The sequence below is a fragment of the Lissotriton vulgaris genome, chromosome 7, assembly GCF_964263255.1.
Source record: "Lissotriton vulgaris chromosome 7, aLisVul1.2, whole genome shotgun sequence".
Lineage (NCBI taxonomy): Eukaryota > Metazoa > Chordata > Amphibia > Caudata > Salamandridae > Lissotriton > Lissotriton vulgaris.
This window is the reverse complement of record NC_141695.1, coordinates 1,246,711,117-1,246,783,205: the sequence shown is the minus strand read 5'-3', so window position 1 is coordinate 1,246,783,205 and position 72,089 is coordinate 1,246,711,117. Positions and strand designations below refer to the sequence as shown.

General features: G+C 45.0%; 1 protein-coding gene across 1 annotated transcript; it reads right to left on the bottom strand.

Annotated features, from left to right (window-relative positions):
- Positions 1 to 16,606: 16,606 nt before the first annotated feature.
- EIF4E1B (eukaryotic translation initiation factor 4E family member 1B) lies at positions 16,607 to 63,563 on the bottom strand. Its single transcript, XM_086931763.1, has 7 exons — positions 63,534 to 63,563; positions 57,419 to 57,519; positions 56,297 to 56,392; positions 54,021 to 54,084; positions 52,439 to 52,552; positions 25,384 to 25,523; positions 16,607 to 16,943 (listed from the first exon to the last, which is right to left on the bottom strand). The coding sequence occupies exons 1-7, from the start codon at positions 63,549 to 63,551 to the stop codon at positions 16,829 to 16,831; spliced, it is 648 nt and encodes a 215-aa protein (XP_086787889.1). The 5' UTR covers positions 63,552 to 63,563; the 3' UTR covers positions 16,607 to 16,828.
- Positions 63,564 to 72,089: the final 8,526 nt, after the last annotated feature.

The following is a 72,089-nucleotide window of genomic DNA, read 5'->3' as shown; positions in this document are numbered from 1 at the left end:
CACTCAAGCCCAGTCCAAAAACAATAAGGTTAAAGTACACCTGGAGCCTAAAAAATTAAGGGGTAATACTGAGACTAACACAATAGACCCGTCTGGCCCTGGTCAACTAGTTACTAATGAATCTATAAGTAATATAAGAAGAGTCGAGGACACCAGAGAGGTCAACACTACTTTAACTCTACCAATTCTTAACTTACCTCCTGAAGCCACACAATACACTGTGGTGTTAACCAATGTTCCTCCTCTCCTCCCCAATGTGAGGTTCCGTGACGGTTCCGTGACGACTTGAACCCGTGTTTTCAAGTTTGTCGGAAATACATAAAATTAGTATCAGCGAACCGCAAATGATCCATTTAGTATATCCTAGTGTTTTCGCTACGCTACGAGCAAGAGCACTCCTTCCATTGACATATTTCTGATATACCCACGGCATCCATCTTAGATCGTGGCCGCCATTTTGTGGTTCCTTGCCCTCACATATGCAATAGCCTCTGATCATTTCATTCACTTCACTTTGATTAAGGACACGTAGCCTTAGCCGGAGATTCACCTCTTACATGACACGTGCACCTTAAACCAGATCACGCTGAAGCTGCATGACTCGACAAAGGCTGCCTCCTCTGCCCGAGGCCAGCCCACCTGAACTGGTTTTCCTGTCCATTGTACCTGATCATGATTAGGCGGCCGAAGCCGGTAGCCTTGCCCATTTACAACCCACAAACATCTCTTATCCCGCTTTTCTATCTTCTGCACCTGGCTCTGCTCCTTTCCTTCTGGGCCTTTATTAGGGGGAGGTAACGAACTTTACGATGAGGCGGTCCGGGTCTTGAATGCAATATTGACAAGGGATTGTGATGGACTGGTGGGAACCCCTCTTCGTGATGTTTGGTATCAGATATTATCGACAGTTCCTGTGTAACGCCAAATATTTATTGTTTAGAGACACAAAGGTTTGGGAATGTACCGACATGTGAAATATTTGCCTAGAGCACAATTTTTAGTATATAAGGAGCAACCCACTTTGTACAAATCGAACAGTCTCCTAGATTCTGCCCGTGTGTAGATTCTGTGACTTCTGTGTCCCTGCAGTAATAAACCTTTGGTCTTTGACGCCACCATCGAGAAGCCCGTGTTTCTGTTCATTTGTGCACCAAGGCAGGTGGGACTCCGGGGTCTTTGGGTGTTGTACCCTGACACCTCTGGACGGAACCAAAAAGTCCAGAACTCCAATTGGCGCCCAACGTGGGGCGACGTCATTCGGTACCGGTCCAAAAGCCTGAAGAGTTCGAGAAGCTTCGTGTGAAGATTCCTGAGGGAGGCGCCCCACTTCATCGATCCCGGCATATCGCAAAAGTGGCCCTGAAGTTCTCTTCCACGAGGGTTCCCGTTCAGGACGGCTGCAGTGGGCCGTTGCCTTGACTGTCGCCCTGTCTTGGACCCGAAGTGGTGCAGTCCTTAGTACAGCGAAACGTGACGGGTTTCTCCTTGGTGACGTCTTCAGTGCCTCAGTTAAGTATTTAGTGATAGCTAGCTGGTTACTTTTGTGAGGATTGTTAAAAATCCTTGATCGGTTCTTGGTTTGGTTTGGTTTCGTAAGATTATCACTGGTTGTTCTGGTTACGATAATCTATTTGGTTCAGTTTTGGGTATCGATACATCAGTTCGTTTTGGCAGGCCTAAAGTTCTTGGTTCAAGTGCACAATTTGTTTCGTGTTTTGTTTGTTTTGTGTTCCGGACTGAGAATGGTAAGTCGGAAAATGTTGTCTTGTTTTAGTTGCAACAGTGACTCACGATTAGAGGATTCCTGTCTGGTTCCTCCGATTGGGACTCCCCTATATGACCTATATTGTAAGTATGGTGTGGGTCCTATAACTTATAATGAGATATGGGTCCGTTATTGTAAGAAGGATGGTGTCCTTAGTTGGCCACTGCATGGTAGTTTTGAACAAGAGATTCTCGACAATTTAGAAGCGAAATTGTTTAGGAAGAAAGCCCGGCCGGCAATGTTTGACTCTTTTCGTTATTGGCGGAAAGAATCCAAACAGAGAGAAATGAAAAGGTTGAAAAAAGAGCAAAAAGAACTAGAAGAGTTAACTCTAGAGCAAGCGACTAAGCAGTTGCAGGCTGACGAGTGTGAGAAAGCCATAGATGTAGCCATTAGAGAGCGTAACTTAGCGATTGACAAGTGCTATCCTGCCTTGCCATCGAAAATGGCTAAGATACTGGAGGATTCCGAAAACGATCCTCTGCTATCTTATCTGTTACGGTCGCCTCCACCGTACGCACAAGGTGCTGCGGCTCCACTTATACCGGATGTTCAATTGCCGGTTGCTGGACAACCTGGTGCTCTTGTTCCTCAGAATCAAGCTCCTGTACTTCCTGTGGTGAATGTAAATGTTCCTACAGCTCCTCCTCTTCCTGCACTGCCCGCTCCTATACCTACCACTGTACCTATTGGTCCTCAAACTATTTTCCTCGATACTCCTACTGTTTCGTCATCTATTCCTACCTCTACTGCGTTCTCTATGTCTGCGAGTGTACTAACTCCACTTTCTGTTCGTCGAAGAATTACTGATTCTGTTACTAATATGCTGTCTCCTATATATAAAACCTTGATTAAGACTCCTACTCCTGACTCTGTTCAGAGACGGAGTCAGCTTCCAAGTACTGAGGAACGGGGAGTTTTAGACTCCACGGCTCTCAGATGGATTACAAAAGTTAGAAGATATAGTACGAAAGATGTGTTAGAGACATTTATGCAATGGGGAGAGCCAACACAGCGATACGTCTTCGACGAGATGTGCTCGTTGTTGCGTGAGGAAATAGAAGAAGACGATGTCGAATCAGATTTGGAAGATTTAATTAAGATTCAAAAAGAGTTTGCTGCTGGAATGATAGTGGGCGATAATATAAAGGAAGCGATGGAACTCATTTTGAGTTTTAGGAATGATCCATCTCTTCGTTCGCCGAGAGATTTAGAGAAAGGTAGAATGAAGCCAAGTCGCCAATATCCTATGAGGGAAGTTCCTCCAATTTGGCGCGAAGCAGTACAACGTGATGATAATGCAGGTATTGCAGCTGCTCCAGCACAGTTCCAAAGAGTATGGATACATATTCCGTGGAAGCGAGCAGAAGTGTTAGCAGTGAAACAGGCCTTGCCAGATCCACGTAAGAATCCAGCCGGATATTACAAGGAATTGACACAGACAGTTGAGGCTTGTATAATGAACTTAGCCGACATTGATATGTTGTTTGGTAATGTAGTTCCACAACCAGTGTGGGCTAAAATTCGTAGAGAGGATCATCAGGCTGCTTTAGGTGGTGATTGGGCAGCTATCACTGCAGCAGATGCTCAACAAACAGGTGGTGCGAAACCCGAACCCCTAATTGCTAATCTTCCTGGCAGAATAATAGATTTAATGAAGACTCTGATGCCAGCATTGCGTGTTAATTGGGATAAATTATCCGCATGCAAGCAGAAGAAAGACGAAAGTGTCTCCGACTTCTTCACGAGGTTCGAAGAGACTTTTGTAGACCATAGTGGTCAGGATATGAGCACTGAAGGAGGACAGAGATTGTTTGTCGATAAATTTGTGCATAATTTGTTACCCGAATTATGCAATAAATTGAAAGACTCAGAAAGTGCGTGGGCTGTATCTACGACAGCGCAAATACTTGCGACTGCACAGTACTATGAAAATAGGGATAAAGAGGAAAAGGAGAAATCAGAGAAGAAAACGAAAGATTTAAAGACTAAAGTTCTTTTACAGCAGGCGTATCCGCCTCGCACGAATCAGACTAATATGCAACAGAATTCGTATCAAAAGACAGATTATAATTCGACCAGGCCTCAATACCAGTGGAATCAGTGTGCGTACTGTAAGAAAGAGGGTCACTATAAAAATGATTGTCAGATTTTAGTGCAAAATAATGCGGCAGCAGCTCAGAGAGGTCGTGGTGGTTTTGCACAGAATTCTAGAGGTCGGGGACGAGGTGCTATGCCTCCACAAACTAATGATCGTCCTTCTAATCACTTTGATCAGCGAAATGTACAGTCAGCTCAACAGAATAGATCTCAGCAATATCTTGTTGAGGATTATTGTGAAGTTGAAGAGGGATTTCAACAAAATGGGTACTAGGACAGCCATAGACAGAGAGAGGGAGTAGTATCAGTTCCAGTGGATCAGAGTGGGCCTTATGTCGCAGTAGCAACATCAGGTGTAGTCGAACCGTTTCTGTTGGATACTGGTGCCGCAAAAAGTTCTATCATGCATGCGAAACTCCCTGGCGCACCTTTGTCTGGCTCAACAAATGTTTCCGTAGGTTTTTCAGGCGCCCCTGTGTACAACCCGATATCTGGTCCTTTGTCTATTTCTGTTGGACCGTGTCAATTGAAAGCACCCTTAATTTTGACGACAGGTTGTAATGAAAATCTGCTTGGTTTAGATTTGTTAAAACGACTATATGCGACATTGTACTGTTCTCCGGAAGGAGTACAGCTTACTTTGGGTAAAAGACTCACCTCTCCGATGTACTTGTCAATGGACGCACTCCCGCCGGAGCTACGTTCACTCCCTGATTCTCTTTGGGCGACTGGTCCCAATGATGTAGGTCTACTAGAGATTCCACCGTATGTAGTAACTTTGAAAGCGAATGTAAAATTTCCAAGAATTCCTCAATATAAAATCTCAAGTGAAGGAGAACGTGCACTCTTATTGATTGTGCAAGATTTGATTAAAAAAGGTGTGGTTGAAGAAACGCGAGGAAATGTTTGTAATAGTCCTGTATTGCCGATTTTGAAACGAACAGATCCTACAAAGCCTCCAGTCTATAGGTTTGTCATAGACCTTAGAGAAGTTAATAAGATTGTAATTCCGCAGTTTCCTGTAGTGTCAGACATTACTGCTTTGTTAACATTGATTCCTGCTACAGCTACATGGTTCTCAGTCATCGACTTGAAGAATGCCTTTTTCAGCATTCCGATAGCCGAGGAAAGCAGAGATATTTTTGGCTTCTGTTTAGGAGGTCGCAGTTTCAGATTTAAACGCGCTCCACAAGGCTATTGTGAAAGTCCATCCATTTATAGTCAAGCTTTAAAAAGCCAGTTAGATTCTTTTGTCCTTCCTCCAGGTTCTGCCCTAGTACAGTACGTAGACGATCTTTTGGTGGCTGCCGATGACAAGGAAACTTGCAAAGCAGCTACAATTTCACTATTGCATCATTTGTCTAATTTGAATCATAAGGTGTCACCTTCCAAAATGCAATATTGCTGCCAAGAAGTAACCTACTTAGGTCACCTCTTATCAAAGGAGGGAAGGAAGTTGACCCCAGAAAGAATAAAAGCAATTACGCAGATGAGTGTTCCACGCACACAGAGGGAAGTACGTGCCTTTCTAGGTATTACCTCTTACTGTAGGCAATGGATACCAAATTTTTCACTTTTAGCAAAACCGTTGGTAGCTTTGACTGGGAAAAATGTTCCGAGTCCGGTGCCATGGTCTGATGAATGTCAAGAGAGTTTTGCTGAATTACGAAAAGCTTTGTGTTCAGCTCCTGTATTGGGCACACCTGATTACAGTAAGCCATTCACGCTCTACGTTCACGAAAGAGAAGGTTGCGCGTTGAGTGTCTTGACACAGAAGTTTGGTGATAAACGACGCCCTTGTGCGTATTTCTCATCAACATTAGATCCGGTAGCTAGAGCATTGCCTAGTTGTTTGAGGGCTACAGCGGCAGCTGCAGCTTCCATTCGACAATCTGCTGGTTTGGTGATGAACAATATGCTAGTGGTCATGGTTCCTCATGCAGTGGACACACTCATGAACCGAACGAAGACTCAACACCTTACTAGTGCGAGATTATCTGGTTACGAGCTGACGTTATTAGCGAGTCATATTCAGATCAAAAGATGCAATGTATTGAACCCAGCAACATTGTTGCCGACTGATCAAGAGTCGAGTGATTCTGAGCCACATGACTGTTATTTCAAAACGGAGGAAGAGACAAAAGGTCGTATCGACTTGAGAGATACTCCTCTATCCGACCCAGATGGTACGCTGTATGTGGACGGGTCATGTTTTAAATTGGAGAATGGTGATGTGACTGCTGCCTACGCGGTAACGACTTTGAAGACGATTGTGGAGACTGCAAGAGTGAGTCAGAATTCTGCCCAAGCTGCAGAGTTAATAGCTCTTACGAGAGCGTGTGTTTTAGCTGAGGGAAAGAGAGTGAATGTGTTTACAGATAGTCAGTACGCATTTGGCGTGGCCCATAGTTTTGGCCGGTTGTGGAGAGAAAGGGGTTTCATTACGTCCCATGGGACTAAGATTCAACATGGTCAGCTAGTTAACGACTTGTTAGAATCTCTAACCTTACCGACTGAAGTTGCGATTGTGAAGTGCAGTGCTCATAAAGCAATCACGGATGATGTTGGTCGGGGAAATGCCTTTGCTGATGAAACCGCTAAACAGACAGCTAGAGACATGATGAGTAGAATGTATGTTGCTACGTCTGCAAGATGGATTGCTGAGTCTGGAATGTGTGAGGACACTATGGAAAGTGTGAAAGAGATTCAGAAAGAAGCGACTGAGGAAGAGAAACGCGTATGGAGAGAAAGTACGGGCAAATTGGACTCGAATGGATGTTGGATCGATTTGACAGAACAGCAGCGTTGGATGTTGCCTGATGCGTATGTGCTTGCAGTAGTGACGATGGCGCATGGAGTGGCGCACATAAGTTCTAAAGGGATATGTAAGATGTTAGCTCCGGTTTGGAAGAATGAGGGAATCAGTAAGTGTGCAGAGAGAGTGGTGAAAAATTGTATGGTGTGCTTGATGCATAATCCTGGCAAGGGAACTCCAACTCCAGCTGGTCATTTTGCTCCTCCTTCCTGTCCCTTTGAAGTAATACAGTTAGACTTCATTCACATGGAACGCTGCAACAATTTAAAATACGTCCTGGTGGTGGTTTGTGCTTTTTCCAGGTGGATAGAAGCATACCCACTAAAGGACAACACTGCTTTATCAACTGCCAAAATTCTTCTCAAAGAATTTTTCCCTAGGTTTGGAATGCCACGGATTGTATGGTCAGATAACGGAAGTGAGTTTATAGGGAAAGTTATGCAGAGTGTGTGTGCTGGTCTAGGATTGAAACAAAAATTTCATAGTGCGAACCATCCCCAGTCTGCTGGTTTAGTCGAGGGTTACAATGGCACCCTCAAGCTTAAAATAGCCAAAATTCAAGCATCCACAGGTTTGGCTTGGCCAGACGCACTTCCTTTGGCCTTGTTATCAACGAGAGCAACAGTGCATTCTAGAATAGGGCTTTCTCCATATGAGATTGTATTTGGCCGCCCGGCAAATGTCTGGGGTGTGCCAAGGCCTAAACAATTCTGCTCCATTGAATATCCTATGTTGATAGACTATCTTTACGACTTGACTGCTAAATTAAGTCTTATTCATCAACAGGTCTTTGATGCTTTGCCAAAACCTCCGGAGAGTCCAGGGCATCAGCTGAAACCCGGCGACCACGTGGTGGTCAGAAATTTTGCGAGGACAAAGAATCTTCAGCCTCGCTACATCGGCCCCTTCCAAATCCTGCTGGCGACGAGGACAGCTGTACGTGTTGCTGGTCGCAAGCACTGGATCCACGCTTCTCACGTAAAGCGTGTTCCACTGCCGCTGCCCTACGACGACTGGGTGAAGAAGGGAATTGGTGCCTCCGAATCTGAAATAACTCCAAAATTTGTCCCTTTCAGCGATGCCGATTTGATTTCTGACACTTTGAAACGTGACTCTCCTCTTGAAAAGACTACTTTGAACATTGAAAATTTGTCTCCAGCATCAGAAGAAACTTTGCCATCTGCGAACGTAAACTCTGCAACAGCTGCTAGTGATACACTATTTTCCGATCAAACAGTACCAGCGAAGAAAAGATACAACCTTAGAAGCCATAAAAAGGACTAATAAAGCAGGCAACTGCATATTGTGATTTTGATATTTATATACATTGGACTTTTTTGCTTTTCAGCCAGGAAGTTTGCTATTGTTTATTGTTTTTAAAATTGCCTTGCCGTCTGGGTAGCCGTAGGGTCGTGGCTGTGTGCCTAGTTTGAATTTGCAGGGGTCTGACACAAGGTCGATCTTTCTGTTAGTACTGGGAACTCCCAGGGCTGACAGAGGCATTTTCATCTACGTACACATCATCAGTGGTCGCGAGCGGATTGTAGAAGATGGAACTTCCTGCGCTGCAACGAGAAAATGTGATTTACGTTCGCAGAAACAGACTAAATAGAATTCTTCATAGCAAATGTTTCTTGATGCAATGTGCCATTACATTTTTGATTGTTTTAGCAACACTGGTGGGTGGAATTGTCTTTAGCATAAATTTGATTTTTGTGCCAGTATCTACAGTACCTCCCCTTGATCCTGCTATTTCTACTGTTTCTTCTATACACTCTTTTCACTCGTTTCCGGAACATGAGCAAGCTCGACGCTCAGAATTCATTAATAATACTTTTGTACAGCTCTTGCACCAACACCAACTGGTAGTTAACACGACAAACTGTTGGGTGTGTGGCTTGATACCCCACACTATGGATAAAGGTATTCCCTATCTGGTTTTGCCTTTCAGCTACAATGGATCATTTCAGGCCCTTCAAACCATCTTTGCTTATGCTCTTGAGACCTATCCTCCACGTCCACCACGCTCCACTAAATATAACTCTGCCAACAAAGCCTTAGTCCAGGGAATTATTGACATGGTCAAGGACGTCAATAATACTCCATCATACCCTAGAGACGAATTGCGAGTATATTTAAGTTGGAATACTTCAGAGTATCGCCTTAGTTTAGGAGAAAGCAAGCGTAAAAGCTCAACTCCAATCTGGGTCGTACCTCACCGAGGTCAGGTCTGTTTGCAAGGTAATGGGAGAAATCCGAGAGCTCAGCTAGGGAGGAGTGAGTGCGTAGAGACTTATGTGTTTCCGGCTAACTCTTCCCCTGCCTTTCTTACTGCTAGGGGTACCTATTTCATTTGTCGAGACAGAGCTTATACATGGTTGCCTGCCGACTTCTCAGGATCATGTTATATTGCTCGATTATTGCCTCCGACATACACTGCTTCACCTGATTACCACAGAACAAGAGTAGCGAGAGGTGTCTTCAGCAAGGAAGATACCGCTGGTCAGGAAGCTGGAGACTTCTTCAAAGGCTTCCTTCCGTTCTGGGGGCCTATGGCCAATAGTAGAAACATACGTCAGCTAACACGGGTAGTTGAATCTACTATTACCGAAACTGCTGGTGCCCTTAGCAATCTGACAGCTGAGCTTCAGGCGGATAGGCTCATGACATTGCAGAACCGTATGGTTCTAGATGTTATACTTGCAGATCGAGGTGGGGTATGCAGAATGATCCAATCGAGCTGCTGTGTCTTTATTCCTAATAATGCTCCAACAGTTTACGAGGCGATCTCTAAGTTGCACAAGATTTCGGACTCCATACATGTAGATGAGGGAAACTGGTCCTTTATGGAGTGGGTTTGGACTCTGATCTCAGCGTGGGGATGGAAGGTTCTAATGGTCATTGGTGTCATCTTAATATTACTATTCTCATGTTGTCTGATTATCCAGTGTGGTCCTGCTCTGTGTAGTCTTTGTGCTACAACCTGTTTTAGGAAACCACCTGCATTTGGAGAAAAGACACGAGAAAGGATGATGATACAACAGCATGTCACTGACCTGATGAGCATAGAACTAGATTCAGACATAGATTGAGTAATTGCCTATGTAAGGGCAAAAGGAGGGTCTGAGGTTCCGTGACGGTTCCGTGACGACTTGAACCCGTGTTTTCAAGTTTGTCGGAAATACATAAAATTAGTATCAGCGAACCGCAAATGATCCATTTAGTATATCCTAGTGTTTTCGCTACGCTACGAGCAAGAGCACTCCTTCCATTGACATATTTCTGATATACCCACGGCATCCATCTTAGATCGTGGCCGCCATTTTGTGGTTCCTTGCCCTCACATATGCAATAGCCTCTGATCATTTCATTCACTTCACTTTGATTAAGGACACGTAGCCTTAGCCGGAGATTCACCTCTTACATGACACGTGCACCTTAAACCAGATCACGCTGAAGCTGCATGACTCGACAAAGGCTGCCTCCTCTGCCCGAGGCCAGCCCACCTGAACTGGTTTTCCTGTCCATTGTACCTGATCATGATTAGGCGGCCGAAGCCGGTAGCCTTGCCCATTTACAACCCACAAACATCTCTTATCCCGCTTTTCTATCTTCTGCACCTGGCTCTGCTCCTTTCCTTCTGGGCCTTTATTAGGGGGAGGTAACGAACTTTACGATGAGGCGGTCCGGGTCTTGAATGCAATATTGACAAGGGATTGTGATGGACTGGTGGGAACCCCTCTTCGTGATGTTTGGTATCAGATATTATCGACAGTTCCTGTGTAACGCCAAATATTTATTGTTTAGAGACACAAAGGTTTGGGAATGTACCGACATGTGAAATATTTGCCTAGAGCACAATTTTTAGTATATAAGGAGCAACCCACTTTGTACAAATCGAACAGTCTCCTAGATTCTGCCCGTGTGTAGATTCTGTGACTTCTGTGTCCCTGCAGTAATAAACCTTTGGTCTTTGACGCCACCATCGAGAAGCCCGTGTTTCTGTTCATTTGTGCACCAAGGCAGGTGGGACTCCGGGGTCTTTGGGTGTTGTACCCTGACACCTCTGGACGGAACCAAAAAGTCCAGAACTCCAAATGCTTTTGAAGACTGGTCGACCCTAAGGAACAAATCGCTTTACTTCCTATCCACAAAGCTTGGACTTAATAACTCATTGTTTTCTGAATTTAAGATGGCCAGAAGAGTTAGCTGGTTGGGCACGTCAACTAAGTCATTGAGCGGGGACTGTGTAATTCTATCATTTCGGTCACAGTCACTGGTTCGCAATATAATTGAGAGGGGTTGTATTGGGTCAGTTGACCCTGATTTTGTTAACATTCTCCCCCTAGGTCTTTTCTACTGCCCTCCACGGCTGGATAGGTGTTTAGGTCCCCCTTGCCAACCATCAAATCAGGGGGGTCTTACGGGAGGAAGATTCTGTATCCAGACATCTTATCCTTTTGATACTCTCAGTGGCTTAGAAAATAATGATTGACTACAATCAGACATCCCTGTAAATATTCCAGGCATAGTCGTGGACTCCATGCCTGCTCTCAGGTATGGGGAAAATACAAAGGAGGGAAGGGGGAAAGCTAATATAAGGCCGGAGGTCCATACAGGGGGGACGGAGCTCCCAGATGGTGGGTTAGAGGTAGGGAGTGAGCCTATGACTACAATTCTATCTGTAAGTCCTAGTTCTGTTGCTTCCGCTTCTCCCCCACTGGTTCCTCTGTTATGCAGTGTTTCTTCCTGGTACATTGCTGGTATAAGTCTAAAATTGGTAACCCACTCTGGCAGGACTTTATTCAGACTCAAGATCTGATTTGCCTCCAAGAAACATGGAGTAACGATCCGGTACAGCTTAACGGTTTTAAGACCTTCCATACTCCAGCTGTGGATGTAATATAGCGAAGAGCCAAGGGTGGACTGAGTATTTGTCAAACAAACTGAATATCACAAGGGTAATGGAACCTGTTAAAGATACTTATTTCCAACTTTTGATACTTGTTTTTGACTCTAATACTCCAACTGCTTTGCTTAATCTATATAATATTCCCCCTGGTGATGTATCCAACGTCCTTAAAAAATTGGCCAATACACTGCTCTTACATGAAAAAAAGTGTAGACACGATATGAGGATACTTTTTCTCTGATTTTAATTGTGCTGTGGACCATGCTGGAAGAGAATAGGTGTGGAATAACACGGGAAGATGGCTTGTGCCAGTCACATTTTAATCATTCTCTTTTGGGCGAACAATTTAATGAATTAAGTGGGACATTTGATTTGGGATTTGTAAATGACGTTTGTAGGAAACCATCCAACCTTCCTCCAACATTTAATGGGAGGGGGTGTACCTCTACTATTGATTTTGCCCTCGTAACAAATAAGCATTCTGACAGAAAATACTCCTTTAAGGTTTCAGATATTGCTTTAAGTGACCACTTTCCGCTCTGTGTAGCCATCCTGATCCCAAGGAAGTCCACCTTAAAACATAATATAGAAAGGGATAGCGTGGGTGAAAATTTGTCCATTGGTAGAACAAATGGCTACACGCTAAGATGGGCTATGGTGGACCAAAGTGAAATACTTAATACCGTAATTGCTAAATGCTCATCTGAATTAGCGATTTGCCTGGGGGGATGACTACACCTGAAATGATCCTTGCATCTTTCCTAACTATATCTAATGAAATTAGGTCCTCCCTCACCAAACAGTGTAAAAACTATAAACAAAAGTGAGGTTGGTTTAACTTAGTTGCACTAGAGCTTATGCACTTTTAAAGAAAGAATTGCATAAGAAACCTAGGTGTGTCAAGGAGGTTAGTAGACTTAGGAAAGAGTAAAAACTCGCCATAAAAGACAGAAAGAACAAGCTGAAAGTAGAAGCCTGGCATCACGCTTCCAGTAGGAACGATAGTGCGGAATTTTGGAAGATTATGTCACCCTTTCTTAGGGAAGAGGTTGGTCCCAGTCTAGAGATAGAATCAGACTGGATTAGACATTTTTCTAAAGTATATGAGGGAGAGGGAACAATGAGTTCTTCTATCCCTACTGTCCACCCCACTTTAAGAAACTTAATGTTCACCCTAGAAGAGGTTGAAAAAGCCCTACACGCAAGTCAGGGTGGGAAGGCCCCTGCCCCGGACGGTGTCCTCAGACATTAAGGCAATTATTCCTCTGCGGGCCCCCTTCTGGTCCAGGTGCTTAATGCTAGTTGTATTTCATAATTTTTGCCCACTTGGGTGGAGTCCATAATAATACCCATCAACAAAAAAGGGGATAGACATGACCTGGGTTGTTATAGACCCATTTCCCTTTTAGATTCTATTACCAAAATAGTGGGCTGAATATTTATAGACCGCCTTCTGCTTTGGGCCGAAGACCACTCTATTTTATCGGATCTACAATATGGTTTCCGCTCTGGCCTAGGAACAGTGGAACAGGGCTTGAATCTTCTAATGCTTGTCGGGAAGTACACAAGGGCCAAGAAAGGGAACTTGTTCCTGGCCTTTGTAGACCTCTCGGCCGCATTTGACTGTGGTTCATTCCAAACTATGAATATTACTGGCACAACTTGGGGTTGAAGAAAATATTTATTTTCTTAAACATTTTTATAGTGACGCTTCAGCCCGCGTCCGTTATGGTCTTAACGGGGGAACGCAAGGACAAAATCCCAATCAGGAGTGGTGTCAGGCAGGGCTGTCTCCTTGCCCCATTCCTTTTTAATTTGTACATAAATTGTTTGGAGGAAGTCCTGTGCAACATTAGTTTAGATCCCCCAAATGTAGCTGGCCGTCCAATACCGGCACTTTTGTACGCTGACTAGGCATTCTGTTTTCCCAGTGTGATTCACGGGGCAGGCAGTGGCAGCGAAAAAACATTCGATGGTTCGCTCGACTGCTGCCCTCAAGACTCTCTAAGAAACTAGGCACCAGACCTCCGGTGGAGTTAAGATCTACAAAGCCAAATGTGTATCTGGTGCAACTTACTGTAGTGGAGTATGGGGCTTTGTAGACACTAAGCCCATCCAGGTAGTTAAGAACTCCTTCCTGAAGTTTATCCTTGCTGTTCCTAAGAGCAACCCTAATTATTACTGTCACGCAGAATTGGTACTTGCCTTTATATCTGATCTTATTAAGCTGGAGCCTGTGCTATTATGGCACAGGCTGTGGACTGAAGAAGCAACTAAACTTAATATAGAGAAATTGACAGATATTCTGAAACTAGATGGAGCCATGAGGATCCCATGGCCGAGCTATGTATGTAAGTTTCTAACTGATATTGGAAAGTTGGACAATTTTCTAAATCCTCTTCCTATCTCAGCCATTTCACGTAAGGACTTGAAGGAGGGTCTGGCTTTTTTGGATTCCTTAACTATTTCATCATAGGTTTTCAAACATACTGTCCTGCAACATCAATTGTTATTAACAACTTGCAATATTCAACCCTATTTGATTTATGTCCCTGGTAATAACGATGGATTTCTATTATCCCGTTTTAGATTTGGAATTCTTCATAGATTGGTTAGCTTTCCAACAGTAAATGACTGGACACATGAATTATTGCCTTGTACCTGTGAGGATGTCTCACCTTAAAGTACCATGCATGTTGTCTTGTAAATTTTATAGTCAGATTAGGCTTAGTGTTTTACTGCCGTTATTGAGAGATGGCCCATCGGCAATGCCGTTTGGCTATGTTAAGCACTCAATACCTGGATAATCATCTATGCGTTGCAACAATCACATTGTTTCTGAAAAAAGTGATGTGTAGCAGAAAAAGTATGACTATTTAATGCACTCTAAGATCAAGGATGTTATGAATTAGAAATCTCGCCTTTAATGAACTTTTTTGTATGATACAGACACTGTAAACTGAATTGATATGTATTTTAATGTAATTCTTTTATGTACACTTTTATGATTGCATGTTAACAATCGAATAAAGTTATTTTTGATTTGATTCAACACTGCCGCACACATCAACAAGGAAATTGCTGCATTTTATGTCTCGGGTCAATTGGGATGTTTATGCTGGATGCCGAGAAGGCCTTTGACTGAGTGACTTGGGGAGCTTTACAGGCAACAATGTCAATAGGTCTCGGTCAAAGGTTCATCTCGGCAGTACAGAAGCTGTTAAGGAGCCCAACAGCCGCAATCAAAATGGTCATTCCGCATCCTTTTTTTGTTCAAAGGGGTACACCGCAGGGTTGTCTGTTATCCCCTTTTGTTTTCTATTTATATTGAGCCTTTTATTAAGCATATACTGTCTAATGGTGATATTTTTCCAGTTAACTTAAGTGGGATGGATCTAAAATTAACTGCGTACGCACATAATATTACTGTTTTTTGACTAAGACAGTTAATACTCTGGCTGTGATAACCCATGAAGCACAGCAATTTGGTTCTTCTCCAGCTATACATTAAATCTGAAAAAGAGAAGATATTGAATTTTTAACTTGAAATGTCTCCGGTAGATCTAGGGGTTACAAGGATGGCAATTTTTTGGTGAGTCTACCAGTAGCCAAGTTTACAATATTATTGCATTAAATTATGAATCACTGATGACGAAAGTAGTGTCAAAACTGTGATGCTGGCACCGGCTACCTCTTAGTATATATGGGAGATGTAATGTTGTTAAAATGAACATTCTCCTGCAGTTTTTGTATTTTTTTCCTACAATCCCATTAAAAAAGGTACCACCGACCTTTTTTAAATTTCTTGATAGTGCCGTTTGCAGCTTTATCTGGGGATACCAGCGTACAAGGAAGCAAGGTGGTTTCAAACTTCCAGACTTTAAATTGTACTTTTGGGCTGCATTTACTGGGTGAATATAAAGTTTACTTAGAGGCCCTGAAACTAGTGCAAACCGGCTCTCATACCAGCTGGCTTGTGGACTCAGTACTGGGTTTCTTTTGTACAAAACATCCGACCCGAACTACTACAAGCAGGTACAAACCAAGGTTGTCCGGGAAATTACTAATATATGGCATGAAATTTGTAAGGCATATGCATTACCCAACTGACGTTTGTATACTGCATTATGGGGGAATCCCTTGCTGCCGCATATATTCCAGGACCATGCTGGGAAGGATGGCAATTTAAGTGTGTGACTCGGTTGGGTCATTTATATGATGGACAGGGATTCCGATCTTTTCATCTTTGAAAGAATTTGGTTCGTTACAAATTCATTTTTGTAAGTACTTACAAGTCAGGGATTATTTTATTCGCGGTCGGGCACTGTTAGAGCTGATTAGCCCCTCTGAGATTTTGACTGTATATTTCGGTACTACTGGACAAGGAATTATAGGGAAAAACTATCAGAAACTTATAGGAGTAGTCAGTGATGGCATACAAATAGCGGCTAAATTAAGCTGGAATTTCAACTATAATATAACTAAAGAGGAGATACAGGAATCTATGGAAACTAGAGATTCCACAGTAACATTCATCAACCTGAAACTTCAGCAATGTAGAAAACCCTTGAAACAATGAGCTTGTTCACTGTGCAGTTTGTACTAGGCATTTACATGTCACCACTGCTCAACTTCTCCAGCTCACGCGGTTTGTGACTTCCCTTTATGTTGCCCCCATTATATGTACAGTCAAGCACATTTGGATTCAAAGGCGAGGACAGTACAAGGAGTCTCCAGAGCATTTTGAACTCTACACCCCCTCCACAGAACAAACCTGCCTCTGGAATGAAGCTTGGTCACCAATCTGATTCACAGTTTCTAAACTAAAGAAACGGTTCGGAAGCAGTATGTTTCTGTGCAGTAGGTGCCGCACCCTCTGCACTGGACTGATCCATTATCCATGCAAGCCTGAGTTCCCACATCCAGCACAAATGCAAGGCACATTCCCTTCTACATACATCATGCACTCAATGCCCCCCCCCCCCCCCCCAAAAGAGAAAACTACTGCAGGATCCACCTTGTGCAGAATTTAATATCAATATTTACAACACAAAGACAAATAAACATGACCAATAACAGAACCAAGATCCTCAACCTCCATTTTGGGCTTTTTTTAATCTTCCTCCCACAAGTTTCTTCGACTGTTGTGTGTTCTCCACCCTAACCAAAGGCTTCACCTGCTCATAAATCTCTGAAGGCTCCATGTGAGAATAAACCAGACATCCGGCTGGGACGATTAAATCACAAACTTTGACTTCGCGATGGAGGTGCTCTTTGTGGCAGTGTCTGCATGGGCTTGGTATCCAATGACCACCTTGGAGGACAAGCCTAGACGTTCCTTGTACACCCGCCTGTGAAGCAAGAACGTTTTCCATTAGATAACTTTCTCCATGCATGCAATATACAATCTCCACCAAGTAACTAAATACAAATAGAATAGTTGTGGACATGTTAACAAAGGGGTTCTCCCATAAGAGAATAAAGCATCAGGAATTGCCAGCTGTGGAACGGCAAAGAGAAGAGTGAAAAGAGATCAACATACATCAGGGGATGTAATAGCTAGTTTGTTCAAAACAGCACTTGGGATGAGAATGAACAAACCGACTCAATCAGTGCAAAAGCACAGTGCACTAAGCAGATTAGGGGTACATTCAGTACAGGGTCGGCCTGTACTATCTGAACCGGAGAGGTTCCAGTATTTTCTGCTAAGCCAGGAGGCAGACAAAGTTATATTCCTTGATACCAATGTTCATGGATCCCAGGCCCCGCTGGAGGCAGTTTATCCTGTGTAGAAGTCTTTGGTGCACACATTGTGGAAACAAATGTACAACGTAGGCATACAATCTCAATTGTGCAGCTACTGCTGCAAGTCAAGCAATCTCATTTTAACAATATATTGTTTTTAAACGATTAGTAGTTGCAGTACATGCCTCCGTGTAGCATTAGAGAATGCCTAGAAAAGAAGCCAATCCGTGATCATGGTCTGTCCTTGGGCAACTATGAATTTTGGAGTTGTGTCGTGTTCTATAAACATTCATCCGATGTGTACGGTTTCTAAAATTCTGCATGCTGAGGGAATGAGGTGGCCTGCCTCGCATCATACTGTACAGAACATGCAAGTGGGAGAATGCACTTGCCCCTGCCCGCACTGCTTAGAGTGCAAACTAGTTGCTAAATATTCACTCAAACTGTACACAATGCCATAATAACTGATCCCTTTGTCAGGGGAACTGTAATATTTGGCATTTACGTTTTATTACAGTTCCCCTGACAAAGGGATCAATTAGATCCCTAAATGCATTGGGAAAGACCTTCTGGAATATACCTGATATCATTGTTTAACATATCAGCAATTTGTTTGAATTTATGATTTTGTATATTGTGATAGCACATTAGGAGTATACTATGACATGTTAGCAGATAGTTGATCCTCAATAAATATCCAAACTTTGGGTTATATAAAACTGTATTGTATTGAAAATGTTCAATATTGCATTGTATACAGTTTGAGTGAATATTTAGCAACTAGTTTGCACCCTAAGCAGTGCAGACAAGGGCAAGTGCATTCTCACTTGCATTTTCTGTACTGTCATTGAGCATGAGCAACCCCATAAATAAGGGTCTATGCTCATCATGCTACCTTTTCATCACCTTCTCAATGTCAGGGGTCCCAGTACCTTCACTGCAGTCCCAGTCTCCTTGCGCATGTGCAAGCAACTTCCATGTCTCATCTTAAGTGATCAGTGTGCCTCCGATGTGCAGCTTCCATTCAAATAGACTAGTGCCTGCTGGCCAGCCGAAGCAGTACAGTAACTGTGGGGCATTACAATACAACAGAACCTCAGTGCCTACTGTGTTACTAGTACTGGATTCTAGTGGCCTCCCCCACCCATGCCCCCCTGGTTCCAAATTGGACTTCAATTAATTACATAAATCTGTAAGCTCTGTTCCTAAAGAGAAGGCAGAAACAGAACAAGTTGAAAATGTTAAAATACCACCCACTATCTGCTGCTTCTTAAAGTTACACAGCAAATTTGGACTGAACCTACCCACCAATATATGCACCACACAAAAAGGGCTGTGAAGACAAACCTGTTGTAGACCATTAGCAACCCATGAAGGGACACATCCATCTGCTGCCTTAAACTACATGGACGATGGGGCTTGTGGACCGGTCCACCTAAAGGGTTTCAAGACATGAAAAAGGAAGTACAAGGAGAAGGGCCATATAGTGCCCCATAGACCTTAAAACCTTGGCCTCTGACACCTGACTTGTCTGAGATATAGCAGAGACTGGTAAGACAGGTTTGGCCATGCCCTGGAACTCTTTCGGTGGTGCAGTAAAAGCCATGAAGTCTGAAGGAAAGGGTCTGATTCTGGCCACAGAGGCTCTGGTGCCCCAGCTGTAGGACAATATATGGGTTATGCCCCTGCAAGGGGACTAGGATTCTGGCATTTACACTCAACATATAGTGAATTGCCTACTCCCTTCTGAAGTGGTGGGTGATTTAAACCTGTCTGGATCAATACAATTTGAGATTACAGCTAAGCACATTTTGCTGTTTAAACCCTGTCCATTGACAAGCCGGGGCTGACCCGGTCATGAGAAGAGTGCACCGCTGGCAGGTTTTCAGCTTATCCTCAGACCATGGGAATATGGAGGAATAGGCTATTAGATGGCTTGACTGACCGTCCAAGATCATGCCTTGCATACTGACTGAAGGAGGATAAATGGTCCATCTCAGAAGCACCTAGTTAGGTTGGGGCCGCTCGACCTTTGTTTGGGTGCACTTCTCATGAATGGAGAGATCAGGGCACCACCTGATAAGTAGCTATGTGAAAGGGTGGTGGTCACCAGTTAAACACCTACATTAATTATGGTCGAGCTAAGATTTATTCCCACCCACCCCCGAAAAGACTGCAGGTGAGCAAATATCTTGTCCTCCCACAAGGTCAATCCCAGTTCCAACTCAGAATCATTGTACTAACAATGGCAATAGTGAACTACAGCTACAGGTAACCCATTGACCACAACTACTGCCTCACAAAAATATGCAATTGGGTGACCTGGCAAAAACAACCAGTTACCCATTAGATCAGATGTTAAGAGCAAAGCAACATCTTGGTAAGATAATTTTTGCAATTCGGGACATGGAGCAGTCTCTGCAAAAAAACGTGTTTCATCTTAACCTACTTCTGAACCTACACAATAAAATCAAGTCAGAACATACTCTTTCAACTTAGAATACATCGATTGACCCAAATGATATCAAATCAACGGTTCACGTAGTAGCTGAAAGCCAATCAGATAAACTCCCCCTGCTACAAGAATATCCCCCAAAGGAGTGTTCAGTGCGACTGCCAGGGCGATTTCAGACACCAGAAAATAAAATCGGTGCTAAACAATTTCATTTAACTAATTACAGATATTTTGGTACACGTTTCGAAACCAGCCACTATACTTGCTTCCATTTTTCTGCGTCCATTTGCATATATATATATATCAATTAGCATTGTGGAGCATAGCAGCCTCAAATAGTAGCATTTTACAAGCATGGATATTGTATTTTGATGCCATTGCCAGTAATAAATAGCTCACTACATTTACTTTGTGTGCCCAGACAGTGACGGCTCAGTATTACTGAACCATATGTACAAACGTCTGTATATATATTTTTTTTCCTGGCGTTTTATATAGCGCAAACTTGACCCAGAGGTATCAGGTATCAGAGCTCTTTACATGAGCACCAGCTGCTTGCACAAGTACACATTCATTTTTGTAAGGCATCAGGAGGTTAAGTGATTTGCCCAGAATCACATAATGTTGAGCCTCATTGCCAAGACTAACCCGGTACCCCAGATTGGAGATGGACACCCTAGGCTACAACCTCTCCAGAATATATATATATATATATATATATATATATATATATATATATATATATATATATATATATATATATATATATATATATATATATATATATATATTTATTTAAGTATATCTTGCCTTTAGCAGTAGATAACTATCTCACAACCAAGCTGCACATTGTAAATTGGCAGCCAAACTGTTTGGGATGAAGGGTGAAATTGGTTTGTCCAGTGCACACAATAACATAAATAAATAAATATAACATGTACTTTTGTATGGCACACGTATCACCTGAAAGTCTCAAGGCACTGAACAGATGTATATTGTTACCCAACTCAATTGCACTCATTTTATCGCCCTCAGATGGATGAAAGGCTGAGTGGACCCGCCGGGATTAGAACCTGTAACCATGAGGTCGAACACAGGCCCCTACAGGGGATGCATTTGTCCACTGCGCCAACAGACCTGGCTATAAACCTGTCTGGTGTCACGCGATAGGCATTCCAGACCCCTGAAGCTTAATGAATGGCAGTGTCAAGAGCAAAGACTTGTTTCTCGAATCAGTTTTCTACACCTGGCATCTTAACATTGTTCTTTTGCGAAACCCCGAATGTCTTTCACAAATTTCTTCCAATCAAGGTTATAGATACTTGGGGGAATTTCAAGCAAATTGTTTTTCAAGCACAATCATTTAACAATAGGCCTCCTTAAAGTCTCTACATGCCAGCATGAGAACATACCCCACCGTGCGTGCTGAAGTTTCATGACTTGGGCACATAATTGAAAAATATCCAGATTGTGATGAAGGCATGCCTTTCTAATGGCGAGTCTTCCTCATCTAGTCGCTCTGACTATATAAGAATCTTGTAAGGTTTATAAGTAACATTACTGACCCCCACACCTATGGGTGGGACTGCAAGAAACTGTTTTTGCTATTAAGTGTTCAACAAAGTTATATCAATGCTCTTTCAACTGTGCTGCATCACAGCAGTTTGTTGGTACAAAGTACAGTCCAGGGTTCAACATCAACACCGAGACCTACAACATATTAGTAAATTCCATCCATTCCCCAGAGTGACATAGCGGACAGCAGCTCAAATGATTCTACTGAATGAATAGCAACAGTAATTTCATTTTTTTGCGTGAAGAGTATATAATTCACTCCAAAAAATGTTGGAGGACATTCAACTGTCACTTTAGTGCCAAAGCCTAGGCAAGACACTGGCATCCTTATATGCCCATGGTTTAGGGTCCTCCCTAGGTTAAGCCTGCACCCAAAACAAGTATTAAGTGGCCCCTGAATGAGGTTTGATGCAGTTGAACAAGCAGCAATGAGAGAACAGTCCTGGCTGAGAAGCAGGGTACAAGATCTGATTACCTCACCACTATTCCAGCGTCTCCGCCAACACCCATGGTATAGCTTTCCTGCTCACCTTTCAAAAGTAGAGCTTAAATTATCATTTGAATCGTATCTTATGGTGCCAGGAACAATATTCAAAGGATTTTCCATGCACTCCAACACCTCATTCACAAACTCTAGAGACGCAGCTCATTGAGAAAAACAGAAGCTCAAGTATAGAATGTGATAGTGAATGGTGTGCAGCTTAAGGGGAAGCCCTTCATCTGCAGGTGATACCAAGGAAGTGAAGAGTACCATCACTCATCCCCCACCAGAACATGCCTATTGTACTAAGACTGCTAAGAACGTGAAAACAGGATCCATTGAGGATGCAGAAATTGACAGGCCATCTTTCCAAAGATTGGATCCACACTACAAGGCACTAAAATGTGGATGGAACTTACTGAATTTGAACCAACAATTGACTACTTGATGGGGCTAGGTCGGAAAGTTTCAGAATCTTTTAGTACAGCAGTCAACAGACCTGATGAACACTCAACGAAAATAATTTCAAAAATGTGATGGCAATCCTTTAATGAATAGATTCGGGAGAAATTTGAGACCTTGAAAGATCCTTTAAACCAAAAGACGGCCGAGTGAGCGTTAAGACTGACAGTTTTAATGCAGCCAATAAAATGTCACTCAAGAAAATGTAGTACGACGCTGAATGCCTGCCCTTGGTTGCGCACTGAGGCCTTATCAAGTAGATGGGTTAGGAACTTTTCCACAATGCATAATCAAAGCAAATATAAGGCTGCCGAAGATTGCTCTTATTGAGAAGCACTAATTATTGTAATTCCATACTGGAGCCCTAGCGCTACGGTAAGAAACTGTGGTACAAGAAACTGCTGGATTGGTGCATAGGTGTTGTCTCAAGACAGATGGTGGTATCAACTGTGCCTACTCTTCACACAAGACAGCAAGCCTAGGTCTGCAGCCTTCATGCTGGTAAAAACAGGGAGCCGTGTAGCCAGCATCTGATCTACACACACTAGTTTTGTAACTATATATACATCCATGGCAGGATTCCTCAACCCTGAACTCCCCCTGCACCTCCACCACACTGTCTCAGCTAGGACCATGCAGCTGTAAACAGATAAATTACTTAAAATGTCAGTCTTCAGAGGAGTCTGTGAATGGAGGTATAACTCAATTCTGCTTTGCAGAATGACCTTTGTCCCAAAAACCAGAATTTTTACCTAAAATTAAGAAAAGAGTCGGGACACTGGAACAGTCTACTAAACCGGGACAGTCCGGAACGTCTGGTCATCTTAATATGACTAGCAGTTCCATGGTGTCAGAATTAACTTCACATTACCCACCTGAAAGCAAGCACATCCCTGAAAAACTGACATTCCCTTTGTTTTGAGACTTTGGACCGTTTGAGGTTTTTGCTTGAAAACGTTTGTGCCTTAGTGGAACCATCTTGCGACCAGCAGCTCCTCTGAGGTAGTTACAATTTCAGTTTGCCCCACAGGGTGCTAACTTTTTCTTCAAAAAAATTACTAGGTCCCTTTTAGGATTAGGACTTTTAAGCTTTCACATTTTTTAACTTCCACCTGGACTAATCAACGTGTACCTGACCAAGCCACATCAGTGTCTTCCTGATTTCACACCTATGCCCCCCATCTTATTCTTCCATAGACTATCATTGGTACTTTATGGTGCTGCTCACTAGTTTCACTTAAATCCTAAAAAATTCAATCTGATCTTATTGGACTTGTCGTTTTGGTCTTTAGTCACATAGGTTTTATTCCAAAATAGGTTGTAGAATTAGTGGGTTCCGTATGACGTTTTCTATTGTGAATGCAGTGCTTAAATAGTTTACGCATTGCCTTCGATTTAAGCCAGCTTTGTTTCTTGTAAACTGGGACCGATTACCGATTTATTCCACTTATGACATCTAGCAGGTGGTGGCCTTAGCCTTTTGAGGTGAATTTGTCGCCACCCCTATTAATCCACCTTCCTACAGTACTGCTCTGCTTACTACACCAACGAGGCCAGAGCCAGACTTGGAGCAGTCAGCTGTCTAACGGGAGGAGAGGCGCAGTGTAATGTATGGGCACTACTAGGGAAAATTAAACCAAAGATCAAACAAACCAACAATTTCAGGCTACACTTGTCCTTCCTCTAAGAATCTATTGTTGTAATGTTACCCTTCATTTATAGTGCGCACGGCTCCCGGAAGTTTCCCGGCGCGGAAGCCAAAAGATGGATAGAAGGGAGCTAACCAGGCTGAAAGATTACTTTTATAATGGTTTTTAAATATCGTGAGGTCACCGATGTTGCGAAGTTCAAAGGGCAAGGTATTCCAAGCCATGGCTGCTCTAACAAAGGGAGCTGCTGCCCATTCTTGCCAAGCGGTACCTAGGTACGACAACAAGGCATTGGTCTGTCGTACCTAGGTACGGGGTGTACATAGAACATGAAGCGTCTCCTAAGATACTGAGGCCCTGCCTTGTAGAGGGCACCATGGGCCAGTGTAAGAGCTTTCAACAGAATCCGTTGGTCAACCGGGAACAGGTGCAGATCCCGGAGCAACTGCTTTATGCTAGACCTACCAGGAATCCCCAATAAAGCTCCTGCCATCGCGTTCTGGACAATCTGCAGCTTTATTAGCCGATATGCCAGGAGACCAATGTCCAAAGCATTGGCATAGTCCAGTCGTGACAGGATGAGCGTGCAGGTCACCAATTCTTTAGCCCCTTCGGGCAATAGGGGTAGGAACTTCTTTAAGTGTAAGTAGCATCTCCGATTTTTCTGGTGCGTAGCTTAAAAGGAGAGAATGTTTACTGTGTAAACATGAAAGTAGGTTAGCCCCTTCATACATGGCATTTAGCCATCACACATGGCAACATGAGATTTTGTAAAAAGAAATCGGGGAATTTATGTTCCCCATTGACGTATATTGAAGCAAAGGGGGTTGTAGGAGCGCGAAAACGTAAAAGCAATTTTTGCCTTAAATAAAACGGGAGTTTTCCGCCTAAATCAGGTGTCTCGGCAAGCATGCACACGAGCTCCCAGGAAGCCGCACTGGAGAGCACAGCCTGCAGATGGAGCATTTCTGATGTTTACATTGACTCCCAACCTTGTCCGCTGTACAGCACTTAAAAACAGCACTATTTCTTAGACCGATTGCAGGGAGAGCCAACCTCTAATGGAACCCGTATATGCCCAGAAGACTTTCAAACTTCCTACCGCTTCAATGAGACGCAGAAAGAACTCCCCCACCCCTATGCTGCACCTGTCAACCAGGACACGCATCCTCCCACTGCCAACACTGACCGCTCCTCTAACTGGGGTGCGCACTCAACACCACAAAACGGCAACAGACTACCCCTACCGACGCAAAGCTCCACTCGCTGCAGCACCTCACATAAACGCGACACTCATAGCACCAGCTTGTCCACGCACCCAGGTGAACTAAGCCTGCTCGTTCACGCACGCATGCGCATCCTTTACGCCACCGTGCCCCTTTACGTGCAGCGCGCGCATGCGTGCCCCTCCCCCGAGTCCTTACCCGATGTGCGTGACTGCCTCCTTGTTGTCCGTTTCTTTGGTCCAGATGGCGATTTTATCCCCTTTTGCGCGGATGTTGATGACTGCGCCGCAGATATCCTCGTTATAATCACCGAAGGCCTCCCCGATCAGGCACAGCAGCTGAGGCAGGGCGGGGAGGAGAGGAGGCGGCAAAAGGGAGAAGAAAACCGAGGGAGAAAAATTAATTAATGGGGGAGCATGTATAGCGCTGCGCGACAGACTGAACCAAGAAGAGGGAAAGGTGAATTAGACGAAACATGGTTAACCTAGCATAGTCGAAGTAACCACTCCCCATAACATGCATTGGCATAGCCAATAGATCTCACCTTTGGGGCCTTATAAGTGTTTAGGCCAGAGCAATTGAATTTGAGAATGTCACCACCCCCCATAAAAAGCGAACTGATTAAAGGTGGTACATAGCAGAAGGACTGTGCTGGCTCGGTGCATAGGAAATTGTTTTTATGCACCTGCAGTCCATTCATCTGACCTGATGTTCCTGGTTAGTGCGTTATTTCATATGGTGCAGCTCAGTAACAGGAAGGGGCAAACCGTGCTGGTGGTTTCAGACCTATACCGTATGAAGATACTCAGGCTCCCTCCAAGAGAAATCAGGGTACATTAATTTAGTTTACTGCCTGAAAACAGGCTCGGAGCTCTGCCTGGAGGCAGCTGAGCCCATTATACAGCCCCTGGTGTTTGTTGCTCATGTGAAGGAGGGCACAGAGCGAGTGGTGCAGAAAGAATGAAGGCTCGCACAACCCAGCTACTAATCTTAATGCTCGATACTGTTGCCTTTAAGCCAGTGCACTGCTCCGTCCTTTGACTGGGTTGGAACTATATAAACAGCAAACAAGGAAATAATGGACAAAGCGCTAAAACTTTTCAGACACTCACCCCCAGTCACAGATCTGGGTTGAACCCATCATCGTTCATAAGCTCACTTTGCCACCCCAGTTCAGACCCAGCCATATGCTAATCAGTCTTGAGGCTGTCCATGGGGTTTGAGCGCTCCGTCCATCATCTCCTTGTGTTTACTAAATACACAGATACAGGTAAGCAACAGAGGCACATGGCATGAGTGACGGCCCACATTGCTGTTTTATCAGCTTGGTGACATATTAACCTATAACCGCCTATAAGCTGGGGCAAATTCTGTAGTGAGGGGAAGCCAGACAGCAGACACAGGCACTAAAACCTAATTTCTGGCGACTCACTCTGCATAATGCACTTAACCTGCAAGGATGGGTAAGGCTTATGTTTACCCAAGTTCGCCTTCCATTTGCTCTGCCATGGTTAGGAATTGTCTGCCATTACCCACAAGGAACACAAGAAACACCAGTTCTGCACAGCTAAGACTATTCTTAGCCAGCACCTTGGCCCAAACTACCCCTTCTCAGTGAGGTGTTGTAATCCACAAATCGTCCAGAGGTAGCCACAAAGTAGGTTGTAGGTAAAAGGTTTATTAAGCTTAGTTACATGATGGTAAAAAGGGTAATAGGATCAGCAGTTCAGCCCCACCAGAAGCAGCATCCTTGCTGCTCAGCCCACACACTCCCAACTGTCAACTCCACCAGGCACTCCAGCTTTCCACTACCTCATCAGGCATTCAAACATTCTATACACATCACATTCACACTGGCTGAGCAGCAGGGAACAAATTGCTAAGGGAAAGGATGGAAAGTAACATTACAAGTTACAACACATCTCCTTCCCCTTAGGGAACATACAACAGTGTACAGTGGAAGTACACACCATTTGATATCAAATACAAAAGAGATACACAAATTACAAATAATTGCAATTAGAACTAAATACAGAATTACGTGACATTGCACACTAATGTTATGAAGGACTGGGAGAATAGAGGACACTGCTGAGGTGTCATTCCCTCACCACTCACCCCCTTCTGCACACCACACAGCACACCTGATAGAACAAGACGTCTCAGGTAAAACAGCACAGGTTACACAACCCTTCAACACACCGCTATGCAAAACAGCACAGGGTACACGATCCCACAAAACATACCTAGGTAAAACATGACATGGTTCACAAACCTCAACGAAACCGGATTGCACAAAGACAAAGCACCGCACAATACACAGACTAGAAATTAATGATAGCCTTACTAGATCAGCACAACATAGGCAGAACCACACCCAGTAAGAATATGGGGTACAAGATCGGACACTAAGCAAAGCACGCAATAGCCTGCGACAAGAGCCACAACACACCCAGTAAGAACATGGCATACTTGGGAGCAAACTCAGCAAAGTAGAGCATGAAGTAGAATACCCATGGCAGCAAAATTGAAGGCACATAACTACATAATAGCGAGCATGCATGGCACAGTAGTATATTGATAGTTAACCAGCACAAAATGTGACCTGAAAAGATGAGAAAGGAAGAAAACTAGCAATTCAGCACAACAAAAACTTATATGCAAGCTATGTACTGTACAATAGTTCAACAGTTTTCAATATAGTCGTTCCGCATTCTCTCTGATGCAACTCTGGTGAGCAATCTCACCCAACCCATTGCAGAAATAGCAATGGAACTTCAGCTTTAAACTCTTTCCATTATCAGGAACAAAAATGAAAGGAGAAAGAAAAACCTGCTTCAGTTCAGTCCCCCAAGTGGGATAATCTGCCGCCAATGACTGTTGGAAGTACTCAAACACCCACTCGAAGTTTAGCAGTTCCAGATTGTTAGAGCTTCACTCCTCCAATTTGTGTAGAGTTTTGCATAAACCCGGAGAAGATCACCAATATCCCTCTGACATTGCTGCGTAGTGTACAGAGAAGCACGCCGCACCTAATGTGAACATTTCTGTCACCCTGTGGCTGAATGTTCGACTCGTGACTTCAATGTGACAAAACTGCTAAGGAATATTATTCTCCATAGATGCTTCTGGTACATGCTATACTTTAGCTGAAACGCAACCTCAGGCAAAGATGGAGGTACGCAGGAATGTATGGTGCCGGGTGGCTCCCGGCGAGTACATGCTTCAACACCACAGGACAGTACACTTTTGTGGGACAGTTCGCACTTCAGCCGATAACCACACAAGGGCTTCACGCTAGGCTTCTTGCAGTCTTTCCCCTCACGGCTCCACAGCAACAGCAGGTCAAATTCAAATTGCAATAACTGGCTTATAAGAGCTTGTCCTGGCTTGCGCTTGAAAAAAAAACCTATTTCAAAGGACACACCATTTGAGAATATACGTGCCACAATACCTTCCAGCTCTCACCTTCGTGCACAGGTGCAGTGGCTCCACAAGAAGCTCAGCAAAAATTCAAATAAAGTACCCACTGTGTGCTCCCAGGTGCTCTAGCAGATTCACACAACTTCAAAGCAGCAGGACATAAGGCTCCAATCTTGCACAACAATTTCCAGTAGCCACTGTATGTCGCAACCAACTCCACAAAAGTGCCTCCATAAGCATCAAATTGCTAGTACTTGGATAATGAAGCTGCTGGCCCACTCTAAATCAGTACAATGCATGCCCATGCAGTGGGTTGTTTGGTAGTGTGACAGTCACACCCTGGTAGAAAGATTTGAAGGTTTGCCAGACTGTAGTTGACAGATTTACACACTGGTGGTGGGTTGTCCAGTGGAAAGGACACTGTTGGGGCTTACAGGGCATTCTTTTAAATTTCAAGTTTCTTCACCTCAGGTTCTCCAGTAGTTTCAGGTACAGGTAATCTTTCACAACACAGGTTTTTTTTCCAAATCGTTGCCATTGATGTATTTCACAAGAAGTCCAGAGGTAGCCATGAAGTAGGTTGTAGGTAAGAGGTTTATTAAGCTTAGTTACAGGATGGTAAGTAGGATAATAGGTTCAGCCCCACTAGAAGCAGCATCCTTGCTGCTCAGCCCACACTACGTGTCAACTAGACCAGGCACTCCAGCATTCCACTACATACGGCATTCTAACATTCCATACACATCACATTCACACTGGCTGAGCAACAGGGAACAAATAGCTAAGGGAAAGTATGGGAAGTAACATTACAAGTTACAACAAGGTGTTACCCAGGTGAGCCAAGCCACTGTCAGAGAAGTCATTTAGCACACATGAGACTGGAAGTTTGTTCTGCACTTAAAGCACTACTGAAAATCAGAACTCCGTGCTGGGACTGTTACCCAGAGGATGCCACTTCGTTTGTAGGTAGTGCAGAGCTTGGCTATGAAGCTCAGCAGAACAATTTAGCCAGCCAAGCAAAAAAATGCCCAAATAAAGCAGAAAGATTAAAAATGGCCAATTACAAGTTTCCTAGCCTGTGATAACTCAAAGGATATTGTGAACAAAAAAGCTCTTGAAATCAGCTAATTATCAGGGCCCTATCAGGTGGGGGTGCCAGCAGAGAGGGGGGCCTGGGGGTTTGAGAGTCATTTTCCAAGGCCAATGCTTTTTCATGGCTTGCGATTCAAAATGTATAGATTTTGCTGGTGGCTAAAATCAGTTGCTGTGTGTTCTCAGATTTTTTTTCTGAACTTTGAAAATGTGCTTTTGAGACTTCACATGTTTTACCCATGCCTCAGTTATCCTTGTAAAGCGTAAAGCTGGATGATGTAATCTGAAAAGGAGCTGTGCTAACTCAATCATCCCACTCAACATTTTATTTTAATAACGTCCAATAAGAGGCACAACAATTCATTCATGCTTTCTGTGAATTCCAGATAACAGTGCAAGAGAAAAACTGTAAAAACATGTTAGATGATAATTTTAATTGGACAGAAGTTAAATAAATTACTGCCTTGGAGAGGGATTGCTATGAATTGTAGATAATCGCCACACATCCTGAGATGCGACAAGAAGCAGAGGGTGAACATCCTCCATGCTTAGAACACTATCAAACCAGGTTTCACACATTGCCTGGTCCAACAGGATCTGATTTAACTTTACAAACTAAGTAGGCAATGAAAAACCCAGGGAATACAGACCACCATCTTTTCCGAGTACACAAGTGTTCATCCCATATCCATCCCACTTTCTTCTAACTCCTACTTTCTCACTAGACTTGAACACGGTAAACTGAGACCAAGAGGCACATGCGTCTCCAGGTGACCAACCTGACTGAGAGCCTCACTTTGTAAGATTGGCTTCCTCTAGCTAGGAGAATGAAGCCCCGCCTCCTGTATTTTCATTTTATGTAAACACTTGTTGCGATTTGTTTAACTTTTTGCACACAGCGCTCAATCTGCTGAATTTACACATCAGAAAGGACTGCAATTGCAAGAAATACTGCTCATTTGCCGATTCTCCCGTGAGATGCCATAGAAGCAGAGGTTCTTCATTACCACTGTTGAACAGGCTAATATATATACATATACACATATACATATATACACACACCTATTGAATTGGGTAATAGCTGCCTCTGCTGTAACTTTTAAAAGAATTTAAGCTCCATTTCTAGCAATTCCATATTGGACTCAGTAAATTGCATTCATCCAGGTCAGTCTCCAGACATCTGCCCGTCAAAAAGGATGGCATCACTGGTCTGCACGTTACCCAGTGACTCACAATTTTAATAGCTCTGAACTCTGGTTTGAAACACTAGAGTGGAAATCTGCCATAAATCAACTTCGCTAGATCTGAGAAATTTTTACAGGCCCATCTTCTTTCTACTCCTTTTTGGGCAAGTCTTGGTGGAAAGCCTGTCCAGTCAACTCCACAGCTATGTTGAGAACTACATTCTGGATAGCTATCCCACAGGCTACCGCCACGAGAGAAGTATATTAGTGCTGCCCATTCTGAGGTTTTGTGCAGGAGTGAATAGGGGTGTCTGACCCCGATTTTACTCTACTTCTGCAGGCACTGGAGACAAACCATTCCGCACAGGTCACAAGACATGAATATTAGAATTAGCATTCTAGCTCTCAAATGTATCTTTGTGGCAGAAAGTGAGCACGCTGTAGCATTCCTGACACTGACCTGGGCCCACATTTTGTTTCACTGTGTTACATTTTATCAAGTCTGCTTTTCAACATCTACATGCATCCCCAGCCAAACTGCTTCACAGTTAGGGGTGGCTCCCTTGCTAAGGGGGAGGAGCATGCCCCACCGCTATCAGCTGTGGAGAAAGGAAAAAAGTGACCATGTTTTATTTTTCGTAGCTACAGGGCTAGATTGATGTGGGGCTGGTGCCACAGGGAAGAGCAGGCTGTGCACAATAAGTACACATGACTGTTTGGCCAGCTAAACAGTCATGCACACTTAGCATGTTCTCCACCAGGCTGTTATGCACAGATTCCAACTCACCTGTTTGAGCGCTAAACTACAGTGCTCAGACCAATCACAACGCTGCTGTCATGCTGGTTACCGCAGCATCATGATTGGCTTAGGGAAGTCTGTGTGCAGACATCCTGTTGCTTTTTGGTGAAACTAATACCACCCCATCCATACAAGTTATTAACAGTCAATCACTTGGTCGCTCTCAGGCTGGTGGACGGCCACCAACAATTTTTGAATTCAACTCACCCAGAACTGAACTCATGTTAATCAATGCATGGCAGCTGTTTGACAGGCCTTCTCTAAAAGACTCCGTGCCAACACCAGGTTCCTCCAGTACAGTTTGTCAGGGGCAGTTTCTCCATTAGGGCTCTGGGCTGTGCCCCTCTTAAACTTCCAACAAGTTTACTTCAAAAAATATTAAACATCTATTTCTTTAGAGATGAACGTATCTCTAAATCTATGTATTTAAGTCTGGGCTGTGTAAACAGGCTGCCAGCCCCACCTCGCTCTGAATCCGGAAACTGAAGCCAAGCAGTGAATCAACTTTCTGCAATGTGATGCACAACACAGGGTTTAAAGCCCTTCATTGCCATTGTAGTGTGTAGTGGGATCCACTGTTGGCCAGTCACGCTGTGAGCATCACTGGTTCGGGCATCAGTCTGCATCCCTGCGGGAGGTCAGACGTTTGTCATTCATAGACATAGATCCCACCCATCCCTATTTGTCACATGGTCGGAATGGATGCAAGCACTTGTGATTTGGCACTGCAACTACTGGTTATGCTAACCTCCCCCACCGACACCCCAGGCCCTTGCTGCAGGTTGCTAGCCCCTTTAGAAGTGGAGCTACATTATTTGTTCCTTTGCAAATTTGATGCAAGTATCATAGTCAAGCTTATATTAAAGAAGTTTACATGTTGTATGGTGCTAAAGCTGGCCCTATCTTAGTGTACTTACCATTAATGCCAAAAACAGATTGATTTACGAATTAATGTTGAAAACATTAAGGTAATGCAGGTCAGCAATTTAGTTACTCTTATTTCACATGTTTTACTTAATCTTGCATTCCCCAAGAGCGTTATTTCTTCATGTTGTGTTTCTGTATTTTTTTTGCCTCTTATTACTCTTGTACAGTGCATACTTTGAGTCGTGGCAGGTGTTTGAGGTACTTTGAGCACTCTGGTTCTGCAGAGCACACAGTACAATGGTTGTATATTTCAGCTGCAACTGAAATTGTGTAAAGGTGTGTGAAGGAAAATATTTACATTGCAAAAGTAAAATACAATAAAGTGCTTAAATGTAAAGGAGTGCATGTTTGGGGATGCTGAAGTCAGAGAGATGCGAGAGTGCATTCGGGCAGATAAAAAAAGAGGGTCCTCAAGAGGGAAGAATAGGTTGAAGATGTGCAGATGGATGAGATGTGCAAAGAAAAAGGGCATAAATGTGAAGGAAGGGACCCGATTAGAGCCAACCAGGTCACTCGCAACCACATCTTAGCCTTACATACAAATTAAGTCGGTCAGACAGAACACAAACCAAAGATATTTTTATTAGTATGCTCCCGAGCGAAGTCTGGTCTGACCAACCTCCGATAGCTGCAGAGGGACTGACCCCCGCCCACAAGGTAAAGTCAGATATACATTTCCAACACCCCTAAGACTCGCGAGGACTGGAATTTTCCAGCCTGGGCACTGATGAACAAAGGAGGTACAGACAGACGATCTACCATTCTGAGACCGGGTACACATTATCTTACTTTCAAGGTTACCCAGCCTGTGGACATCTCCCTGAGAGTGGGAGCAAGGCTAATTACTTCGAAAGGCATGCAATAACAAACAACCTATTCATTAGTGCAGCAAAGTTCAACATTGAATATAAAGAGAAACAATCAAGGATACTTTCTGCTGAAGAAGACAGTCCGAGAGAAGCTTTATTTCGATCGCAAAAAATGTCGACTGAACATGAAAATGGTGCAGTAAATGCTAACTTAACTGGCACAATGCTAGAAGGAGTCAGCTAGACGCATTTTCAGTCCAACAAATGTATAACAAAGCGTGCATAACTGAAGGTTAATACTCGTTCCAAAAGTCACAATATTAATTCACAGCCTCAATTTCAGCATTAAAACCTTTCCAATATTAACAAATCATTGTTACTAATCTTAAACAGCGAATAGCCATTGGCAAAGTTAATAGTTCTGGCAGGTTTCAGATGTATGTCAGTGTTGTTATATCTGGATGAAATAACATCTCATAGGGAAACCAAAATACTGGGCAGTGGCACCAAATGGGAATCACATATTACAGGTTCCCTTAGAGACCCCCACTTATTTAATCCCACATGAACTGTCTGCACATATTGCTATATGACTGATTGCAGCCAGTGGCTGTGGGTGCTCCCCAAACCCTGGTTAGAGCATTTGCTTCCATAGTTGCAGTGCAAGACACTGGACGAGCTCACACTTTAAAGGGCCTGAAGTTGTTCCGCTGTATAGTTGGCCCATTACAGTAACTGCTGAGCATATGCAGTAAAATATGGACCAGTTTTAAAGATTTTAATGTGAAGACTATGTACCCACTGCTTTATAAACCTTGCTTTCTCACTAAATTAAATTGCTTTAAAATGCGCGGTTAGAAAGGGGGTCTCTTGTTGGCAGTGGTCTGCACAATGTCCAAGCAGGGACAGTTGCTCTAATCATAGTAGCTACACCCACAGAATAACTCATGCTCACCCCTTTGGCAGTTTGGCAAGGGCAGTCAGGCTTATTCCCAGAGGAAATGTGTAAAGTATATGTACGTACACACAGTAACATGGTGAAAACACCACAAGTATTCCACATCAGTTTAGAAAAATAGCAACTTTATCTTCATAAAAAACTTAAATGACAAATCCAACATACAGAAATCAAATGATGAATAAAAGATTAAATGCAGTTATTGAGCTTAACACTAGTTCGGGGCTGACCTCAGAGCACAGGCGGCTACATACTTGTGCAGATGCCAGTTACGGTTCCTTGGAAACTATGAAAACAAAGACGCTGTGAGGCACTTGGAAGGAGAGGCATCTCTGGTGCGCTATTGCTTACTGTCAGTGTAGGTTGTTGCAAGTCGGTTCAGGGGAGGTGATGCGAAGTTGGCGGCGAGGCGTCTGGTCTGTTCCACTGGCAGTGCGGTGTTGAGTCAAGCCATGCGGTGTCCGTCAGACCATGGGGTCACCAGTGCAGCAGAGTGACACCACAAACTTCAGTGACATGGGACTGACTCCCTTTGTGCTGTTTCTGCTGAGGCAGCATTGTGGCCTTTGTTGCAAGTTGCGATCATTATGTTGAGCACAGACCATGGATCCGGTGCAGGCAGCAGCAGTGTCGGCGCCGAAGTCACTTGGAAGTCAATATGCAGGTTTCTTCTTGTTGAAGACGGCAAACTCCCTTCCAATGGCCCAGCAACTGGATTTGACACCGCTTGACAGAGTAGGGCTCTCAGCCAGAAATCCCAGGTGCTGCAGGTGAAGTCTTTGATGGCCCTGAGACTTCCAACAGGAGGCAAGTTTAACTCCAGCCCTTGGAGAAACTTTGAAAGTAGGATGTATAAAGCAAAGACCAGTCCTTTAACTCCCAGGACAGAATCAGCAGCAGGCCAGCACAGCTAAGCAAACATCAAAGTGGCAGTCCCTCCCGACAGCAACACAGCTCCTACTGGCCGAATGTCCTCAGTCCAGAAGTGTTCATATTATATTGGGTCAGAGGTCCAGTACTTAAGCCCATTTCAGCCTTTGAAGTTGAAAATGTAAGTCTTTGCAATGCACAAGACCCAGCCCTTCCTGGCTCCAGACACTACGGGCGGGGAGAGGGAGGCACAGCCCTATTCAGGTGTCAGTTTCTCCTCCTCCAGCCACTTGCTCAGGAAGACCCATCAGCTGGGTGATGGGCCATCTGGATATGCAGGGCACACCTACACTCCCTTTGTGTGAGACTGTCTAGAGTGAGTTTCCTAACAGCCGAACTGTCATCCTGGCCCAGACGTGTATTCAGAGACAGGCAGAGGCACAGAATGATTAAAGTAAGAAAATGCCAACTCCGGTAGTCTGGAGTACAGAGACCCACACTGCCAGGAACGGACACACCGGAGAGACTGCCAGAGCTGCCAAGAAAGCAGGATCAAGGACCAAGATAGACCGATGGTCCAAGCCTGGTAAATGCTAAAGTCCAACATCCACGCAGGACCTGCCTACCAATCGGGAACATGGAACATACTGGCTAATTAGATAATATGTTCATGTTCATAAAGCAGCCAGAATCATGTGTCCACAAAGTCAACTAGCCCTGAAGAAGACCTTCCAAGAAACAGTGCAGGCCCATATTGGAAGGTCAAAACGCATTGTCGTACATATACATGGGGCAAAGAGCAACCACCATCAGGGTGGGCAATTGGGTTGCAACCTTGACTTTAACTCGTGCTCTGACTCCAACCTCTAACGGGGCATAGTAGCAGCATTCAGCACTCCTCAAAAGAGGACTAAAGGATCAAAAGTCCCAAAAACTAAAGTACAGGACACAAGTCAGGCAACTGCAATGGGTCAGCTGCTTATATGCAGACAACGTTTTTAATATTGTAATCAAAATATAGTGATTGTTTTGTTGTACATAAATTGTGTTCTTGATCAAGTCACGATATGTTAGTATGTAATGTCATTTAAGTTGTGTTTCAGTTGATGTTAAGTATTGTCATATGTCTATATGCATGCAAATGTAGAGCATGCTTTTTCCAAAATATTGTAAAAAGAAAAAAGTCCCTGTGATCCAAAGAAAAAAAGACGTGATTCATTGCACAAGAAATCATTTTTTCAAAGAAAACCAGTAATATGCTTGATATATAAGAGTATAACCTGGAAGAAATTGTAAGTAACAGGACAAAGTATTAACGATCGTAAGAACACATGGGTTCTCTATAAAAATTGCTGTTTGATCAATGGTCTGGGAGGCATTTCCTTCATGTAGATTCTAAAGTATTGATTCCAGCCTTCACAGTCCACAACTGAAGCACTCCATTTCAGGAAAACTTTCTAAAAGTGGCGTTTTCAGACCTGCAATTTACAAGAACTTCACTAAAAGATGCATTTTTTAATTGGGAGTCCAGACAGACACCAAATTCGAATTTTCTATCAGCTCCCAATTGGAAGATAAACTTGTAAGATGCTACAAAACTCCAATTGTAAACGATGGGAGAGCTGGGCCCAGCTGTATCGAAAAACAAAATTACCAGTATTTCACTACCAGAACATGCAAAACGCAACAGTAAAAGTCCTACCTTTCAAAAAGACAGCACCCCGTCAATGGAGCTACTTTGGGCGCGCCTTAAGGGCTTCCTTGCATGTAATAAAGGGATGTTTTGGGCCTGGCAAGTGAGTGCACATGCGAGGTCAAAATGGCAGTTTTAAACTGCACAAAAAGACACTAGTGGTAGGCCCAAATCATGTTTGCAGGGCTAATCATGGGGGTGGCACAATCAGTGCTACAGGCCCACAAGTAGCATTGGACAGGCCCTGGTCTCACCTGGTGCACTGTACTGGGGCCTTACTAATAAATCAAGCAGGCCAATCTTGGAAAAACCAAATTCCATTATATTTTGGATAGGGAGCACTTGCGCTTTGGGCACTTTACCACTGCTGGCTAGTGCCCTAAAGCACTAAAGCAAGCAAAAACTAAATCAGCACACATTCAAATACAAGCCAGAGGCAACAAAAAGACATGGGAAACCATGCCAAAAGATGCCAGTTCTAATATATGTACCATTTGCTCATCTTTTTTAAATTGAAACATCCGGACCCCACATTATGCATGCCCGGTTGGCTTGCTACATAAAAGTCATACCCATCTTTTACGCCTCACCACTTAAATGTCACCAGCCATCACTGCAGTTTGGGCATGTATATTATCAGCAAGATTTTTCTGATGACCCAGATAGCAAATTTATCAAAAACTTGTTTAAAACTTAACGCCAAAAGCTATTCTTCCATTTGTTGATAACCACCCTCATGTGTCAAAAATGCACTATTCCATTTGATGCTGGATTTTGGGATTTCGCTTTATTTAGCGGTCCTGGACAATCTGCACCGGGTACAATTGGTGCAAAATGCTACTGCCCTCCTTATTTTTCACTTACCAAAAATTCTCACCCTGTTACTGAAGTAGTTACATTAAGTACCAATTAAATTGTGTCCTAGTCAATTTTTAGGTAACTCCATAGGGCAATCAACCTTGACTTTCTAGTGGAGAATTTTTGGTATATTCAAAACCACTGCCTCAAATCAGCCCACATTTTTCTGTTAACCTCCCCTTAACCAAAGCAGTAACCTATAGGACAGGGCCTTCTGTGGCTACAACCAAGACACACATGTTTTGCCTTTTATCTCCATATTGAAATATTTTACTTAAATTAAAACTTGTGAATATTTGTCTTTCATCATTAATGGCTTGTTATCAGAATCCACTAAGCATTTATTTCCATAGAACCAAGCAGATGCAGCATACGTGCACTTTATAACAGACTGTGGAAGAGTTTTCCAAAAGCTATGTTGCACAGCAAATAGAAATATTTTATGTGGGATCTAATAGGCAAATGAGTTAACATGATTACAGTTGCAAATGGTTTAATATGATGTATGGGAGTTAATGATTTAGTTATGCCACATTTTTGTGAAAACGCCATCTTATATAAAATGAATGCTGTTTGTCATTCACTCTTAAATCCATACCCTCCCTTCTTGTTCTCCTGATCATCATTTCTCCTCACAAGTACCAGAGAATGAAGACAGCCAATGTAATGGTTTATGTCTAGTTATGAATACAGAGCTTTTAATTAAATTTCTAGTGTTCCTGATATGCTGCAACTTCCAACGGCTTTCTGCTGCAGTTCCGCTGTGTAGACAAGCCTTACTCATTTGTATGAAGTGAGATTGTTGAAAAGTTTCATATTTTGTTCAAACATCTCCAGATGGCAGTGCCTGGGAAGATGCTGAATGCTTTTTTAAAAATGGGATAGTGCTAATGTGTTATGGTAATGACATTAACACTTCTGATTTGCTAAAGAATTTTTATACTATCAAACCATGATGAATTTGCAGTTTTACTAATTAGTTACACAAGAACTGTGTATAGGAGCCCATGTTGTGGGGATAAGCCAGATTGTCAATGATTTTTCTGAGACTTTGGGGAGACTTAATTTGGTTGCCTTCCGACGCTTTTCTTATTCAATGCTCATTTGGGACTTGTAAGGATTTCCGATTTTTTACTATGTCAATATGGAAAATTTTATGCTACTGTGGATAATGATGCATTCATTTAGGAGAATGAAATTGCGCCATTGTTAATGACATTGACAGTTGTGAACTCCACATCAACCACGACTCGTAAATACAGAGTCGGGCTAGCTCTGAGACCTAGGCATAAGGTCACTGATGGGTCACAGGTGGGGTGACACGTAGCCAGCAGACAAATGCACTAAGAAACCTTAGATCAGTCCCACAGACAATGGTCAAGGGAGATTGGCCCCAATAAAGCACACATGGCTGGAGGGGGTATATGCACTCCTAACACCATAAAGTCAGATGCCACAGGAGGTAGGAAAACAACGCGCAGTAATCAGGCACTTCCCATGCCGGACATCTGGGCATGTTATCCACTGGCCACATTGTGTCCACACAAGGTCAAGGTCCACCTGTAGATGCCAAAAGGCAGCAACTTCTATTCCTCACCACATATGAATCACCAGAAACCTTTTACCTACAATGAACTGTATAACTCAGACTCTGTAACTGTTCTCCAGGCTGCTATGTTTTAACTAACTGTTCCCATTTTCCCCAAAGACCTTGTCTCTTCTTTTTTTTCCAAAATATTTCATTTTTGAGTAAAATGTTGGCAAGCCAACATCAGAGCGAATTGATACCTCAAACCCAACTGCAGCCAAAGGAAGGAGATCCACCCTGACGGATTCACATCTGTGCATCAAGAAAGGTGAGCAGACACTGCAAATTTATTGGAAGTTCCGAATCTGCAAGGTGGAAGTCTGTCCTGAACAGTCATCACAGAGGGTAATTGACCACATCAACCAAATTTAAAGCATATGGTGAACTAGGGAGAAGCATAAAAAGATAACCTGAGCGGCCTGCCACAGGCAGTCTGGCATATTACCTATTTTATATGTCCAACTGAGTAGTCATAAGGCGACCTTGGAGGTGATCCCACGGATGTCACCTTTTTAGGTCGAGGGACTGTAGGCTTGGCCGAAGGCCAAGACCGGAAGTCAGGAGAATTAATGCTACTTAGAGTGGCTCCTTTATCCCACCTCCCTTTTCGTCTCATCTCCCATTGGCTGGCTTCCTAAAAGGAGGCCAGCCATTGAAGGAGAGAGCCGTCCCTCCAAAGAAGCTCCGTCTTTTTCGGATTCGGGGGCGTGATTTTTTGCATTCTTTAGCCCTGTGACGTTGTCTGTCACTCAGGGCGCAAAAACACGCCACCGAATCCGAAAATGGCCGTGCGTTTCTCCGAGGCATTGTCTCCTTGCCTCGGAGAGACGTGGTCGTGTTTTCATAGCTGCTCGCCTCCCTTCCCTGCTGCTTTTAGGAGCTGCTTGGCTCCGCTCGCCTCCCCCCTCCCTCTGCCCTCCTCCGTCGTGCTCTCGCCTCCCCCCCCCCTCCCTCTGCTGCAGCTCTCCTCCGTCGTGCTCTGCCGCTCCCCGGCCCCCACCCCTCCCTCCCGCATTCGTAATCGTGATTAGGCCACGGCAAGGCTGAAGTTTTAAAATAATGAGCTCCGCCAGGAGCTGCACGTAATTGCCGAGCTACAGGTGTTGTGCTCCTGGCCCCCACCGAGCAGCCTGGCTCCAGACAACTCACCCAGTGTAGCGGCAGCAGGGGCAGCTTGCGAGGACCCGGGCTTCATCATCTGTGCCTTCGGTCCCTCACCAGCCAGGCATTGTGGTGCGGAGGACAGGTCACCAGCGGAGCAGAGTCGGCCGAGCTCGGGCAGCACACAGGCAGGCACGCGGCGGGTCAAACAACACCATGGCAGTCGGCAGCCCCTTTCTTTAAGCGCACCCCCGCCCCCCCCCCCCCCCCGCTGCCCCCTCCTCTAGTTTCTTGTACTTCTGAGCGTCGACTCTGCACTGAAACGCATTCCCCTGGCAATCCAAATTGCTGAGGCAAATTATTGCATTTCTATCCTGGTGGAATGTTCATCCTGTAATGGTGAAATGGCGGGACGATGCCTCGCGCCCGCCTGTTGATTATAATGGCTCACAGTCGTGCATGTGTTTGACTCGGGGCTCCGCTGGTGCTGAACGGCGCCTCCGCTGGGGTCATTTATCCTGTTTAAACGAAACGCGCAACAAATAAATAACGCAGACTAACCCTTCAGCTTCCATTAAGTTGTTGCTCTCTGGCGTTTCTCGGCAGTGCAAACTATTTGTCGCGAGGCTTAAAGTTAACAGCTTCTGTCAAAACAGCGACGTGAGTTAGGGCTTCCTCCCGTAGCTTTCTCTCGCACTATACATTTACATTCATGCCACATTAGTTGGTAGTGATGGACGGCGGTGAATACCAAATGAACCAAGGGTGACTTTAAAATGACGGCTTTTTGCGTGAGTGCTTTGTGTTTGCCTTATGTCCGTGTGTGTCTGTTCCCGCTCCCCCCTGCTGTCAGTGTGTGGCCGTTCCCGCCCCCCTCCGGCTGAAGACCTTACCGTCCCCGACCGTCAGTGAAATAATTAACCACACCCAGGGCGAAGCTCAAATGTGCTTACTGTTCAGTGGCCCAGCATGAAAAAGTAAAATACGCAATCATGCATGCGTGTATAAAACATTCCCTTCTTGAACGGATAATTACCTCACCAGCGTGAAAAAACTAAACAATGACTTGTTTTGACAGCTGAGTGGAGTGGAGTGGCAGGGGTACACTACCAACACTTACACAACGTGTCTCTATAAGTTCAAAACTGCCCGATTTTCACGTGGGACGCTTTTTTTTGCTATTAGATTCGCTATTGTGGGCCCTTTAATTTTGAAAGCCTGGCCTTTTTTCTGCTCCCGTCGGTCCCTGGTGAGAGATGTGCGTTATGTCCAGAGCTGCCAACTTTGCAACTAGGGAAAAGGGTTCGAGTTTTGGCGTGGGTTCGAGGTCCTGTGATTCTGGGCAAATCATTTTAATTTTCCCGTGATGCCTACAAAAAAATGTGTTCTTGTGTACTTATGTAACTGATGCTGATGGAAAGCGCTCCAATATCTTCGGGTCGAGTTTGTGCTGAATACAACTGGAAAAAAATGTGTTCCCACAGCTCACTTGCAAAACTGGGGCGATTGGTAAGGCAGGCACTCTGGAATGGGCTTGTGTCTGAGATGAAGCCATAAGCTGCCTTTTGGCCAGGGTGGTGGCCAATTTGGGCTGTCTCAGATGCCGCCAGTGGGGGGTTGAGCGGCAGATTCAGAGTGCAGATGCAGAGTGCAGAGTGCAGAGTGCAGAGTGCAGAGTGCAGAGTGCAGAGTGCAGAGTGCAGAGTGCAGAGTGCAGAGTGCAGAGTGCAGAGTGCAGAGTGCAGAGTGCAGAGTGCAGAGTGCAGAGTGCAGAGTGCAGAGTGCAGAGTTCAGAGTTCAGAGTGCAGAGTTCAGAGTCAGAGTGCAGATTCAGAGTGCAGATTCAGAGTGCAGATTCAGAGTGCAGATTCAGAGTGCAGATTCAGAGTGCAGATTCAGAGTGCAGATTCAGAGTGCAGATTCAGAGTGCAGATTCAGAGTGCAGATTCAGAGTGCAGAGTGCAGAGTGCAGAGTGCAGAGTGCAGAGTGCAGATTCAGAGTGCAGATTCAGAGTGCAGATTCAGAGTGCAGATTCAGAGTGCAGATTCAGAGTGCAGAGTGCAGATTCAGAGTGCAGATTCAGAGTGCAGAGTGCAGATTCAGAGTGCAGAGTGCAGAGTGCAGAGTGCAGATTCAGAGTGCAGATGCAGATTCAGAGTGCAGATTCAGAGTGCAGATGCAGATTCAGAGTGCAGATTCAGAGTGCAGAGTGCAGAGTGCAGAGTGCAGAGTGCAGAGTGCAGAGTGCAGAGTGCAGAGTGCAGAGTGCAGAGTGCAGAGTGCAGAGTGCAGAGTGCAGAGTGCAGAGTGCAGAGTGCAGAGTGCAGAGTGCAGAGTGCAGAGTGCAGAGTGCAGAGTGCAGAGTGCAGAGTGCAGAGTGCAGATTCAGAGTGCAGATTCAGAGTGCAGAGTGCAGAGTGCAGAGTGCAGAGTGCAGAGTGCAGAGTGCAGAGTGCAGAGTGCAGAGTGCAGAGTGCAGATTCAGAGTGCAGAGTGCAGAGTGCAGATTCAGAGTGCAGAGTGCAGATTCAGAGTGCAGAGTGCAGATTCAGAGTGCAGAGTGCAGATTCAGAGTGCAGAGTGCAGATTCAGAGTGCAGATTCAGAGTGCAGAGTGCAGATTCAGAGTGCAGAGTGCAGAGTGCAGATTCAGAGTGCAGAGTGCAGATTCAGAGTGCAGATTCAGAGTGCAGAGTGCAGATTCAGAGTGCAGAGTGCAGATTCAGAGTGCAGATTCAGAGTGCAGATTGTGTGGGTGACTGTGTGTGGGTGGCTTTGCGTGTGTGGCTCTGTGTGGGTGTAAAATGCAATAGGTCATGCATTTGCGAGCGATTAAGCTATTGGCATTGTAAATGACAAGGCCATTTATTTAACAATTACGCTATTGGCAATGTAAATGACAATGCTATTTATTTATGATTTTTAAAAAAAAACACCCCAAAAAAAATGTCATGAGCAATGCCAATAGCTCTACCTTTAATATTGCCGAGACCATTGCATTGTAAATGCTTGTTTTGACAGTCAGCATGCTAGGAAAGGTGAAAATGTATTCTAAAGCCTTTGATAAGTCAGAGGATGCCGTTTTTGTGATAGAGGTACCCTGATTGGGCAGAGTTGGGACCTCAATTTCATTTTTTAGCCTAACAGTTCACTCAGTGCTATTGGTTTCTTAACACTATTTGTATCTGAAAAGAGGGAGGAGCATTGGTCTCTTGGACCGCTGGCCATAACAGACTTTACTCTTAGGGCGCTGGGAGTGACAGACTGTACACTTGGATGACGCATGACATGACAGATGGTTCGCTTGATCCCAGGTGTGATTTGGAGAGAGAAAAAGATTTTGATATGGGAAACTAGGTGTAGCTTGTGTGTGGCCAAGAGGGGCCTGTGGTTAGAGTTAGTCCTTTTTCCGTATCTTTTACTATTACCTTTGTCCAAGAGCCGATATTGGCAGGCTATCAGGCTCACTTAGTAAAGCTCAGAGCTTCCCCTATTTATAGGATAGCATGCACTAGAAGTGGACAACATTTTTTGACAAAGCAATCACTTTTTTGTAAATCTTTGTTGAGTTGGTTTAATGTGCATATGTTATGGTGCCATTTATTGCAAACCGTTTGTTTATTGTGCAATAATTGATTTCATGCAGATACTGTCCTAATATTGCATGTTTTTCACCCAAGTTTTAATACTTCATAAGAGGGTGCTGTTATTTTGCAAACAATATTTTGCACAAAAATGAATATTGCGAAGATACTGTTTTAATACTGCATTTTCCCACCTGTTGCCACCCTTCATATGCTTCATCTGTGTTTATTTAAATGTTAAGGTTTGATGTATCTACGATTAGCTCCAAGTTCTTAGTACATAAAATTGTAAAAATGCACCACATACGCTCGTCCCCACAGTTGGAGCAAACAGTCCCAAAAAGGTTTGAGTCTTTTGTCCACAAAGCCACTAAAATTGTCATGGATTCCCATTTAAAAAAAAACACATTGAAACCAGGTTCCCCTCACAATCACAGAAATGCATGTTTTGCCAAGATTGGCACGCACAGATTTCCCTGGCTTAAGGAGCAAAGACTTTACACCAATGCAATTGAGCATAGTAAAACAAAAACTAAATATACATTATAAAAGAGTCAGGAGAGCGGTATTACTAGAATTATGGGCCATCTTCAAAGAGGCCCAGAGCGATAGCCCTACAATACCAGTAGCAAGCAAAGCGTCAGCACCTCCCCCACCATATGCAGGAATGGCGGTGCTCACGCCAGCTCGTCCAGAATTAGAATATTCCAAATCCACCAATAGTAGGAGCTGAGTACCCACAATCACCTCCACCCCCACAGAGAGACTGAGTTAGGCCCAAACATGAGAAACCATAAGGCCAGCAAACCCAGACACTTGTAGCACAGCCCAAGATCCTTGGAAGGGTCCCCAAAAGCTCGACCTCCCGTCTATCACACCTAAAACATAGGACCTCAACCGTAAACAAAACTCACTAGTTCAGGCGAACATACAAGCGACAGGTAACTTTGGGGCAGTTAGATAGTTCAGGAAGTGGGGATAAGGAAGGGGACGCCACTCCCCTGAGTACCGATGACAAATGTTGGGCTACACTATTTTCCCAGGTAACCTAGGAGACCGTGAGTTTGAAGGCTAAATCTGGGCAAAAAGATCAGCGCATAGCTCGGAGTGAAGGAGGCAAACCAGACAGGGTTGGGTTTAAAGGTGTGAGCTGAGGCTAGAGAGCCCACATGCAGAAGTACAGCAGGAACACAGGGCAGCACAATCCTGATAGAAGTGGGGTAGGTACAGGGCACCGATCGGGGAAAAATCTGGAGCAGAATTAAATGAAGCTTGTAGCAGGTATCAAAGCCTCACCAATCTGACGACAAATGAGAAGGGCTGACCAGGAAATAAAAGAACAAGTGAGCCTAGTACTAACGCAACTAAGATGCTGGAAAAACCCGATGCTGCTTTTGCGTGCACATGAGGGGGAGCAGCGACCAGGATGCGCACTGCTCCACATGAGCGAACAACAAATATAAGTTAACCCCGAGGGAGATAGTGGGAAGGGGAGATAATTTTGTGCCCATTCTGCCACCCATTAGCCTACTGGGCTGTGGGAAAGGGACCGATAAGATCGACCTTGGCCGAAGAAAGGATCATTTGAGCCAAAGGACAGCTATAGCAGAGGCTTGAATCTGACATGGATGAGATCCCAAGTTGAATCCCCTAAATGAAGGAATGCATAAAGAGATGGGAACGCCATGTTGGGAAGAAACCTGTAGTCGCCTGAAGAAAGAATTTACCCATTACTACAGAGGGGCACGTCCGGGATTATATTTGTGCCACAGGCTCAGGTGAATAAAGAGGGGTTTAATGACAGTTACTGTCATTGCTGGATGGAGCAGAGAAATGGATTTTATGCTTCTAGAAGAACACCGCAGGAATCAACCTAGTGATGGGCGTAATTAAGAGCTTGTTGAGTAGCCTCATTGGGGAACAGACCAACTAGATGTTCGCACAAGCCCACATTTCAGCAATTACACTAACATATACACAGCATGACTGGGCCGTATTTAATTCCTACAGGCACCTGATCTGGGGAGCCCCGAGAGCCCAGATGTAGGAGAGTTATTGGCAGAGACTGAAGTCGGGGGACAGCATAACAGATTTCTTGAATAGAATGAGGGAATGATTGGGACAAGAGAAAGGACAACCATGGATAGATGCAGTCCCTCCATTCGCATTCTATGATATTCTTATAAAGGGGTTACCCACAGAGAGAGAGTGGGCTAGATGGCGTGGTTGGGTTAGATACCAAACCCTGGCAGGAGATACAAGCCCATATATTACATAATCCACAAAAGTTAAGAAAGGATAGAGAAAAACAGGAGCAAGCTCAGAGAGACCACTAAATTGTCCAACACAAATTGAAAAAGATCGCCCTCAAGGGCGCCACGTTGAACATGACTGTGCAAATGCCACCAGCCTCAAGTGAGTTCCACCTCAAAACCCCAGAGGGTTCCATTCCAGCGATTGTGGTAGAGGCCAGGAAGGTTGGCAGCAACCAGATCATAGGGAGTGTTACTATAGCCACAGGCTTGCCCAGCCACCACAAAACCGCAAAGGTCCATCCACAAAACCAAGCACAGGAAAATCAGTGTACCCTACTCTCAGCCTCAGGGAGGTCCGCCATGTGCCGCACCCGCAGCAGAGATTGAGTAACTAGACAACCACATGGCTGCAGCAACCACAGATGGAAATCTGCATCACTAGGGACCAGTTCCGCAACTGGGATGGGTAACTGTATGGGAAGGTAGCACCTTCACACAATCACAGCCATATGCTCAGTAAGAAACCTCCAGCATAAGTAGGAGTAACTTCCACCACTTTGCATTTTCCCTAAAAAACTAACAAACCAAAAGGACAATATGACAGTGGGAATTCACATTTTTACGTGTGTCCAGAGTTTGAGAGACAGCTATGTTGACTGGGTATCACTGAAGTTAATCAATGCCGACCCCAAGGGAGCGTGGAATAGCCATGTCACCTAGGGCACCTCAGCAAGACAAGGCCCCACTCTGCTGCTGATCCCCCAGGGTTGGGATGGCTGGCCGCATTCCAAGGAGGGTAGTCTGACAAGGGGGTATGGCAGCATTCAGAGAATGTATTTAAAAAGCGGGCGCACTGCTTCCCACTTCCAAAGTCAACAGGGATGGGTTCCAATCACCAAGACAAAAGGTCCCCATTCTCAGGCATCCGCCCTGGGAGCAATGTTTCCATCAGGAAGCCTAGTCCCAACAGTGTCTCTAAATATCTAGAAGCCTCTGCCCAGTGGAGGCTCCCTTTTCAGTAGGATGGTAAAATCCCAAAAACTGCACAGCCCACTCAAGGAGCCAATAAACTGAGGCATCCACATGATGTGGAGTCCAAGCATCCAGTTGTTGTGGGGGTTCACCAGGGTGACCAGATGTCTCAGATTACTAAGGCAGTCCCAGGTATTTTGTTTTCATTAACACAGAGCAGACTTAACATTTTTTTTAACGAAGCCCTCAATTCCACATTTTTTTTAAGCTGCAAGGCAAATACGGGCTTAGCCAGCCTTCTATGCTTTGTGAACTATTTTGCTTTTCTGAAGTTTGGTCACTGTGCCATGCCCTTCTAACGCACGACCATTGAGATCTTAGCCACCAGCTAGGGACAGCAAGCCCTAGTGTGCCGAGTGTAAGCTGGGTGTGGTCCAAGAGAGGTGGGGGTGCCTGGGAAGAGTGACCCAAATGTCCACTGCAGCTCTAGATAGTTAGGACACTGGATGCACTCACCTGCAGATCAAGCAGAGATTAACAAATGCTTCAAACCTCAGGCACCATCTAGAGAGCAGTTTGCTCGGACCTTGGACACAAGGCAGTATAGGTAGGGATAAAAAGGGGGCCACAGAGTAGCCTCTGACCCCCCTTCCTCCCTCCGCAACATGACAAATGAGGAAATAGATTGTGCAAAGAAAAACAGGCCTAAGTTAGAAAAAAAGTTTCCAGATTAAAAGGCAGGTCAAGATACCAGGCACTACAAGGGAGGGTTACAAGGCACGCCAACTGCTGGGAACTGAAATACACAGGTGATCTCGGGACACATTGCAACCACCAGCGGCACTAAACAGTGCCATGCCACCTCAGCACATTCCCTTGCACATATGGACCAAAAAGACGCAACACACCCAGCGGCACCTTCATGCACACACCAAGCGAGAAGTTTCATGGAAAACTAGTGACGCCCATAGAACCCCTGCTAACCTATCCATCCCTATGCTGGTGAGACCCCCAGACATCTTGCACTAATTAAAGCATCCAGCTGGGAATTGAAGACGGGCGGGGCTCAAAGAGTAATTTTCACAGATGATCAATAATCACCCTTATTCCCCCAAAACTATTAAAAGATACCTGAAAGGGGTCACCTTCTTGTACCTCTAAAATATGGACTGGAGTGTGGAGGACACACCCTTGGTATAAAAACACTAGAACTCAAAACATTGATTTCGACCCGCATGTAATGTTTGTGTTAACAATGAACTGGTTATCCAAACAGGTCCACCACCAAACCTTCAAGTGCATCAACAACCAGCTGTCATCAAACACCCCAGTACGGACAAGTGTACATTTGAGACTGAGCTAACATTGCAAACTTTGTACTGATAAGGGAAACCACTGCCACCGAAGGACCACAGACACCTTTCCTGGGGATCCATACCTAGACCTGCAATGTCAAATTAAAAGTTATGTATCATTGTATTGTTATGTACCCTCTGTCTTCTATGAGTGGTAACATTATTAACTGCTGAGGAACTGCCCAGTAAAAAGGAGTATTTCAAAGTTACCACAACGCTTGCATAGGGACCTCTGCCATGTCCCCTAAAACGCTTGCATAGGGACCTCTGCCATGTCCCCTACAGTTACACTAAGCTGAATACCAGCATCCTAAATGCACTACACATTGGCCTTTTGCATAACACATGGTACCAGAACATGACCGCAGTTGGCTCCCAAACAGCCAGGTCATTTTAAGTAGGCACAGATAGGCGTTACTTATCCTAAGAGGTAGCCTCCGAAAAAGCAAAATGCCCTTTTCACCCATGTCTATGCAGAATCAGGGCCAAGATCCAACCCAACAAGGTAGAACACAGGGTAGTAGTAAATTTGACCCAATACGACACCAACCCAACTGCGTTACATCTCTTTACTGAACCGAATTATAACCAAACCGAGCTGGACAGGGTGCATAGAAAGGACTCCATGGAGGAGGATACGGTTTTGCCCACAAACTTCCCAGAGAAAAGATTCTTGGAAATAGCAAAACACCCTACTCCATCCACAAACATCTACTCCTGCATCCATCTGTGAACAGCGGGTGACCCTTAGCGTACCTGGACAGTGTTACAAGTGGTCCCAGACATGAAGTTCCTGTGAAGGGCTGTCCAGTTCGAGGATAGAATAGGGAGTGTGTTGCATGGGGAGGGTTGAATGAGCACAACCACCCTATGTAAGGAAATCTGGGACAGAGGTGGGTGAGTATACTTGGCTAGAAGGGGCAACCCTAATTGTATGGAAACTTACACTGCATTCCTCATGTTTGAGGTAAAGGAACGTGTCTGATGGGCATGAATGTTAACTGAGATGTGATCATCAGGGCACGACAAATCCACTCCCCCACTCGCATTTGCGAGGGAGAATGGATGAGGACGAGCTATTTGTAGGTCCTACTCGCCCTTTCTGGCGAGTAGGAAGACTAACTTTTGTCCTCTGGCTTTGAAAAGGGAGCAAAACTGAAAAGATAAGATTTTAAGGCATTTTTATTGCTCACAAAGGGACTGAGCAATAAAGATGCATTTAATCTTGTTAACTTGTCACTTTTGCTCCATTTTCAGAGACAGGTCCAGTTGGGTCGAGGGGATTTTCCAAGTTACTAGAGCTGCAGGACTAGTACAATTTTTGAGATTTGTCAAGCCATAATCATGCACATTCCAGATATGAAGTGGGGCTTCTCCACACTGATGGAGTACTGGCAATGCAGCAAGTTGGCATATACACAAGTCACCCAATATTAGGGCGAACTGTTCCCTGTTAGCTATACACACTCAACCCTGGTCAATCCCAGAAAATAACTTTATACTTGTACCAGCACCCGTTGAGGAAGAAAAGTTTGCTACATCAAGCTCGTGAAAAGAGCTCCAGGTTATTTAGGCTGGGCTCAAGTCTAAGACATCCCAGCTAACAGACAGATGCACAAACAGAAAACCTTACATCAAGTCAGTCGATGGGTGCAGCAACAATGGTCAATGGAAATTGGCCCCAATAAAGCAACCATGGCAGGAGGGTATGCATGCTCCTAAAACACCATAAAGTAAGATGCCACATGAGTTAGGAGCATATAGCCAATCAGGACAACACATGCAGTAGTCATGTGCTCCCTATGCCGAACATCTGGACACGTCACCCACTGGTCACATTGTGTCCACACAAGGTCGAGGCCCACCTGTAATTTCCATTAGACAATTAATGACTCAAAAGGCAGCAACTTACATTCCTCTCCATATATGATCAGCAGAAACCTTATATTACCTACTATGAACTGTATTACCGAAGGCCACAGACACAGTAAATTGAGAGTCCTCAGACCCGTTAACTGTTCTCCCGGCGGTTTTGTTTATTTAAACAAACTATTCCTGTTTTGCAAAATGCCTCATCTCGTTTTCCTCAATGTATTTTATGTTCAAGTACATGTATAAACTGCATTTCTGCCTTTATGGGATGTAATCACTTGATTGAGATCTTTATAATAGAACCTTTAATTTTTTATTGATCTATAACTCAATTGTTGAGTGGGATCCATTATTTGGCCTGCCCAACTCAAATAGGTGTTTATGGGCTGTCCCGGCATGCAATTCCACTTGTGGGAGAACTGTAGGAGGTAATATGTCAGTGTTATTCAAATTGAGGTACCCAAAATGTGGTGGTATGGTCTTGCTCCCACACAACCCTAGACCTGTAGTAAAAGACCTCTAGTGCAGGGCACAAGACCTAAAAAAATAAGTGGGGAGACGCCATCACCGGAAGGGACATCACAACAGGAAGTGGTGTCACAAAAGGTGCCGAGCTCTACGTCCCAGAGAGGCCAAAGAGTGAAGTCCAGCTGTTTGGCAGGGGGGACAGCGTCCCCCCAGTAAAGTAAGTGGGGGACGTCATCCACCCGCGTGGTACCCTGACTCGAGCCCTGCTCAAAATGAATTTAAAAAACTCCGGACAGCTAAGAAAAGGCCAAACTCTGAGCCAAAAATAACTGTCTGATTTCCCCTCCACAAAATCCTTAATGGAGATCGAGCAGAGGTTTATCAAGAGACCACACACCCGGCTAAACCCTGAATACATTAGTAGATATTTACACCAAGATACAAGGCCATGCTTGCAACCACATAAGGAACACAATCAGTCTTTGGACACAGGTATAATGTCATGGGTGTCAGGGAAAGAGGGATTGTGTTTAAGGGGCAAGATTTTAAATAGTTTCTAATAGGCCAAGACAACGCCATATCAACCTTATTAACACCTTTGAAACCTAGGCCTGTTGTAAAAATCAACCTGTTAGCCATTCTGGACATCACATAACCAGGGCTCAATTATCAGTTATTCTAGGAAACTTGAAGCAAAAACAAAAATGCAATACAGGTTTTTAGCAGGAGGCATAGTGAAGTAGGAAACCAAGGAGTGTGAAGCCACCAACACTGAAAGCGGGGTCTGAATTGGAAGTATACAAAAAACCACAGTCCCTACAATTACTGGTAGCTGCCAATATGTGAAGAGGGACACTAGTTCTAAGACTAAAGCATCTGAGACCTTAGAGTAAACGTTTGTGGGCAACAATAGGATGTAGATTGTAGAGGAACCAGCAAAAAGGTGCACTATTATACACCCAGGTTGGTTTTTGGGGATTAGGTTGTGAATGGGATTAGCTCTTCAAAGTCCATGTGTCCCATAGCTATATTTAGAAGCTTGCAGTGCTTTGCTTTTCAGGTACTTTTGAGTCCCACCTTAACAGAAGACCCACATACAGCACCATTGGGCAGCAGAATATTTCAAGGGGATACAGAAAGGCTGAAGGCAAATTGTTGCCTGTGAAAAATCTAATGGGATGAGCGCAGAGAACCCAGTCGATCATATATTTGGCACTATTTTGTTTTAGAAGCAAAGGCACAGTGAAGGTCAGAGTGAGAAATATGGACATCTCTTGCAGTATCAGGAGTACAAAAGGCTCTGAGCTTTTCTAGCTAACCTGTGACACTACACTTGTCACAAAGTGCATCATCATGTTTTCATATTCCAGCTACCTACCCACTGCCATTCTGGTAACATGGCTAAGACCGCCATCACTCACCCTGTACTTGGTACCCACACTTACCGTGTCCAGCCAGAAGCGGTCAAGCTCGGTGTGCCTCTGCTGCTTGGAGAGCGTGATCAGCCACCTCCCTCCACGCTTGTTGCGATAATCTTCCCACATGGGTTCAATGCCTTCCTGCAGCAGAAAAGAGAATTTCAAACCCAGCGTTAAAGGGTTCCATCTTTCTGATCACAAATATTCAGTAAGTGTTAGACAATGACATGCAGTTTGAACGACATCCAGGCCTCTGTGAGCTATGCCACAACTACTAAGCCTCTGCGGCACCAAGCCCCCGGACTAAGCCTACTGAAAGCTGTAGATGCGCTACTAACCTGCCCGAGGTTGCGCCACCAGAAAACTACCCACAGTAAAGTGCTATCAAGCTTCAATGTCACGCCAAGGCTGCGTATTGAGAATATTGGGTATGAGATATGGCCAGATCTGCCAGCCATGGACTTGGGGTACCAGGTTGGAATCCCAGCCTTGGCTCATCCGGGCAAATAGCTTTTTCTCATTCCTAAAAATGTATAACACCTGGTACTTTTGTAAAGCACTAATGTCCTCGCTCCAAGTTTGTGCTGTGTAAAACAGCAAAAAACACTCATTTAATATCATTAGCAAACCGTGACCCCAATAGACAACCCACATTGCCAGAAAAATAATCAAGCCACACAAACATTACACTGTTGATTCAGCCTGAAGCCATGATGGGGGCATATTGGACCACTCACAAGCTGCGCTGGCAGCAGACCTTTAGTCCACCCATCCCAAAAGCAGAAAACAAATGCCATCCCAGCTGCAGCTCTTCAAACTGCAGCCAATTAGCATTGTATGCTACCTCGAACCTATGCAGTCAGTAGATTTGCCTGACCTGTGACTGACCCCAGGCACAGCTGGCCTTTTAGCTCTCGGAATTTCCCAGGGGGTCACTCTGCAGAAACGGTCTGCCCCTTGTGTGTGGTTTGGGCTGCATGACTAGCGCTGGTTCGCCAGTTGTAGGCGCTCCGTATCCTTGCTCCTGCAAGGCCGAGCCGGGAGAAGGCCATCAGGGGTCGTATTACAATAAGTTCCCCAGGGGAGCAATGGGCGTTTGCGCCCGCTTTGCGAGCTCCCGGGCCACTTCGGTATTATAGAAGGGGGCGCAGACACTTGTGCGTCCCCTTCTATAATACAGCTAGCGCTGGTGCACTTAAAGTGCCAGCGCTACCTTCAGAGGCGGTGCCCTCATTTGCAAAGGGGCGTGCCCTATGCAAATGATGGAATTCCTTTGACTGTGCCGGCGCCATATTACAGACGAGGGGCGCAGAGTCAAAGAAGCCCTCATGAGACGCAGCAACAGTTAAAAGTTGTCACACTGTCAGTGCGCCTCCTGACAGCTGCCCTCTGTAGGGTGTATAGGACACCATGGACCCGCCGGACATCCCCTTGCAGGCGTGTGCAGTGTGAAAACAGAGCCGCTACTCTGGGTTTTCACATGTATGCGCTGCCCCCAGGGCAGCGAGTTTGCGGCTGCCCCGGGAGCAGCGCATACATCATAATAGGCGCAAACAATCACAATGTATAATACGGCCCCTGGGATCCAAGCCGCCCGAGCCAGGCTTACCTTGAAGATGGAGTAGTCGCAGCCAGACGTCAGCTTACTGGCCAGCTGGATGTTGGTGTACAACCTACGGCCGGAAAAAAGAGCCCAGTAAATGAGATGTCCATGTTTATAAGGATTCTGCGTGCTCATCCCCCGTCCCCACAACTGTTCTCTCATTCCTTGCCCCCTCCATCCCTGCACCATAGAGTCAGCGGCTGTCCAGCATCACAGAAGTTCCCCCAATGCAGAGCCGATAACACCAGGTTTGGGCGAAGGGCTCACTATTGCCATAAGATAGCCTTCCTGCCTGCAATGCACCAGTCCCTGCCTACTGCCCCATGGCCCACTGCCCCACAAGCTAGAGCCATCAACCACTTGCTATCTGACTCGATACAAGAAGAACTAAGCATTGCGCCGTGACTATCAGAACAATCGTCGGTCTTGACGAACATAAATTAAAGCTGGAACTATTAAAAAAATATAAAATTGTGCTGGCCGCTTAGGGGTAAAACACGTGTTGGCTGTTCACTCTGATGTGCCAATAAATACGTTCTGCACCAATCTATGGGATCTTATTGGAATTATTCCAAAGAAGAAACATTTAAAACCTTCAAGCCCCAGCACTACCTTTTTCATTCTCTACTTTAACAAGGGAGTAAGGGGTGTCCCCCTGCTGAGGGCTGAAACGTAAACAGATTGGAAGCTCATTAAATTGGCCAGTAAGGGTTTGTGACCTTGTTACCCCTTCAATCTGTGCTATAGAGCCATCAACCACCCCTGCCAGCAGATCAGTAGCCCCTACCCCAGCCTTGCTGCAGACCCTGGGTAGACTCTACAAGGCCTCTACTTACGTTTTTTCTATTTGTTGAAGTTCTCTCACTAGATGGATCCGGTCGCTTCCGGCACAGACGGAAGGCTCACGCCGGTTTAATTACCAAGTCATCAGGGTATGAAAAGTAAACCCCAAAGCAAGGCGTATTAAGTGTGGCATGATGAGCGATGCCCATGGAAGGTCAGAAGACAGACCACCGATGGAGGAGGTGACCGTGTGGATTTCCAGTTTTGAAGCAGTCAGTCTTTCACCCTGCATTTTCAGGGTCTCACTCAAGACTGAAAATGAGCTCGTTTGATAGTTTAGAGTTAACTAAAAGTAGCTTAGGAGTTAGTTGCACATTTGACCAAACAGTGTCAATGATTTATATAAAGTCGTGTGAATTCTTTGTTTTGTGTTTGAAGAATGATCTGGGTCACTGGAATTATAGTGATGTGGTGTTTTCCAAATAATTATGTATTTACATAATTTGCCACAATCCATTTGCTGTCCAATTTACAGATTAACAAAAACGTGCCTCTGGGTCAAGCGAACTTTAAAAAAAAAAAAGTACAACATGCGGTGGCATACTGCACAAGAACGTTTCACCTTCCGGGTGATTGCAGTATTCGAGTGTTAAACGGGTACTAATGATGTGAAACTTATCCCAGATTGTTAATATTCGTGGAAATGATCAAAAATACTGCCAGAGTGCACTGCATGATGCGCACATAATTTGCCTTTTCTTGCCGCATAATTTAGTCATCCCTGCCACATAATGTGTTCTCACGCATTCCAGTGGCCAGGAGAATAATGCACTAGCTATTCTGCCCTTTAGCATTTTCGGAGTAGTTTGCTCGTCAAGAGGATGCTATGGGAGCCCGATGGGCTGCCGTGACGCAGCCATGAAAGCCCCACAGCATCACTCGTTGCCGTCTCTGGAAGGGTCAGGCTGGTTTGATCATTTCTGACAGGCGGATTTTAATTTCCAGTCCGTTCACAAGCATGGTTCGTCAGTTAACGCTTCGCTCCTGCCCCACAGCCTTCAGGGAGCCAGGAAAGCTCATTGGTGCAAAAACAGGAGTATGTCAGAGTGGAGAGGTCAGCAAGAGGAGTTTTGAGACCGTTCTAAATGGCACAGAGAAATTAAACAAGGTTGGTTGTCAGAAAGGTGACATTTCGCAGTGTGGTGCATGGTGTACTTTTTTGAGATTTGGGTTCTATGAGCTTGGCCACAATAACTGCCAGGTACAGATTGAGAACAGTCCTATTCCTGGAGCCTAGAGCAGCCCTCCCGGTGTGAGAGCCTTAACACCCCCAAAGCAACTCACCCCTCTCACCATCCCCCACCTCACTAACTACTGCTGTGCTACAGAGGCCTCTTCTCTTTCCGGTTCCCGCCATGTCTAATTCTCAGCCAGAGGCCGTCCCGGGGCCCCGCCCATGTCTGGCTCCCTCTCCGCCTATCAGGGTGTGCGGTACTTACGCCCAGAAGTCCTCCACGGTGTCGAACGTGGTCAGAAGGCGCAGGTTGCCCTGCCAGGTTTTGCTTTTGTCGTTTTTGAAAAACCAGAGTGCCCACCTGTGGAAAGAAGGCAGAAGGTCTTAATGCCCGAAAGACCCCTCAGAATGGCTTGCAATATATATTTTATCTCACGCATTCCACATGTCCGTGTGCAGTTCATCTGTTCAAATGTAGCCAGGGATAAATCAGTCCTTTATCACTGCTATATCTTTAATGTGTCAAATTGAACACTACAAGATTGGGCTTGAAAAATTAGCCATTTCTGTCAATACCACCCCCTTAGCAGGGGTGGTACAGCCCCCAAGGTGCAGGGGGGTCCCAACCCTTCAGTGGCCCCAGCCCTTCACTAGGGTACATTCAGCCCAAGACAAACTAATATCTGTGAGATTGGGAGACAGGGGCTTCTCCTTACATTCTGAAGGGGAGCCCCACCATTTTGCATTACGCCACTCTCCCTTAGGGTAAATACATGTCTGTTTGCGGCCTGGACAGGCTAGGAGTCCGTGCTGCCTGTGGCTGTAAGGTCCTGGTGCACAGCTGCCAAGGAGCTCCAAGTCTGGTGTGACACTCACCCGGGCCCGGCTTATTAGCCTTATGTCTCTTGCTTTCTGAGACTTTTAGTTTTGATATGGGGTTTATAAACATTGCCAAATAAAAACAACATGTAAATAACTGGTTGTTAAAATGCCAAGAATGTGGGAAGATGTCACATCTGGCATGGAACCAGTTGTCAGCTGCATGTGTGCGCTCCCCAAATTACCTACCACCCCTAAAAAAAGCCCCTTCAGGTTCTCACTGAATCTCAGCAGGCTAGCAGAATCTGCTTCTGGACTAAAGAAATGGAAACGCAGCCTACAAATCTGCCAGCAGTAAGCAATCCGCTGGGCTGTTGTACTAGTAAGCAAGTACCAGGGTGAATCCAGTAGGTACTGCCAGCTGGTTAAATGAATTCATATAGCCAAACGGGCTCCACCCAAGTAGGATGGTCACACGATGGGTTGGAAAGATACCCAGAGATTGCTAGAGACTTAAATTTGCCATCTCTCCTTCACTTTGTTTAACCCACCCAAGTAGACTACATACCTGTTCTCCAGAGGGTGTTTACCCGGTTGGTCGATGGCCAAGGGGGGCTTCTCCACTTGCTTTTTCTTTTTCTCTTTTTTTGGGGCCAACAGAGTGTTGCGCTGTAAAGGACAAGAGAGGGAGGTCATCGACAAAGAGCACTCCACCCTCCCAACCACCACAGGGTGAGATCAGAAACCTCTTCCCCATTTGCTATCCGACCCTCTACTTACAAAATCAAAAATATGGTTAATCACCGGAAGCAACACAATCAATTTGCATCTATTATAAAAATAGAAATTATCAAAATCAACCAAGTCTGATTAGTTCACCAATTCATAATCCTTTCCTTTTAGTTTCACCTCAACAGTTTTCATAATTTTAATTGTAGCTGGTCATGTTAAAAGAATGCATGAGAATGTATGGTCTCGAATCAATTACTTGCATACATTCATATGCCCAGGACAAACTCATAGCATACTCTTGTTGTTGCAGATTTATAAAATGCCATCTCGACCAGAGGGTATTGGCGCGCTTTACATGAGCACCAGTTACGTTACACATTACACAAGGACACATTCATTGTTTTTTTGATAGAGAGGGGAGGGGGGTTAAGTGATTTGCCCATAATCACAGGAAGTGGAATCAACCCAGAGGCTCGAACCTTTGTTTCCCAGCTCCAAAGACCACATCCTCTCCCCCCTCTTTGTAATAACTTTATTGATCAGTGTCGAATATTCCAGTACAAGATCTGTTGCTGGAAACTTAACCCACACATCACCGGGTTTCAGTCTAAGAGGGTCATTATCCAAAGTAAGATTGGCCATTTCCAAGTATTGAGGACCATTCAATCATGGGGTCGTTTGCATAAAGTGATTTTATCAACTTGTGGTGTTCTTTTTACAAATGTATTTACACTTTTAACCAGTTACTCTCCTTAACATTTCCCAATGCTCATTCAAATTCAATGTTTCCAGAGCAGGAAAAAAGTGTTGCTGCTTTGGGTTTCTTTTGACATTTCTTGTGCTTTCATTTTTAGCCCATCTGTGACGTTTACGGACAGGGATGGGACTTTCTTCAAAGTATAGCCTTACCTGAGGATTGCCCCTTGCACTGGCGTCACTGGGGTTGGTGTCACCCGGTGCGGGTAACTCATGGTGTCACCCCCTCACGACTTACCGCATGGACTACCTCTGTCGGAAATGTACGGTGCTAGGTACTGTCTTACTCCCTCTAGCTCCCTCTCTCTGTCTAGCTCCCTCCCTCTCTGCCTTATGCCCTCTAGCTCCCTCTCCCTCTGTCTTACTACCTCTAGCTCCCTCTCTCTGTCTTGCTCCCTCTAGCTCCCTCTCTCCCTCTCTTACTCCCTCTTGCTCCCTCTCTCTCTGTCTTACTCCCTCTAGCTCCCTCTCTGTCTTACTCCCTCTAGCTCCCTCTCTCTGTCTTACTCTCTCTAGCTCCCACTCTCTCTCTTACTCCCTCTAGCTCCCGCTCTCTCTCTTACTCCCTCTAGCTCCCTCTCTCTCTCTTACTCCCTCTAGCTCCCTCTCTCTATGTCTTGCTCCCTCTAGCTCCCTCTCTCTGCCTTACTCCCTCTAGCTTCCTCTCTCTGTCTTACTCCCTCTAGCCCCCTCTTTCTTACTCCCTCTAGCTCCCTCTCTTACTCCTTCTAGCCCCCCTCTCTCTGTCTTGCCCCCTATAGCTTCCTCTCTCTCTGTCTTATTCCCTCTAGCTCCCTCTCTCTTACTCCCTCTAGCTCCCTCTCTGTCTTGCTCCCTCTAGCTCCCTCTCGATCTGTCTTGCTCCGCCTAGCTCCCTCTCTCTCTGTCTTACTCCCTCTAGCTCCCTCTCTCTCTGTCTTACTCCCTCTAGCTCCCTCTCTCTCTGTCTTACTCCCTCTAGCTCCCTCTCTCTCCGGTTTTATTACTCCCTCTAGCTCCCTCTCTCTCCGGTTTGGTCCCTCTAGCTCCCTCTCTCTCTCTTACTCCCTCTAGCTCCCTCTCTCTCTGTCTTGCTCGCTCTAGCTCCCTGTAGCTCCCTCTCTCTCTATCTTACTCCCTCTCTGTCTAGCTCCCTCTCTCGCTGTCTTATTCTCTCTAGCTCCCTCTGTCTTACTCCCTCTAGCTCCCTCTCTCTGTCTAGCTCCCTCTCTATTGCTCCCTCTAGCTCCCTCTGTCCCTCGGTCTTACTCCCTCTAGCTCCCTCTCTCTGTCTTACTCCCTCTAGCTCCCTCTCTCTCTGTCGTACAGGACCCCCTGCCCCCCCCCCCCCTTTTACACTCTCTGCCGCTTTCATGTGGTTTCTCTTTTAAAGCTTTTCAAGATGCAAAAAGAAATCTGTGTACAAGGCACCAGCGAGTTTGTAGACGTGAGAATGTTACGATATGTAACAGCTAAAGTAAAAGCTAATTTCCAAGCGGTTAATACCCCCCCCCCCCTCCCCGGCCCCCCCTCTTTAGCACTGTCTTTTTCCATATAAATGGCGGGGGCCCCTCATTACTACACTTTTCAAACTTTATCTAATAAGAACATTTTAATTCGAATAGGTGAGAAAATATCTCGGTTCGCTTTTGTTTTTAAAGCGGATCGAGTCTCTCCGAGGCCTTCGGGTGCGGTGCAGGGGGTGCCATGTACAGAGGCCTGCTGGGGGGGCGGGGCGCAACCAGATGGTGTCACCCCCATGTGAGGGTGTCACCCGGTGCGGTCCGCACCCCCCGCACCCCCCTAGTGACGCCACTGGCCCCTTGCAGCGAGCTGGTTTTTACCTGACCAAACTCCAACCTCATCTGAGCAGGTGACCTACAAATGGGAAAGCTATTAACCGCATGCGCGCTAGCGGGTTTTCCCGCTGTGCGCTGAAATTTCAAAAAAGCCTTACGTAACAAAGCCAGCTCGTCATGCGCGCAGCGCAGGTAACGCCCATGACGAGCTGGCTTTGTCACCATCATCAAAGGGGTTAAGCCTTCTGAAAAGACTAGACTGTCTCACTACCCACCCCTGCAGGTTTTTTTCATTCATACTTCATTCCCTTTTGCAGGCTATTTCATCCCCTATAGCCTTTGCAACTTGCTTGAAGAGCTTTATAAATAAGGCTCCCTGTTTTCCATTTTTACAGATAAATACAGACAGCAAATGTGTTTTCTGTCTGCATTTATTTTTAAAAGTGGATCAATGCAGACAATTGTTTTTTTTAAGTGACTGTGCTGTCTCATGAATTTTAGGCCAGCAGCCAGGCAGATGGACAGCATGGGAAATTAAAAAACAGGATAACATTCCTTTAAATAAAGGCATATGTCATCATACATTCATGGTATAATGCGTGTATTTACCAGTGGATGTATTGGTATGTAATATTTGGCAGCTTAGATAGCTAAAACATGACTGACATCAAAGTAAGAGTGTGCGTCTTATCAGTTAAACAGATATGGTAATGTACAGTTTTACAACTTCATTTATACGCAAAAACAAAAAACTGATAAATACAGCTAAAATGGGCAGAAAATAAATATGGATAAATACAGATATGGCATCATACAGCGGATGGCTCAGCTGGATCACCTACCTAAGGGGAGCCAACTCCCTAGCGATAAGATACTCACCCTGGAAGACCACCTCCAGAAGCCTATGGGAATCACTGGACAAGTGCTTGACCACTTTTGACCCACCTTAAAAGTGGAACAATTTGAATGAGCTAGTATCTAGCAAAAATGTACTCCACTGCCACGTCGCTAGCCGATGGTCTCTGCTCTATCCTGTAATCTCTATCTCTACTTATTCACACCTTTCTCTTCTCCTACAATACTCCCAGCCTACCTCTACTGTATAATCAGCAAAAGGGGGCCATCCGAAATACTTACCTTGTACCACTTACAATGTACCGCACAGAATGGTTACCCATACGAAGTAAACCCTGTATGTGTAAATACCATAAATAAAAATTCAAAAAATAAATGGCTAAAAAAATTACCATAAAACCAGGAGCCCTATATATAAAATATTTGGCGCCCCAAAAGTAGTGTGTGTGGTGCTCACCACATACAAGTACTGACAAAAATTAAGCATAGAGTGGAAGTTAAACATTTTTGATAGATACCCAGGTTAGTCTGTCAGAATCAATTCAAGAGCACGAAAAGGAAATTTCTGCCTCTGCTACCAGTCGAGTGCCGGAAAACGGTTGTTCACGCAACAATCACTTCCCGACTCGATTACTCTAATGGCCTCTATCTTGGTCTACCTAAATATGCGGTGCAACGCCTACAAATCGTGCAGAATGCGGCTGCGAGATTAATAAAACGGATCCCTTTTAGGCAGCACATCTCTCCGCATCTGCACGAGCTGCATTGGCTACCAGTGGCAAGCAGAATTAAGTTCAAAGTGTTAACCCTGGCTTTTAGAGCACTAAAAGGCACGTGTCCAAATTATCTGAAACTCCGACTCCCCCGCTACCACCAAAAACGTGAGCTGCGCTCCAACTCCCTACTCAAGCTAACTGTACCGCGTGTAAGGAAAGCTAGACTTGGAGGCAGGTCCTTTTCGGCCGGCACGGCGAAACTTTGGAATACCCTGCCTCCTGCCATCCAATCCGCCACGTCAGAAGCAAGCTTTAGGAAACTCCTAAAAACCTGGCTTTTTATGCAATAATTCTGCCCCCCCCCCCCCTCCTGACTACTTACTCTTGCTGTGGGACTCGCTAGCGCCGGGACACCTCCCCAGAGGTAGCTGTTCGCGCTCAATAAGTTTCTGTATTATTATTATTATTATTAAAAGGGGAATGTCTATGGGGAAAAGTAAAAGTAAGCACGCAACTTAGTAACCACCGGACCTATGGTGGTTAATTACAAAGTAATTCGACCTTTGGGAATAGTTTCTCGGAGCGAAACACAGGTCAGATGCTGTGCTTTCCATTTAACGAGATTTCCCATCTCCCTTCTATATTAAAAAAAAATTATTTACCGCTGCATCCAACATGTATTTTTTGTAATAAAAATAAACGGTTATGTATATGTATCAGTGAGTCAAACACGTTCACAATCTGAGCTCGGCCTCGCGTTCTGGGTGTTGCTCGGATCCTCGGGTCGGGGGTGGGGTGAATGACGGTCTGCTTAGTGTAGTAAACCTAACGGTTGAAATACGTAACAGTACCCGTGTTCAGAAGTAGTCGTTTTAATTAAGGGGGAGGACAAGCCACGCTAACGGTAAGGCCTGGATTTTTAAAGCTTGGCGAGATTTACGCCCTGCTGTTAGAAAACAAACGACCTCAGGGCCAAAGAAGCGTTAGTGCGTCCTCGGGTTATCAGGTGACGTTTCATCGATGTTGTCCAGTGAACTGGACGCTATGGGCCCCTCAAACCAATGGGCGCACAGCCCCCACCAGCCATAACAGGAATATTCAATGGGTGACGGTTTAGTTTTCAAAGCACAGAAAGAGGCATTGGCGCGAAAACCTACATTAACCTAGGAGCGCACAGCGAGGGCTCGGAGGCCGAGGGACCGCCAATTAAAATTTAAACATTTATTCCCGAGGGCCTTGTCGGGCCTGCTGCGGTCCACGCCGGTCCTTTACAAGTTACGTCCCTGCAGCCGCAGCGCCGACATTTCATATGTCAAGTTCAGGTTTGTATTCGCGTTACTGAACTGTTTCGTTCAAGTCACACAGCAGAAGGTAGCCGCGGGGTCCGAGCTCTGGTGGGCCTCGCACCGAGGGGGTGATGGAATAGCTCCGTACCCTTCCAATCCCTACATCAAACAGTGCTACTGACCGGGCCCGGCCAGGAATTAACAATCGTGGACAGAAGATAATAACTCTATGCAGCAGGGATGAAATAAAGAAAAGCTATGCCATCAAGCGACTGTAGGCTCGGCCCGAGGAGAAGAGCAATCCGGCGCCAGAGACGTGCGGGATCACAGGGGGTGAGGGTAGGAGAGACAAGCCGCCCTCAGAGGTGAGAAAAAGTGCGGTTGCTGCGTGGAGGCTCGAAGAGTTAGGGTAGAAGCAGTTTTTCCACAGCTGGGGGCTGGCACCCAGCGCCTCGTCTCCGGTAGTAAGCACTATACAAACATAAATGTAATACAACATTTTTAAGGTCCCTCTTTCGTGGCGGAGGGGAGACGGGCCTCCTCCACTGACGTGCGCTCACCAGCTCAGCTGAAGCCATTCTGCCAGAACTAAGGTGAGTCCCGCCCTCCCCGGTCTGTATTTATAACCCAGCACCCTTAAAGGGGCCCTGACCCTAACGGGCCTGATAGGATGCATCCTTCCACCAAGAAGGCCTTTGTTAAGGAACCTTCGACTATCAGCCACGGAATGTTACGTTTCTGAAAGGACGTTGCTACTTTTGGCATCACCACAAAGAGATAGTGATATTCGTACAAGGTCTTAACATAAGCAATGCACCTGGCACAGGCGTTTTTTTCACCCAACATCTCCACCTGTCGTTTGGAGACACTGACCTGTTATGACCCCCACCCCGGCCATGTCCATACACACCAGCCCCGCAACCCTACAAGAGAACAAAATGTGTCCGAAAGGGTAAGGTTGCCTGTGACTCACATAACGACTGGTGATTCACCAGTCCCGTGCGTCTGGTAAACTAGTCAGTGCATTCTGGGAGTTGTAGTCCTTGGACAGTTGACGGACGCTTGCAAAGTTGCTTATAATAATAAACTGTAATGGAAAGCCTGGGACTGGCAAAGACGTGCAAGTGGCACAGAATGGTCGGTGCTCACAGGGCACCTTTTTCAGTACACCCTCTGCCTCCTCTATAAAGAAGACAGCGCCTTGCTCCCCATACAGCGCCCCTCCTTTCACTAAAAGAACAACTTCCTGAATGTTCATGGCGCCGGCCGTCACATCCTAACCTTAATCTGAAGCAAGGCCCTCAAGCTGGGGTCGCCCGAGTGCTGTGAGAGAGTGAAGTGTGTGTCGATTCCGCCTCCCCCCTGATAAGGCCCTGATTCTGAATGCGGAGCTAAATTCCAGACATATAGGTTGTGCAGCAAACACCGCACTCTCTCCCTGTATTTTCTTCAGATGCGTTTAAGCACAAACCTGGCGACATTTACAGAATAAGAAAGCTCGGCATATTCTGATACTTGTGGGATTTGCAGAGGAACGCATACATTCAGCATGTGACGTATTTGAAATAAACAGTTGTTTACTGCAGCTGGTAAAAAGAAACTCCACTCGGCCTAATAATGGGTTTCACCACGTGGGGCAATTAACCAACCCTCTTATGCTCCACACGTTATTTGGACCTAATTGAGTTTGTGTCTAGACAGAACGCCAGGGCTGGCTGAAGATATTACCCCTGACGTCATTTACCTGTCGTAATACTACCCACTCACCTCATTGATAAGGTGATGTCACCCAGGATGCAGAGTTAACATCTTGTACTCTCTTGTTATTGGACCCAGGCGTGTCCGTTTAGTTAGATAAACTGAGCGAAATAAGACTACTACTCCCAGAATGCATTATGTGGAGTACAGTTCCCTTGGCAACATGCTCTCCCTGGCCGCTGCTCTAAGCGGAAACCAGAGGCCCAGGTGGGCATGGGGCGGGTTGGCAGAGGATGAATATAGAGATCGAAGTTGGGAAGTAAAAAAAAAAATGAATAAGAGCGAAAAATAACAGAAAGCAGGAGAGATGAAAGAGAGTAAACAAAGGGGAGAAAAAGAGGAGCAATAATTACAATTAGGGCAAAAAGGATTGATTGCGAGGAAGAAAAAAGGGGGATATAGAGGAAGGCGTTGAAAAGGGAGATGGAGCAAATTACTTAGCAGGGGAGCATAATGAAGAGGAGAAGCAATATATATATATATAAGAGAATGAAAACCAAAGGGGGAGGGAGCGATTGGAGGAGTGGGGAGAGAATCAGCAATTACAGTTCCACTGACAGATAGTTTGGTAGTCTGGACAGACCAACATGATGCATGTCCATCAGTGTCAAATGTAATGTCATTCATTACTAACCATCACACTCCTGCAAGTGTGACAATTGGACTATTTCAGGCCCCCAACGCTAGAAGAAAGACTTGGGCAGCATGTAATAACAATTTTTAATGTAGCATGAAATAATAATTAACTGTTGTTGTGGTCATCTCTAAATTAGCCAGACAGCGCCACCTTGTGGCAGACAGTCTAGAACCGATGTTGACAATTAAGTGCCTGTGCCGAGCACCAGAAACCACAGGCTCAAATTAAGTAAGCACTGGCTAAGCTTCACTCAGGCCACAAGTCGGGCCTGGGCTCAGTTCTTGTCCGACGATACAGTCAAGTCATTTCAGAGCTGAGTCGAGCATCGAGGATTCCCCCGCCTCTGCACCCTCCCTACTGCAGTTTTAGAAAGGTAGAAATGCAGTGTGTCCGGGTAAAAGGACAGCTGGCAAGTATATTGTACATGAGCATAAATCAGGTGCAAAATGCCTTCTTACTAAATTGTAATTTAAATGAAGAACAATTTCCACTTACTTTCTTGATATATTTGTCCTCCATATTTTTGACACAATATTCGGTCCACACAATATTTTCGTTTCCAATATTCTGTCAGTGATCCCATTATATGCCACTCCACCCTACGCCACACTATGACCCTCTGCGCAACTCTATGTCACTTAACTCTAGGCCACACTACTTCACTCTATGCCACTCCACTGTAAGTCAATCCTCTCTACAACAATTTACTCTATGACCCCCCACTCCACACTAATCTTCTTAATTACACTGCAAGACACCCTAAGACACTCTATGATTCTCCACTCTAGACTACTTTACTCCACTCTTTGCCACTTCACACTCCACCCCTTCAGTCTGACACTTTACCCAACTCTTCTCCACTCCATGGCACTCCACTCGACTCCACTTTACTGCACTCTATTCTGTGACAGTCTAAGCCCCTCCCGTCTACGTCACTCCGCTCGATACAACTCAGCTCCACTCTGTGCCACTCTGCGACATTCCACTCTACGGTACTACACTCCATGATACTCTACGCCCCTCAATTCCATGCATTTCCACTCTACGACATGCCACTGTATGAAATGCCCCTCTATGACATGCTACTCTACGACATGCCACTCCACTGTACAACACTCTACTCTATGCCACGCCATTCTAGGCCACACCATGACACTCCACACTACTATGACATGCCACTCTATGAAATGCCACTATACAACACGTCACTCCACTCTATGCCACTCCACTCCACTGTATGACACTCTACTCCACTCTATGCAACTCAATTCTAGGCTACATTACTCCACTTTCCGACACTACATACTATGACACTCTACTCTATGAGACTCTCTGCCATGCCACTGTACAACCCTTCACTCTATGACCCTCCTTGATACTCTACGACACTCTACTTCACTCGACAACAGTCTACTCTATGCAACTCTGCTCAGCGCTACTCCATGACACTTCACGACCCTCTACGACACTCTTTGCCACTCTACACCACTCCACTCTATGCCACTTTACTCCACTCTATGCCACTCCACGCTATGCTATTTTAGTCCACTCTACTCTGTGCCACTTTACTCTACAACACTTTATGACAGTTTATTCCATTCTATGCCTCCCCTCTCTATGCCCCTCCACTCTACATCACTCCACTTTATGACACTCTACGCCATCCATGCGTCTATACTCTACTCTGTGCTACTCCACCCCATTCCACAACACAACACTCCACTCTACTCCCCTCTTCTCTGTACCCTTCCACTATATGCCCCTCCACTTTACTCCACTCTAAAGCTCCACACTATATTCGACTCTACAACATTCATCTCCACTCTACACCACTCCATTATACTGTACTTTACGCCATGCCACTCTACACCCCCACTCTATGATACTCTATCCCTTTCCATGCCCTTCAACTCTACGACACTGTACTCCACAACACTTTATGCCCTTCTACTTCACTCTTTGCCTGTCCACTCTATGCCGCTCCACTCTACGTCCCCTCATTCTTGGCCACTCCACTCTGTGCCACTCTACTCTACACCATTCTACTTTATTGTAATCCACAACAATCCGCTTTACAACACTCCACTGAATTCTACGCCACTTCACTCTATGCCGCTACATTCCATGCCACACCACTCTCCTCTACGTCACAAACTTTTAGCCATGCTGAACACCAGCCTTGCTCGTGTACAATATGGAATCTAACTTACTAATGGGGGCTACTTTTATTTTTGTGCTTGGGCCTATTTCCTGCCTCAGTCTGCCCCTGTGTCCCTTTAAAAGCTTGTTACCCAAGAACAAGCTTGGTGACCCTTTGATCTCACTGCTTCGATGGTGTATTTAATAGGTTAAGGTGGTGAGCTGCTCCTAGAATAGTTATGCTTGTTGAGCCAGAGGCAGAGGTAGCACTGAGTTTAACATATAACTCAACTGGTCTGGCTTCCTTATACCTGGCTGTGTGTTGTGGAAACAACAACAAAGATGCCTTTTTATTCTGTGTAATTGGGTTTCTTTGTATGTTCCACTATTCACTCCCTGCCTCCCCATGCTTCCCCCCGCTTGCAGTGCAATCATGGTGGGCTTGCCTATCTTATATCTAGAAAGACTCCTTGTATATTCTCAGATTCATTTAGCATGCAATTAAGTATATTATGCGGCAAGAAGAAACAAGTTATGCAGCATAATGCAGCTCATTTTGTTACAGTACCACTGTATTGTTTTGTCATTTTACACATTACCACTGTCTAGGTAAAAGTTCCACCTCACTAGTAACAGTTCAACACCCGAGTACAGCATTAGGCAACTGAAAGGAGACCAGCTGGCATTAGTGAAGGTCTCCTGCTGCCACGCAACATGTCGCAGTATTTTTAGTAACGTTTGATCTGTGGGCACAGAAACACTTTTTCTGTAATATGCAGCAGATGACGGATTATGTGGCAGATGTGGCAAATCAATCAATCAATCAGGGCACCTGTAGAGCGCACTAAATACCCGCGAGGGTCTCAAGGCGCGGGGGTGTGTGCTGCTACTGATCGAAGAGCCAGGCCTTGAGTAGTCTTCTGAAGGTCAGTAAGTCTTGGGTCTGCCGTAGGTTGGTGGGGAGGGTGTTCCCTCCCCATATAATTATGTGGAAAACACAGCGGATAAGCACATCATTTCTGTGGCCTTGGTTTTATTGGATTCAATGTACTAAATGAGCTCTTAGCAGTCAGCTAAGCACAAAAACACGTTTACAAGGGGTCTGTAAATTACTTCATTATTTCTTTCCACTCCCCCAGAGTTACCGATATTAGGGTCATCTGTGACTCCAGGAAGCCCTGGCGGAAATACTCCCACTAACATGCTTTTGGGAATGTCATGCTATCTTTTTTTCCATTCTATTTCCTGCACGTTTCCTCATTGTTTTACCTAGAGGCTTTGGCTTTTTTCCACATCCTGCACTCCCAGTGGGGGCAGACTGAGACCAGGTCATCTGGGCTCAAATCCCTGCTTTCTGACTTAAATAAATTGACTACTAAATCACTTTCATTTTATGTGCCTCATTTTCCTTGATTACAAAATTTGGGAGCATGTAGAAAAAAATCAGACTGGAAGTTGAACTACATGAAAAACAATACCCTAACGTGTGTGGTTTAAAATCATCAAGCTCCCTTCATATATAGTGGTAATACTGGCCATTTAGAAAGTGGACACCCACTGCATAATTTGTAAAAGACGAAGGGCTTGATTATGAGTTTAGGTGGTATTTATGGGCCTTGATAAATAACGATACCAGAGGGCACATTATTTAACGTGTACGCTAAATAACACCTATTACGAGTTTATGGGGAATAACATGCAGATTTTGTTGTTTAACGCACCAAAATTCACATGATATGGAATTTCCGTATGTTTTTTCCTGTTGGATTTTGGCAACTTTGACCTGCCGAAATTTAACAAAAGATGAGTTAATACATCTGATGAATATCAAATGCGTTAAATACCTTCAAACTTGTAATTCCAACAAATGCATAAATAGGGGTTAACGCATAGGTCAGAATATTACGAGCAACTCGTAATCAAGCCCCATGTGTCAGTGCCCAACGTTTTTTTAAGAAGCCCACAGCCAGGTCTATCAAGGGCCAAGGTGCTGAATACTTAGGCTGTTAGTCTTGATTCCCAATAGCGTAACATAGGCCCCTGCACCCCTGTTGTGTCGATTCCCTCAAACTCCAGGGGTCCTCATCAGCACAGTATCCTGGCCAGAGAGCTCCTGAATGTGTCAAAAGGGGGCCCTCCACATGCCTTGCAGGGGGTCCCCCTCAAGTTCATTACCCCACTGTTGATTCCATCTCATGCCTCTTTAAACCACCTCTGTATGCTCCCTGCCCCACTCTTGCAGGTTCTTTTTCATCCCTACTATCTTCCTTTGTCACTGTTTTCCCATCTTTCTCTTCCTATTTCGTCCCAATTTTGTGTTATTCTCTCTCTTGTTCTGGATGAAAGTCTGTTGAGGAAGAATAATGAACGGTGTGGCCCTCCTGCACTCACCAGCTCAATATAAGCATTGTGAACGCCTCACACTGAAATGTCTCTTAGCTCACACAGTTTTAATTAATGTTACTCAGTGCAGTAATATAGTGTGATGTACTCAATTGATATTTTTGTAAATGGTAAATAAAGAGGCTCTTAATTTACTTATTTCAGTATCTCTTCTTATATTTTTGCCCTCAGGGGCAAGCCACACCCTTGCCTTAGTCCTGGCTCGTGTCTTCTTAACAATTTACAGACTTCTCTCACATACATTTACACTGCTCACTGGTGCACATATTGCCAATAAATAGGATGTATGACGATACAACGCGTTCCGTTGCAAAGTATGTTTTTACTACACATACGTTACAACACGAATACCATTACCACACATAACTTTTACCACACATTTTTTTTACAACGAATAATCCTTTACCACGCATGCCTTTACAACAAATGTTATTGTAAAAGCATGGATTTGAAAGGCATATGTGTGGCAAAGGTCTTCCCTGAACCCTGCCCTAACCCTTAAAACCAGTCCCTGGTGCCCCCCGGCCCTTTTTAAAAAGACATCTTCCGTTGGCCCTAAAAGTGGATTTCAGTGCGACCTCTCCCTAGCCCTTGTAAATAATACCCATCCCCTGCCCTGAGCCCTGTAAGTGGAAGCCAACTCGACCCCCCACCTCCCAGTCCTGGTAAATAATACCCATCTCTGAGCCCTAAAAGTGGACCGCTGCGTGACACCCCGGCCTCACCCCATGTAAAAACGACCACTCCCCTGAGCCCTTGTAAACACTACCCCTCTCCTGGCCCTAAAGCGGACCCCTGAACAACCTCCCAATGGCTCCCAGCCCTTGTAAAAACGACCCCTCCCCTGAGCCCTAAAAGCAGACCCCTACGAGACCCTTCCCCCAGTCCCCAACCCTTTTTAAAAATACCCACCCCAGCCCAAACCCTACAACCGTAGCCCCCCCTGCTCCAGGTAGGGGGGCTCCATAATGTATAGGCAGCTCTTCTGAGGCATGGCTCACGTCATAAAGAGGAAGCAGAAGGGTCTCTCCATTTCCTCTAAGGACCCTGATAGCCTTCATCACCCATACCACACATATGCCCTTACCCCCAGTCACACACATATATCTTTACCATACATACCTTTACAACATAATTTGTTGTAAAGGCATGCGTGGTAAAGGCATAAGAGTTGTAAAAACAAAATGCGCTGTAAAGGCTATGCGTGATAATGGTGCATGTGTTGTCACGCATTCCTGGTAGAGGCTAGGCGTGGTAACAACCGCGTTGTCATGGCTGTTTTCCCAATAAATGTGAATGCTGCTTCCCAAGGGACTTAGCACAGCAAGATATGTCTTTACTGAAACTACTACTTTTCTCAACAAGAAGCTTAATGCAGCTCACATTTCAGTCAGCACATTACCTTTGCTTTTGTTACATAGGTTTTCTATGCAATCAATGTTTTTCTTCCCTGCGATCCCAGTGTTCATTTGCTTTGACTAACGTGGGATGCAAAAAACTCTCATGATATTTCATTGTATTTACACAGCGTCTACACTTCCATGGAAAATATTTATACACAGGTGTTATCTGTAAGAGAATAAAAGCTCAAGTCTGCTAAAGAATAATAAAACTGGAAAGACAGGACGATTTGGAGGGATCAAAGAGATTGAACTGCATATCTTCAGACCAAGACACTCCTTATCTCTTTCCAACACACCAAGGTGCTAGAAGATGCAGAAGGCAGATGGGCCATCTAGGCCTCTACGTGTTTTTATGTGGAACGTGAATTTACTTTTGTGTGTTTGTTTTCTAATTTTACATTCAGAATTCTAGTTCTTGGGCATACATTTAAGGAGAAAGATTTGCACACATTCAGTGGGATCATTTATTTCCTGGCTGGTGGTCTTCCAGCATGGTGGAGGCACTGGCCTGCATTCCCCTTGTTGACGGTCACCCACTATATGTAGATACCCTGAGTAAAACTTAAACCCTTTCTTGATTTTCAGAAACAAACCCCCAAAGCAGAGTTTTCTTCTCAAAAGCAAAAAAATCAATGGCCCTGATGCCTAGGGAGTTTATGCCCTGTGCTTAGGGTTGGGGTAGGGGAGACATGGAATATTTTCCCTAGCTACGTGCCCCTAGGCTTACACTCCAGACACAGCAAAAAGGAAATCTGTGAAGTTCACCCTGCCCTATG

Coding starts and splice junctions, on each gene's coding strand:
- EIF4E1B (XM_086931763.1), bottom strand. Junction 52,553..54,020: donor GCGACTACTCCATCTTCAAG/GTAAGCCTGGCT, acceptor TTTCTGCTGCAG/GAAGGCATTGAACCCATGTG. Junction 16,944..25,383: donor GAGGCAGTCACGCACATCGG/GTAAGGACTCGG, acceptor CTTGCTTCACAG/GCGGGTGTACAAGGAACGTC.